The 72,089-nt window shown below is 44.3% G+C and overlaps 1 protein-coding gene across 1 annotated transcript; it reads right to left on the bottom strand.

Moving 5' to 3' along the window:
- Positions 1-15,721: 15,721 nt before the first annotated feature.
- LOC134586947 (glutathione S-transferase-like) lies at positions 15,722-45,615 on the bottom strand. Its single transcript, XM_063442915.1, has 7 exons — positions 45,519-45,615; positions 38,014-38,110; positions 34,450-34,501; positions 33,229-33,361; positions 26,162-26,303; positions 20,951-21,076; positions 15,722-16,092 (listed from the first exon to the last, which is right to left on the bottom strand). The coding sequence occupies exons 2-7, from the start codon at positions 38,098-38,100 to the stop codon at positions 15,970-15,972; spliced, it is 663 nt and encodes a 220-aa protein (XP_063298985.1). The 5' UTR covers positions 38,101-38,110; positions 45,519-45,615; the 3' UTR covers positions 15,722-15,969.
- Positions 45,616-72,089: the final 26,474 nt, after the last annotated feature.

Below are 72,089 nucleotides of genomic sequence, written 5' to 3'. Positions count from 1 at the left end.
CCTGAAGCTGAGCGGACGCCATAACTGCGGGCTCCCACCTTGACAAATAAAATCTGCGAATATCGTGAAAAGCACCCGGCATCCAATCCTCAGCACACTTAAACTGTTGTCAGGACCAAACACCGAACCGGCAGATGCCTTTCCGGTCTCCCCCCTGAAGTCTGGAAAAGCAAAACGCAGGCCCAAGGCACCGAGCATCCACGGCCTCGAGCAGCTGCTCGGTGGCGCCTACACACAAGGTGAATCCGAACCAGAAAACAACTTCTACCCATACCTACTGGAGACATCCGAGCCCATGGGAAAACGTACGCAGAAGACCCACACTGGCTCCTCCACAGAACAAGACATTGGCACCTTGTTACAGCGGCAGGCGCAGCCCAAGACTACCGCCTCTGATCAGACGCCATCCCACTCACCAGCCCACTCCTCTACCCAAACAGACATGGCAATCACGATGCCGGTGAATGACACAACACCGGGAGACACTACATTTGCCACTAAGCAAGATCTCCAAAACTGGGTGAAGGACATACAAAAAATGCTAGCTGCGGATGTGGGACGCCTGAAAACTGACATGCAAAATGTCACAGAGCATGTCCGAACGACAGAAAACTACATCACAGATCTACAAAATGGCATGGCAAAAATGCAACACACCATACAGCAATTACAAGCCTCACAGCAAAGATTAACACATAAACCACATAAAAATCCGGGGGAATACCCGCAGATATCCAGGCCGACGAACTGCCGCATTACGTACGAAGACTCCTGGCCACCATCCTGCCACCGGCAGTAAATCGGAAATTTGTGTTGGACAGCATATACTGACTTCCAGCCACCTGCAAGACACCTAATGCACCCACTAGGGATGTCATACTGAGATGCGCCACCACCCACGATAAAACCCAAGTGCTGGCCGCAACCAGAGGTAAAACCCCTCTTACATTTGAAATGGCCCAGTTGTCATTCTACCAGGACCTAACCCGGGCCACGTTACAATGGCGCAGGACGATGTCACACCTCACAAGTCACCTACGCACACTAGGGGTGCCTTACCGCTGGGTACCACAAAGATCCCTGCTACTCCCCCACAAGATAACATCGGACACAGAGGCAACCGCACTTCTGGGGAAACTAGGACTACCAGACCTGCCTGCCAACTTACCCCAAGAGCCCCAGCATGGTATAGGAGACCCAGCCACTAGCTTGCCGTTTAACCCACGGGAAATGGCGCCCACGAGTTTACAAACCTGATAAGAAGGAAGACTGCACAACCATAGAGACTAATTATACTGGGTCGAAACCGCTAACATTCAGAGACAGTGCACTTGCACGCCTTTAAGCACCCTGTTTTAGCCATTGATCTGGACTTTGGAACTTACTGTTTTAATTACTTATCGTTTAAATTAACAGTTCTGACCAGTACGGCATGGGTATAGCTACCATAACACCACTGCTTCAGGTACACTAACCAAGGCGTCATGCCAACACCCCCCCTCCCACACCACCCACCGCCCCCTGGGTAAGGGGTAACACCGACGGAAAGACCTCCCTGCCTATACTCAATCCACCACTCACCAAGATAGGTCACACAACCTACCTAGGGAGTAACATCCTGCACTACCTATATACCTTGCCACAGTCCTCAACCCTGTTCTCTCTCACGCCAACACCCCACGACTGTACCTAGATACACATGGACTGAACATGCTCATATGCAACATCCTGCAAACACCACACTATGACTACCAATTTTGTTGTCTTAAAAGAAAAATTGTGCAGATCCTCTTCTTGCCATGTTGAATAAACTCTGTAATAGTTGAGCCGGTGATTGCTGTTGTGGCAACCCAGGCATGTTGACAAAACTTGCACGTTAAAAATAAAGAATTAGGGGGCGTGTCCTGGACTCCAGCGAGAGCGGTCGCATGTAGCTGGAGCTCCGTGCTGCTGAGGCCTGATCCGACGGCATAACTGTGACAACATACAAGGGCAACCTACACAATAACAATGTCCCAGCCCAAACACAGACGACAAACAGAGAGAAACGAGAAAACTAATTTCTTCGGAGTGAAACCGAGCCAAACTCACCAAGAGGAAGCTCAAGATGGCGGGGAGGAAGACACCAGCGCAGCACAAGAACAGGGCACAGCAGATCTCCCAGTGACAAAAGGGGTCCTGCAAACCCTGCTAAACGAAATGGCAAACAAGCTGCAGCTCTCCTTCCAAAAATCCCTGGATGGCCTCCGCTCCGATATCAAAGAACTGGGTGAGAGACCTTCCACGATAGAAAACAAAATGGCGGAACACGAGGAGGCCTACAATAATATGGCGGCGCAGCTCGACAGCTACAAGGCCAGGCTCACAGCCCAAGAAGAGAAAATAGCAGATATGCAGGACAGAGGGAGGCGAAACAACCTCCGCATCAGGGGCATCGCCGAAAACATTGGCCCGACTGACCTCAAGGCCTACCTCACGGAGCTGTTTAGGGCCCTCGCCCCAGATGTACCTCAGGACATGTTCCTCATGGACCGGGCACACAGGATCCCAAAACCTACCTTCTTGCCAGCAGAATCACCAAGGGATGTTATAGTTCGTATGCACTATTTCCACATCAAAGAAGAGATTATGAGAGCTAACAGATCGCGCAACAAAAGAGATGCCCCATCGACCTATCAACATATCTCAATCTATGCAGATATCTCGGCGTACATGCTGAAAAGAAGAAAAGAGTTTTCCCGACATCACCTTACACCTCCGCGAATCAAAACTACCCTACAGGTGGGGCTATCCGGTCAAATTGGTGGTGCAGAGGAATGGAGAGGCAACCATCATTCAATCCCCGGAAGACAGAGTGAAGACCCTCCACAGCTGGGGCATCGAGCCGCACACAAGTGGACAAGAGACCCAGAGACTTACTCAGTCGTGGAAGAAAGTCAAGCCCCAATAAGCTACCGACGGGAGGCGATGTGACTGCCAACCTGAGAGACTTACCTGTATTCAACTGGTTCAGGCTTGAATATGCACTCCACCATAGTACTACCAGATAGCACATGTAATGGTTACACCTTGAGAATGTTTCTGTTGGTCGGGGACGGGGCGCCTGGAGGGTGGGGGGGGGGGGGAGTAGGCCCACAGATTGGACACTGAACATATTATACTACACACAATCTACAAGGGGGGGCTACGACACCAGGGGCACAAAGGCAACAACTCCTATGGGGCCAGAGTGAGTAGTCACCCTCCACAAGATCACCAAGAGGAGGCGTATACTCTAGAACCCCATTAGTCCCAGATACGAACTTAAACTAAATCTATTTGCGGACGATGTCCTGTTGACACTGACCCAACCCCTGATCTCCCTGCCACACCTAATGGAAACCATCAAGGAGTACGGACTCAATTCGTACTATAAATTGAACGTCACCAAATCCCAAGCTATGGGCATAGGAATCCGCAAAGAACTCCTACAACACCTTAGGGACACATTTTCATTTGACTGGCGGAATGTCAATATTACCTTCCTGGGTGTCCTCATAGTCGTTTACAAACACTGTAAAAACATGGGAAGGCAAATACTTGTCATGGCTGGGAAGATTAGCAGCATTTAAAATGACCCTGCTCCCCAAGCTCCAATACCTCCTACGCATGCTCCCTATCAAGGTGCCGGCAAAGTACTTGGCAGAGATTCAGTCACTGATTGTGAGATTTGTATGGGCAAACCGCAAAATCAGAGTGGCCACTAAACTCTTACAGAAAACGGTAGGTGAGGGGGGCTTGGGAATGCCTAACGTAAAGGCGTACTACAACGCCACGCATTTAGCGGCAGTAGCAACATCACACTCAGGGAAAGAGTCACCTCAATGGGTATACATAGAATCGCAATGGTCATGCAAACAAGGGATACGCCACCTGTTCTGGACACCCCACACACTATGCCCACAATACCCAGACATGTTGCCACTGACAAAGATACTACTTCAAACCTGGGACAAGGCCAGCGCCTCGACAGGTGGGCACTGCCCACACATAGGTAATATGCCAATAATGAGCATCCAGGCAAACATCCACAATTTCGATCACACACCATGGCTAGCAGGGGGATGTACGCACTTGCGACAGGGGCAAGATCCTACCGTTCCCAATCCTGCAATCCAAGTTCTCCCTGTCAGCTAAACAAATTTTCCCATATCTTCAACTGAAGTCCTTTGTGACCGCCCTATCACTACACGAAAACCTCGAATCACAGCCCACCAACCCCCTAGAACAACTGTGCTTGTCAGACACGCTACCCAAGAAAATCATATCCAAACTATACTCGACACTAACAAAACGCACACGACGACTCGCAGAGTGACTTCAAGGTAAAATGGCAGACTGACCTAGGACATGAGATTGAAGACAGAGTCTGGAAGCAGGCTTTCAAAACACACAAAGGGCTCACATCGTGCACATCACACCTAAAGACGATGAGAAAACTACTATACAGATGGTACATGGTCCCAGTCAAACTAGCCAAAATATACCCTGGAACCAAAGCAGAAGGCTGGAGGAAATGTGGGGAACTGGGCACCATGTACCATATATGGTGGACCTGCCCAACCCTGGCCCCGTACTGGAGCCAGGTGGAGGCAATAATTGCCCAAACAATAGGAGACACCTACCGTCTGACACCGGAGCAGGGGCTACTTTTCATGCACCTAGATCTCTGGCAAAAACCAGAGAGGCAACTAATATTCCAAACACTCATAGCAGCGGTGACACTGATAGCCAGAAACTGGAAGCAACCCCACCCGCCGACCAAACAAGCACTAATTAACCAAATCTCCATGAACTGGGAGTACGAAACCATGGCCAGCAAATATCTCAAAGCAAACCACACAATCAGGGAAACGCACACAAGGTGGACGAACTACCTGAAAGGGCAATAACACATGCAGAGAACAGGGGGCACTCACGGGAAGATGAGATTCTCAGGTTGCTGAGCGAGCAATAGAAAAGCAGAGACCAAGGGGGACGAGCGAAGGGGAGGGAAGCGCCCCCCCCTCCGCAACTAACCCAGGCTCGAGAAAACTCACCCACTCATGGACACTAAGGTGAATACTAAACCACACATGAGCTCTTGTCAGACAGAACCTCGCAGAGCAGACGCGCAATTGATTATATTGTTGTTGTAAATAATAACAGTTTACTATTTGTTACCCTACTATCCTTCACCCCTCCCCCTTCAACCAGCAGAAAGGAAATAAGACAAGGGCCCGACATCCACATTAAACCCCAGAGACAAACGGTAGAATAGCTGACATACAGGGAGGTGCTCACGACTCCACCGAACAGCACCATAGGAACCTGTAATGCACCCCAGGGTCAATGATGACGATCTTAACAAGACACACTGAAAGCACTAATAGGCAGTAAAAGAGGATTAAACTAATGTAAATGCATGTACGGCATGCACCTGCAAACAAACGTACCACCAATAGAATGACGGACACAAATGTGAAATGCAAATGTACCTCAGTGTTGATTGTAAATCCCTTCCCTTCTTTTCTTCTGTACCCCCCATTATATGTGCGGAGTAAAAATTGCCAAATTGTCGAATTGGAAAATTCAACTGGAAAACACAACCGAGACCGCTGTTAATGCCCAACATGGATGTAAATGATGTATCGCATAATTTTACCCACCCTCTCTCCTTTCTGTATCCCTTGTTTTAATACATGGAAACAAATAAAAATTGTCAAATTGGAAAAAAATAAAATAAAGAATTATAAAAAATAAAAAACAAACGATAAAATCTTCATGTATAAAGCCAATTAGGTAATAGATTAGACTATACTAAACAGCAACCTTCAATGTACTTAAAAGCAAATTGCCAAATTCCAATTCAATCTAAGTCATTGTTTAGTGAATAAATAATTGTGAGTGTGGCATTTAATGATCACATATATTATGATTTGTACAAGAAAAGTCAGTGGATCATACAGTTTGTCATTACTCATAAATGGTCAAAAATATTAATGCAGAATTTTCAGATAACCACAAAATTAAACCTACTTGAAAAATCAAACATGTAACATTTTGTGGTGATGCATATCTCCTTGCTATCTAAATTTATAGAGCATTTTTATCAAATTGTCTGGTAGTCATATTGGATTGAACATTTTAAAGAAATCTTTAAATATTTACATAGAAAGCATAGTTTTGTAACTTACCTCTACCTGCAATGTCTTTGCAAGTGCTTTATCCATGTTTATGTACAGGGTCACACAAACCAAATATAGTGGGATCTCTGAATAGTACACAATGTGAATGGAGCATTGTAAAACAGAAATGAGTTTAAATGATGGGTGGGGTGGGAGCTGCTAATTAATACTGACAGCAGCACCACCCGCTGCTTCTGGTGTCGTCTCCTCGAGTCCATTGGACACTTTAGAGAATTGCACTACCGAGCTAACCTAAGCGTAAAAATTGGGGGTTTGTTTGGAGGGTGAGTGGTAATGGAAATCTGAGGAGAGTTCCGACACTTCTTTTCCTATGACTTGACTCCTGCTTTTATCCATGTTCTTGTGCTTGCACAAGTACACTTTGTGAATGGAGCATTGTAAAACAGAAATCGGTTCAAACCTACAGCATACTGAAAGGATGGGTGATTTGCATATTCACCATCTCAGGTGATTTGCATATTCCTTGAAGATCATTCAAAAACAGTGTATTTCAATAACTTTTTAAGGACCTAAGCAAATAATAATACTTAAAAAGTAAAGCTTAGGGAACCATACTAAAATAAGTGCCAAGGGGCTTTACAGATATGAGTTCACATGTGATGATTTCTTTTTTAGTAAATCACCATAACCTTAAAAAGTGTGTTGTCACAGGCTAGATATACTGCCTGACTTATAGTGGGTAAATGGATGTGAGGGTGATGTGGTTGTGACATCTGTCACTCCATTGATCGCTAGTGTTAGGCTGATCTGGCCAGCTAGGCAGGTGTGTGTTAACTTACTTCCCTTGTTCTCCCCCATCGTCTCCTGAAGCTTTGCGCTCAGATGAAGATTGTTACCTGGGGGCAATTAAAGTGAACTTCCCTGATAGATCCTCCAAATATCTCTAGGACTAAATTGTAGGAATTAAACACCAGGGTTAGTCATACATCCACATAGGCACTGCATGTGGCAGTTTGCCCTCCTTTTTATTTAATATTTGCTTCACTATACATTCTAATTCTATACATTTTAAATACATTGTATATTGCTCATTTTGGACACCCCTGTTCTGTATCTCTGCTCCATATTTCCACTTTCCTCTGCTCATTTCATATCCTTCTCTCAAATTTATAGCTCTGAAACGCCATCTATTCACTCATGCCACTGATCCTCATATCCATTCCAGACCCTATCTCTCTCTGTTTTTTTGCAAGAATCCATGCATTCACTGCTTGAAAGCTTGAAAGACTATGATAAAACCACCTCCTTAAGAATAGTGTTCTTACTGTAAAGAATTATTTCATTTGCTTTAGACTAAATCTCCTGTCTCCCAGTCTAAAATGGTGATCTTGTGTCCTTTGTATAGTCCTTTTTAGGAATAGGTTTCCAGACAATGGTTTTTGTAAACCCCTAATATATTTGTGTAATGTTATCACACTTCAGAGACAAGACATCAGCAAACAGTGCAAGCGTGTCATTAAACTTGCTTGTCATGTGCAATACAACCACAGGGCATTTTTTCCATCTTGGCCCCGATTGCAGCTCAGCTAATAATAGGGTGCCACTAAAACTACTGCTAGCTAAGAGCAAGCTGCTAAGTTAGCAGTTCAGCTCGTAATGGAAGGGAGCTGCTAATTAATACTGGCAGCAGCGATATACCTGCCACTTCTGTTATCGTCACCTCGAGTCCATCGGACATTTTGGAGACTTGCACGACCACACGCGAGCTTATGTGAGCGGGGTCACGCACTCATACCAGTGTAAAATCGGGGGTTTGTTTGGAGGGTGAGTGGTAATGGAAATCTGAGGAGAGTTCCGACACTTCTTTTCCTATGACTTGACTCCTGCTTTTATCCATGTTCTTGTGCTTGCACAAGTACACATTGTGAATGGAGCATTGTAAAACAGAAATCGGTTCAAACCTACAGCATACTGAAAGGATGGGTGATTTGCATATTCACCATCTCAGGTGATTTGCATATTCCTTGAAGATCATTCAAAAACAGTGTATTTCAATAACTTTTTAAGGACCAAAGCAAATAATAATACTTAAAAAGGAAAGCTTAGGGAACCATACTTAAATAAGTGCCAAGGGGCTTTACAGATATGAGTTCACATGTGATGATTTCTTTTTTAGTAAATCACCATAACCTTAAAAAGTGTGTTGTCACAGGCTAGATATACTGCCTGACTTATAGTGGGCAAATGGATTTGAGGGTGATGTGGTTGTGACATCTGTCACTCCATTGATCGCTAGTGTTAGGCTGATCTGGCCAGCTAGGCAGGTGTGTGTTAACTTACTTCCCTTGTTCTCCCCCTTTGTCTCCTGAAGCTTTGCGCTCAGATGAAGATTGTTACCTGGGGGCAATTAAAGTGCACTTCCCTGATAGATCCTCCAAATATCTCTAGGACTAAATTGTAGGAATTAAACACCAGTTTTAGTCATACATCCACATAGGCACTGCATGTGGCAGTTTGCCATCCTTTTTATTGAATATTTGCTTTACTATACATTCTAATGCTATACATTTTAAATGCCTAAAGCAACAGGACATTGCATATTGCTCATTCCACTCCATATTTCCACTTTACTCTGCTCATTTCAGGACCCTCTGTCTACTAATACAGTGGTTCCCAACCTTTTTTCACTCGAGTTCCCCTTGGCAGCCCATTTCCATAAATAGTACGCCTCATATTAGCGAAATGTTTGTAGTGAACATAGTTGATGTTATTTCAAATATATTTGGTTTTCTCTACCATAGGCTCTCTCTGCTCTTCCCCTCTGCCCCAGGCTCTCCCTGCTCTCCCCCACTGCCCCAGGCTCCCCCCCCACTGCCCCAGGCTCTCCCTGCTCTCCCCCACTGCCCCAGGCTCTCCCTGCTCTCTCCGACTGCCCAAAGCTCTCCATGCTCTGCCCCAAGCTCTCCCTGCTCTCCCCCTCTGTCCCAGGCTCTCCCTGCTCTCCCCCTCTATCCCAGGCTCTCCCTGCTCTCCCCCTCTGCCCCAGGCTCTCCCTGCTCTCCCCCTCTGCCCCAGGCTCTCCCTGCTCTCCCCCACTGCCCCAGGCTCTCCCTGCTCTCTCCCACTGCCCCAGGCTCTCTCTGCTCTCTCCCACTGCCCAAAGCTCTCCATGCTCTGCCCCAGGCTCTCCCTGCTCTCCCCCTCTGTCCCATGCTCTCCCTGCTCTCCCCCTCTGTCTCAGGCTCTCCCTGCTGTCTGTATCTGTATGTGTGTCAGTATGTGTACCAGTGTGTCTGTGTATCTGCATGTGTCAGTGATTGCATCTATGTGTCTACGTATCTGCATGTGTGGCAATGTTTGTATCTGTATGTCTGTACATATGTATGTTTGTCAGTGTGTGTATCAGTGTGTCTGTGCAATGGTATGTGGTTCAGTATACGTATCAAACACTGCCACACATACAGATGTAAAGACACAGAGATACAAGCACTGCCGCACATACAGTTGCACAGACACACTGTTACACACACCAACAAAACATGCAGATACAGGCACACAGATACACATACTCACACATACAAATACACACACTGACACACACATACAGATGTACAGACATACAGATACACACACACACACACTGACACAAATATGGATGCACAGACATACAGATGCCCACACTGACACACACATACACCTGCATAGACATACATACACACAGTGACATATATACAGATACACACTGACACAAACACACAATTACATACAGATACACACACACAGATACACAGATTCAGACACTCACACAGACATACAGATTCAGGCACTCACACAGACGTACATACAGATTCCGACTCTCATACATACATACATAAATACAGATTCCGACACTCATACATACAGATTCAGACACCCACACAGATTCAGACACTCAAACATACATACAGATTCAGACACTCACACATACATACATACATACATACAGATTCAGACACAGACACATACATACAGATTCAGACATACAGATTCAGACACTCACGCATACATACATACATACATACATACAGATTCAGACACAGACACATACATACAGATTCAGACATACAGATTCAGACACTCACACATACATACAGATTCAGACATACAGATTCAGACACTCACACATACATACAGATTCTGACACTCACACAGACATACAGATTCAGACACTCATACATACAGATTCAGACACCCACATATACATATAGATTCAGCCACCCACACATACATATGGATTCAGACACCCACACAGATATACAAATTCAGATACTCACTCGAACAGACATAAAGATTCAGACACAGATACATACATCCAGATTCAGACACCCACACAGACATACAGATTCAGACACCCACACAGACATACAGATTCAGACACCCACACAGACATACAGATCCAGACACCCACACAGACATATGGATTCAGACACCCACACATACATACAGATTCAGACACTCACACAGGCATACAGATTCAGACACCCACACATACATACAGATTAAGACATTTATCTGGGATTGGTCAAAACTACATTTTTCCAATTTGCAGTATAAACCGTGTTTTAATAGTTTATGCAACACTCTCCTAACTTGTCTGTGATGAATTTCTTTGTTTTTGGAATGTATTAGTATGTCGTCCAGGTATACTATTACGCATTCCTCTTGAAATTCTCTCAATACTTCATTGATAAGATCCTGAAAAACAGCTGGAGCATTGCATAGCCCGAAAGGCATCACAGTATACTCATAGTGCCCATAATGTGTATTGAATGCAGTCACTAATTTTAAACATTTAGCAAGCCACGACCTGCCACATGTCAGGTGGGGGCATATGGAGATAAAATACCTCCATATAGTAAAATGGGGGTATTTGCAGCAATCAGTTGAGATTTCAGCCATCTGGAGGCATTTGGTCATGCTAAAATCTTAATGAAATACAAGCTTGTCAGGGCCAAAATTACAAAATCCGCACCTTGTTGAATTCAACGAGCAATGTCCAGACTTTGCAGTTTGAATAGCCCTGTACAGCAGCTAATGGTTTTGCCCCATTTGGTACGAGGTAATTCCGACTTAAGTGAATAAACCCTTAATTCTATCAAATAGCTCCGTGATTAGAGGAATAGGGTAAGCGTTTTTAATGGTTATTTTATTAAGGCCCCGGTAATCTATGCATGGTCTTAGAGTACCATCCTTCTTTGAGACAAAGAAGAATCCAGCACCCGCTGGTGATGTAGACCTTCTAATAAAACCCTTTTCCAGATTTTCTTTTATATATTCTTCTAGTACCAGATTCTCTTTAGTGGATAAAGGATTCACAGTACCACGGGGAGGCATCGTGCCAGGTAATAGCTTAATAGAGCAGTCAAAAGACCTATGGGGAGGTAAAGTGTCAGCCCTTCCCTTATCAAAGACTGATTTAAGGTCCTGGGATTGAAGAGGTATCCCTGAATCACTGCACTGGGAATGTTTAGAGGGTATGTTAGCTATGGGAACAGGTTTGACCCGAAGCAAGCACCTGCCAGTACACCCCGAACCGCACGATACTATCTCTCCTAACTCCCAATCAATGACAGGATTGTGTTTCTTTAGCCATGGATATCCCAAAACCACGGAAATGAAGGAGAAGAAATTAAAAGTAATGATATAGTCTCCTCGTGAAGCATGCCTATAGTAGCTTTGATAGGTAAGGTTTCATGAGAAATGACAGGCACTGAAAGTGGTCTACCATCTATGGCCTCCACGGCCAAGGGTGTTTCTCTTAATTGAAAAGGAAGGCATTGTTTCTTGGCAAAAACTAGATCCATGAAGCTCTCTGCTGCTCCAGAATCTATTAAAGCAAAGGTATTCACGGAAACCTTCTCCCAGATCAAAGAGATAGGAATAAGAAGCCTATGGTCTTTCTGACTGTTTATAGAGGACGAGATCGCATCACCCAAGGCCTGTCCTCTGGAGAGACTTAGGTGCAAGCGTTTCCCGGCCTAGTAGGACAGGAAATGAGTAAGTGACCCCTTTGTCCACAATATAAACAGAGACCCTCTCTTCTCCTATATCTCCTATCTTGTTCAGTTAGTCGAGTAGTTCCTAACTGCATAGGTTCATTTAGTGCTAGTACCATGCATAGGTAACTGCATAGGTTCAGGTAGTGCTAGTACCATGGAATCGGAGTTTTAAAATGAGGGAGCTCATTTAATAGAAGGTCTACGAATTATATCCCTAGTGTTTTGTCTTTGTCTCATACGTTCATCAATGCGGGATAAAAACGAGATCAGATCTTCCAAATTTTCAGGGAGTTCCCTAGTAGCTACCTCATCTAACATTTACTCAGATAGTCCGTTTAGAAAGACATCTATGAATTCCTGTTCATTCCATTTCACCTCAGAAGCCAAAGATCTAAACTCTAACGCATAATTCACAAGAGAACTATTTCTTTGGATCGAATGTTCTTCTGAAGGCTTCTATAAAGGCGTTATAATTGTAAACTAGTTGATTATTGTTACAAATTGCTATTTGTAACTGGCCCTTTAAATGAGAAATTGCCCTGCTTCCCTGGATTGTGGAGAAGCATGTTTGCCAGCCTCCTGCCTCATGACTATGGCCCCTGGAAGATTGTGCCCCTGAAAATGTATTAACTCTTATTGGGTGTGTATGGCCCTTTAAGAACCGTCTGGGGACATATTGTGACTTTGCTGAACAATGCCCCTTTAAGACTATGTCCCCAGACCTGTAAAATAACTTGCCCCTGGCTTTCTCCCACTTGGTTCAGTAAATAGGGCTTACTGAACCAAGTACCACACAGGCGGACCACCCAGAAGTTAAAGTAGGCAGGCAATTTACCTCCCAGGCTGTGAGGTTACTGCAGGTTAATTGCCGAGCGCTGGGTGGCCGCCATTCGGCAGCCGAACACGTGGCGGCGGCCATTTTAGTCATTCGAATGCGGTCAGCGGTGTATGCTAAAGATTCTGTGGAACCAAAATCGGCTACACATTTTGCCGAACACCGCTGACCCTTACCTTCTCCCATACTGAACTTGCAGCTCCAGAGACTAAGTCCCGTTCGAAATGGGACTTAGTCATTTTTCGGCATGAAATTGACCGGCCGCACAGCCCAAATCTATGGAACTGTTTTGGGCAGGAAATTGTGCTTGCGGTCGGTCATAAAGGACTTCCAGCTAACTTTTGATCCACTGGAGGGATTTGGCTGATTTTTGGAAGTGTTTATGTTTGATGTATGCCGAGTCTGAATATGCAACTTTTGTTGAAATTGAATGTATGGTTTTAAAGTTACAGTGTGTGTGTAGAAACTGTATTTTTATTGTATGTAATAATTGGTTTAACTGTTTATCTGAGGGGAGGGAATGTGTGGGTTGCACCAGATGTGTGATTGGTGATTTTATGCCTCCCCCTGGGAGTGTCCTATTTGCATGTAACCTCAATAAAAGCCAGGCTGGGTGTTCCAGCATCTCAGACCTCTTCTGACCCTCAATACGTAGCCTTGTCTCGTTATTGGAGGGAACTGCTATATCACACTGGGGATTGCTATGCTCTGCATATTCCCCTGAGCTCTTAATCACTTAGCTCTTTTAAGAGCTTGTTCCTGTTACGCTCTCCTGGAGGAGAGGTCTTTCCCACACGGTCCTGGAGGACAGAAGCCGATCCAGGGTGGACGGAAGACGGCGCGGCTCCAGTTAAGCTACGGCGGTTGTGGAGCCTGCGGTGGTTGTGGTGTCGTCTGCAGTGCTTGGAGTCCTCTGAGAGCGCTAGGAGCATCCATCAACGGAGGGTACTCGGTCGGAGTACACGGAGCTCCGTTACAATTATCATACTCCCATAGCGGATTGGCCCATCTAAGTGCTTTATCTATCAGCAAGGTTATGATAAATCCGACCCTGGCTCTGTCAGTAGGATAGGCCCGGGGTTGCAATTCGAAATGAATACTAATCTGGTTCAAAAAACCTCGACAAGTATCTGGTGAACCATCATAGCGTAGTGGTGAAGTCACACGAAAGGGAGCCCCTACCGTAGCTACTTCTAATCCTGTGTTACCAGGAGCAGAAAAAGACGTACGGGTCTCCTCAGGCTGCAAGTTCGGCCGAGATAATAATGCCTGTAAGGCCATAGCCATTTGGTCCATTCTATGATCCATAGCTTTTAATCTAGAGTCCTGAGAGGAGGCCTGGGAACTAGTACCTTCAGGATCCATTGGCCCTGTCGTAATGTCAGGATCCAGACAGGGATCCAACACGCAGAGTACTAGAACAGATAGACGTATACCGGACCTTAGAGTGGCCGGACTAACGTCACATAAACAGAGAATAGTCAGGGGCGAGCCGAGGTCGAGGGAAGGAGAAGACAGGTAAGCGAGGTCCAAGCCGAGAGTCAAGGGAAGGAGAGAGAAGCAAAGTCAGAAAACACGCCTAGTCAATAACCAAAAAAACAAACACAAAGAAGGCACCGAGGGAACAGCCAAGCTGAAACCACGACAGGGCAATGAGTCACTGGAAGTGATTGCCTTTTATACCTTCTCTCTTTAATTGGTACCCACGCCCCCAAAACGTCCTTTTTTGAATATTCCGGCGGGTTGTGACGTCATCGACATCGTGACGTCGGCGGGATTGCGCCGCGTCATAAAAGGAGGCGGGGTTATCGCGGCCAGCTTTAAACATGCCGATATTGCTGGAGGGAAGAAAGGTATCAGTGGCAGGTACCATGACACCCGGTAATCCCGGGCATCGATTTTGGCATCGCCAGGTTCGTGTAGTGCTCCCCAGTGCAGTGGTCTGCTTTGTTGGAGGTTTGTGGCACTTCAGCTCGGGTTAAGCCGTCGATTATGCGCTCGTCGGCAGGAGCTCAGGCAGAGCACGACCTGTCCGCTCGCTTGCTAGGCTCCGCCCCCCCATTTTATAACTTATTAGGACTGTCACCCATATGTGGGGTTAGGGGAGATACTAGATCCTCCCCCTTTACGTTTAATATTATGGCCCACACCAGTCGCCTATGGGTATGGTCAGAGGGGGGAAACTAGGTCCTCTCTCTATACTACTATTTTTAAGTAGGCCCCCATCTATCATTAATGTATGGGGAGTAGAGGGGCACTAGGATTTCACCCATGAATATTAGAATAGCCCTCACCCAATGTCCACATAGTCTCCCCCATTATTTCACAATGGCTGGCCAGTCACTAATTTTAAACATTTAGCAAGCCACGACCTGCCACATGTCAGGTGGGGGCATATGGAGATAAAATACCTCCATATAGTAAAATGGGGGTATTTGCAGCAATCAGTTGAGATTTCAGCCATCTGGAGGCATTTGGTCATGCTAAAATCTTAATGAAATACAAGCTTGTCAGGGCCAAAATTACAAAATCCGCACCTTGTTGAATTCAACGAGCAATGTCCAGACTTTGCAGTTTGAATAGCCCTGTACAGCAGCTAATGGTTTTGCCCCATTTGGTACGAGGTAATTCCGACTTAAGTGAATAATCCCATTAGAATTAATATTTCGGGTACAGTGGAACATTTTTTTTTAAATTTTATTGTAAATTTGAGGAAACAACCTGCATTCAGAAAGTCAAAGTAAAGCATAATTAGGGAATGTAAAAAACTGAATAGTAGAAGAAAATAAACGGGTCCAGAAACAAACAGCGACATTAGGCCTCCATATATATATATATACCTGAAACCTGATCTTTCAAGCATGTGATGAAGAAGTGAGAGAAAAAAACTAAACAAAAACTAAACAAAGCTTAAAAAAGATAAACATATTTAAGAATAAAGAATTTTGTTCACAGTTGCTACATATTTTTCATCAGGAATAGGCTTTCTTTTACTTCCAGGTTGCAAGAATTTCTTAATTGTTGGGATCTCACTTGTTCGTGTTTTGAAAGCCTACAATGAATAAAAATGAAAATGATGTGATGTAATGTGATAACAAAATCATGAAAATTCAGAATGCAAATAAACACAAATGCGATACCTCACCGTAATGAAAATGCAAACTAACTACAGTGTGTCTATTTTAGATATTTTATCTGTTTACAAATCTTTAATATATATGTCCTGTTTATGAATTGTTCATGAGCTTTTCTTTCTAGGGTACTAGCTATGCAGTATATTACAGCACTTTAAATCTTTTCACCACAGTCGCTGTGGCTTGACTGGGGCCCTGGAACTGTTCCTTCCTGGAGCCGAATGGGATATTAGCTCTAGTGCTTAGAAGAACTTTCCCCTTTGAATCCCCTGCAATCTTTTCACCTGGAGAGGGGGGACCTTTGGACATGAAAACAATTACTTCATTAAACAATAGCAGAATAAATGGGGCCACAGGTTGTACATTATGGTAAATTAAGGATTAATGTTCTGAGAGGGAGGTATTATGACAACTGGTGAATAAAATATGGCAACTGAGGTTAAAATATAACGTGACAGGGGGTGGGGCCTAACGTCCAAGATGGCCGGACGTGTTCATCTGTAGCTCCTGCCACACAGGGCTAACATCGAGCATTTAAACCCACTAACACGTCTACCTGTGGTCCTCAACTCTAGGTGAACCCATACTACCAGTGGGTTCACTTTATTAGGTCCGGTCCAGAGCTGCAGACCAGCAATAGCCCTCGTAATCCTTGCGGCCCATTGAGACTGCCGCGCTAGTGAAGTGGAGAAGCGGCCATTCTCAGGTCGCTGAGCGTGCACCTTGAGGTGCTTAACCACAGCCCCCCTACTCCCCCTTTAGACCGGAGAGGGTTATCCAGGTCCCTTCTGGGGCTTACAGCATCGGAGGTGATCATCCTCTGAATGTGTACTCCGAGAGCCACAAGGCGCATCCAATATGGCCACCAAGTTGGAGCTTCAGCCCAGCCATCCAGATCCTGGGAATCAGGTGTGGAGAAAAGAGTTTAAAGCTCACTTTGATGCAGTGTGCCAGAGATTCTGGCGTCAGTTAAAGGACCACTCTAGGCACCCAGACCACTTTAGCTTAATGAAGTGGTCTGGGTGCCAGGTCCAGCTAGGGTTAACTAATTGTTTTATAAACATAGCAGTTTCAGAGAAACTGCTATGTTTATCAATTAGTTAAGCCTTCCCCCTAATCCTCTAGTGGCTGTCTCACTGACAGCCGCTAGAGGCGCTTGCGTGATTCTCACTGTGAAAATCACAGTGAGAGCACGCAAGCGTCCATAGGAAAGCATTATGAATGCTTTCCTATGTGACCGGCTGAATGCGCGCGCAGCTCTTGCCGCGCGTGCGCATTCAGCCGACGGGGAGGAACGGAGGCGGAGAGGAGGAGGAGAGCTCCCCGCCCAGCGCTGGAAAAAGGTAAGTTTTTACCCCTTTCCCCTTTCCAGAGCCCCTTTCCAGAACCCTCAGGGCACTCTAGTGCCAGGAAAACGAGTATGCTTTCCTGGCACTAGAGTGGTCCTTTAAGCGACCTTTGGACATGAAGCACTAGCCCCCTTTTAAGCCTGGAGCAGTAGTTACGGTGGCACAGTGACTGGAGGCTTACTCCACCCAAAACTACCCGACCACTGGCAGAATCTGTATATTCTTGTGATGGAGAGGAACAGCACCAGTCCGGGTGAAGATTTGGAGTATCACCTATTACCTACATGTGGCATTGGATGACTTGTCTTGGAGGCTTCTTGCTACACAGGGTTCTATCAACCTGTGTATAAACCTGAAAGCAATGCTTGCACTCTGTGTATTTAGCTTCTATTAACCTCACAGTATCCCTCTATTCTGTACTACTCTTGAACCCAGTAGCTTTCTATTATAACTCATTGTCAGTCAGCACAGCCAATAGTTTTATGCTATCATTTTATACCACTGACATATATTGCCTTGCTTGTTCTCACTAATCTTACATAAAAAGTGCTGTACTCTAACTTTTCAGTTCTATCAACACTCCAGCATTACCGTATATATTTTCTGGAAAGTGTTTCTGGAAACTTGTTTGCTATTCTAATCTATGCACTACCTAAAATAAAGAATGTAAAAAATACATTTAACGTGACTTATGTCAAGTTGAAGGTCAAATATAAGGTAAATGAATAATATGTGAAGAATATTGTAAATGAGCAATATTTGGTGTATCACAAACATCCATAACAATAAAGCTCACAGTAATGTGCTGTGTATTAGTGTATCATGGAGCTTCACAGAAATAAAACTTGCAGTAATGTACCGTAGTGTAGTAGTGGAGTAAAGAGTCTTACAAAAATAAATTTAGTTTCAAAGTCCAGAAAATGTTTTTATGATGTTTATGATTTTGCCCTATAAATAACTGGCACCATGCGCACATTCATTTTTTTTTAGTGTGTAGCAAATGTATACTCCACAACAAATAGTGTCTTTTATCAACTATACCCCATACTAAATTAAAGAATGTGCAGTAAAGTTCTTAACATAATTTTAAAATATTGCAGTGTATTGTCGCAAGAATCAATATTGTTTTATGAAAGACAGGTCATGCCAAACTAACTTAATTGCGTTCTACGAAGAAGTCTGAAGTAATGTAATTCAGGGTGATACAGTAGGTGTGATCTTCCTGGATTTTGCTAAGACATTTTATACCGTTCTACACAAAAGGCTACTATTAAAACTGAAATCAGTTGGTTAAGATTAAAGAAAAAATCATGTTATTGGATAGACTATTGGTTTAAAGATAGAGTGCAGAGTGTAGTTGTAAATTGAGGATTTTCCATTTGGACAAACATGTTCTGTCTGGATCCAGTTCTCTTGAATCTGTTTATAAATTAAATTGAAATCGGCATTGAAAGTCATGTGTTGGAAATTGCAAATGACACAAATCTACGTAGGATAATACAGTTTGAACATGATATAACTTGGATTCATTTGTAGACTGTCTTGCAAATGACAGATTAAATTCATTACAGATTAATGCAATCTCATTCATTTGGGGTCTTTAATAACAATAAAGATGTGGAATTCTCTGTTTAGTTTTTTTGTGTAAACAGAATACTCAAGGATATAATTTATATGTATGTGAACAGTTGAACAGGTCATTGATCCAAGGAGAAATGTGATTGCCATTGTGGAGTCAAGAAGGATTTTTTCCCCTTTTTTGTGGCAAAATTGAAAAACACTACATTAGGGTGTTTTTGCCTTCTTTTGGAGCAACAGCATACATGAATGGGTTGTAATGGTTGAACTTGATAGACTTTAGTCTTTTTTTTTAACCTAGATATCTATGAAACATTGTAGATAAAAAAATATGTCATCCTTCAACCAGGAAGTGACTCAGAGCCAATTCTACACTGAAACATGGGATACACACTGCACATCCAAGCATGTGAGTTACCATGAAGAAATCAGCACGTGTCATTTGTAATTATGTATTACAACAAGTTCACTGACCTTGGAAATTAAGTATCGCTGTACTGCGCATGTACAAGAGGTTCACTTTCATTACTATGGGGTAAAATCAGGGACAAGCAGTAGCGAACATAAAGTTCTACACTCATAATGACTGTCTAACGAAAAGATGGTGTTGCTAGTAAAGTATTGAGAAAAGCATAAAAAAAAAACTATCTCAAACGTATTAGTGCATAAGGCAGATACTAATACTGGAATACTCATTACAAGTCTGTCTAGATTGCTTGCTAGTGAATGTCACTTTTATCCAATAGCTACAGGGCCGGAGCTTCCTATAGACGAACTGGGCGGCCGCCTAGGGCGCTGCTTAGGGGGGGCGGGGGTACCAGCAATGCTATTATGATCATCTGTGCCGAGGCCGCCCCACTATCACATTGGATTATTTATTAATGAATCAGAGCGTGCCGTCGGCCATGTAACCGTGCGCTAGGAAGCACTTACATTGCTGCTAACTTGTGCTCTGTAGAAAACTGGTCTGGTCAAACCTAGGAGCCAGGCCCCCCTCCCAGACATACATTGTGGCAGCGCGAATGTGCTTCAACTCCCCGCTCCCACCTGTTGCCCTGTACATGGGGACAAGTGCGTGGGAGCATAACAGCAAATGTGCTGAGAAAGATGGACACAGGAACAGCAATGAAGGTAAGATGTGGGTCAGAGAATGCATGTTAATCTGCTTAAGTCAATATGTTTGTGTATGTCAGTCTGTATTGGTCAGCGTGTGTGTGTCTGTATGGGTCAGTGTGTGTGTCTGTATAGGTTTGTGTGTGTGTCTGCATGGGTCAGTGTGTGTGTCTACATGGGTTATTGTGTGTGTCTGTATGGGTTATTGTGTGTCTGCATGGGTCAGTGTGTGTCTGCGTGGGTCAGTGTGTGTCTGCATGGGTCAGTGTGTGTCTGTATGGGTTATTGTGTGTCTGTATGGGTTATTGTCTGTCTGCATGGGTCAGTCTATGTGTCTGTATGGGTCATTGTGCATCTGTATGGTTCAGTGTGTGCCTGTATGGGTCAGTATGTGTGTCTGCAAGGGCCACTGTGTGTCTGCATTGGCCACTGTGTATCTGCATTGGCCACTGTGTGTCTGCATTGGCCACTGTGTGTCTGCAGTGTACCTGTATATGTGTGTCTGCATGGATCAGTGTGTGTCAGTCTGTGTGGGGCATTGCATGTGCGTCAGTTTGCATGGGTCAGTGTGTGTGTCTACTTGAGTCAGTGCATGTGTTAGTCTGCATGAGTGGGTGGAGCGAATTGGGCAGCAATTTTATTTTTGCCTAGGGTGGCAAAAATGATTGCACTGGCCCAGAATAGCTACAGTAGATTGCAACATTTAGTAACTACTTGTCATATTTTTCTCATTTACCTGCAGTCGAGGGAAGTGAGATAGAACATCATTGTGGACCTCTTCCACCATTAAAATGGCTTCCAGTAGTTGTACATCTGCAATACTTAGCTGCTTCCCAACCAAGAAATCTTGACCTTCCAAAGCCTTTTAAATAAACAAACAAGTGTTAAAACATATTTTATACAGAAGATAATAGATAATAGTGATTAATTAGAACAAAAAGGTTGACTTTGAAAATGATATAACTGTCTTGTATCCAGACCATATGGGGCACAAGTATTTAACATATGTATTTCACAATCTAATTTATTTAAAAAAAATTGAATTTGACAATTTGTATTAAATTTTCGGGGTACAGAAAAGAAAGGGGGTAATCGTCAATCAAGTAAGCGATACATTGTATATCAACAAAAAGATACACTCCCAGTGTCTGGTAGTTTCCTCTGGAGTCTAATTGACAGCTTGCAACACTTTCCACTGCAGTGTTCTAAGTGTACGTCTGGGTGGCACTGTTTTGTTCTATCAATGAGCCATGCCTTGTCGCTTCTCAACTGTTTGAGGTTGAAGTTTACAGAAAAGAAAAAGGAGGGGGGGGATGGGTAGTTAGGGGACGTATATATTGGTAATTTCGTCTTCACTACGAGCAAGGTGGTTATAGCTCTTGTGTTATTATGGTTGTACACTGATTGGCTGTTCTTAATGATATAATAGTTTATCCTAGGGCATAGCAGGAGGCATGGTGAGGCCCGCAGGGTTCCCACCTTCACCCCGCAGTCCTGACACTCCTGTCAAGACATTCACAACTGAGGGGTTACCTGTTTTCCATGCTCTCGCAAGAGGCACTGGGGCCTCCTAAAACGTGATGTACCAGCGACCCAGAATGCATCACCATACAGGATGCAACTGGATTGGAATAAAGTGCAACGAAGAACCTAATGGGACGTTTCACTGAGTCCATGATTAAAAACCCTTGAGGACATTCCCACACACTCATAGACGAACAGCTAGCACGGACATTCCTATGGGTACTACAACACCATGGATTGCAGACAAGAAGGTTACTGATAAGTACATTGTACTCAGGGCCGGATTAAGAGCCCAGTGGGCCTGGTGCTGACAATTATGATGGGCCTATTTACAGAATCTTATCGACCAAAAATACTAAAACGGTCATACCTCCCAAGCGTCATGTATCTGATGGAGATGGTGTTGGAGGGAAACTCATAGGATGCAGCTATAAGAAAACACATACTCTATGCTAATCTCTCTCTAATTTATGCTTTCATCTTTCAAGTAAATCCATACCCCCTAACAGCAGTGTCCAGTGAAGCAGGAAGTCATTGGTTTACCGAGAGCAGGCAGGATTTGTACCAGGCCGACAGGCAGGAGATAATACATGAAGATTTCTAGATCTGGCTGAAAAAATTAAAAGAGAAAAAGGGTTGGGGCTTTTGCTGGCATTAGATTCCGAAAAAGCCTTCAACCGTCTACATTGGGGGTACATGACAGAGGTCCTTAAAAAATTTGGTTTCCCGGCTGTGGCGGAACCTGCCTCGCCACTGGGCATTGGAGAAGACTGATTGCCAGCCTCCTGCCCTGTGACTATGGCCCCATGTTAAACTGATTGATTTCCCCCTGCAAAGACCCGAAGCCGGGTCATTCGGTACTTTCCCTATGTGAGCAGTATTACCCCAGATAGCTATGCCATGGAGCCCATTCGTATAACGAAAGACTATGTGAAAGACTTTGGCTTCATGGCAATTGAACTGTATGTATGTAATCTGAGCGCCATTCAGTAATAATGTGCGCTCAGATCTAAGCTATCTGGGGATATGTTGAATGTACCTGTTTTATGCAATAGCTGCACAGTTATATATTTTTATGTATTTTATTGTATTTTGCTACCATGTAGCTAATGGAGTTTTGCCTCTGTCCTTTGAGATAATTGGATTACTTCCCAATTATATCCAGGATAGATGACTCTGTGGAACTGGTTTTGGGCAGAAAAGCCATGCTTCATTTGGTCACAAATGACATTGACCTAACTTTTGACCCACTGGACCAATTATTATGATTGACGTATGTTGGTATTTCGAGTATGCCGATTCTGAAAATGTAAGTTTTATGTGAATGTGATATATACTTTTAGAGTTATGAATATTGTGTAAAACTGTGTATTTTCCTGCCTGTGATAGTTAAGTTAGACCATTGTGTTCAGTAATTCTATCACAGGCAGAGGGGAGGATTGTGTGTGTGAGTGTCTGAGAGTATTATACGTATTGATTGGTTGTTCTGCAAAACCCTGTGGGCAGTACTATGTGTGTAAAATGTGAATAAAAGAGGCTGTATGTGCCAGTACAGGCAGTTCTACTTCACCCTCAATTTGGAGTGCCGTCTCCTATTGGGGGAATCTGCTACAAGGGATTGCTATGCTTGTCATACTCCCTTGCTAAATCACTACTAAGCTCTTGTAAGAGCTTGTTCCTGCCTTGCTTTCTGGAAGAGTCTATGGTGGTTATGGTGTCTGCTGCAGTGTTTGCAGCCCTCAGGAAGCGCTAGGAGCATCCATCAACGGAGGTACCCAGTTGGGGTGCCCGTCAATCCGTTACACCGGCTAACTTCTTAAGAGCCATACTGACACTATACACCACACCATCCGCCAAAATCCTTAATACAGGCTTTTTATCTAAAAAGTTTATCTTCACAAACAGTACCCGCCCAGGATGCCCCTTGTCGCCATTAATTTTTATATTAGCACCTCTGGTGAAGCACATACAAATTCTTGATAAGATTAAGGGACTAGACACAGCGGTAGGGATAGAAAAGATAGTACTATTCGCTGATGATATTCTCCTATTGCTAACAAACCCTACAGAATCACTGCCCCATTTAATGCACTTACTAGAAACATATGGATCAGTATCCTACTATAAAAATAACATCAACAAGACGCAGGTGTTGTCCATAAACATGAGAAAAACAACCAAAAACACTCTAAAGGAACAATTCTCATTTGATTGGAGAGATAATTCTACTTGCAACTTGCAACCACAAAACAAAAGTTGATACAGCTTAACCACACTAAACTGCTTACCAAACAAAAACAAACAGCACAATCCTGGGAAACTAAAATGATTTCATGGTTTGGTAGAATCAGCTCAATAAAAATGATGGTACTCCCTCAGATACTGTTCCCATTCTGCACTCTCCCAGTGGAAGTACCTAACAGTATACTTAAAAATTTCAAAAAGGATGCCCACGCGTGGAAACATAGACCACCTCGCATATCAGCTCTCAGTGCCCAATTGTTTGGGGACTCCGGGCAAGAACCATTCCCTAGTCTGCAAAAGAACTACACACTCTCCAACAGGGAACTTTTCACATACCTGAGAATTAAACATATAGTACGGGAGATCACAGGCCCAAAACCAAACCCATCCGTGGTGGGCAACTTTGAACGATTATGTATGGGAGGGAAACTAGGCAGGAAACCATTATCAGCCTGCTACAGAGCCCTTCCGGATGCCCAAAGACCCTTGAAGTTCTCTTATATGATTAATTGGGAAACAGAGATCCATCAGGAATTTACCACTTATCAATGGAAACAGGCACTACTACAAACAAAAGCAGCTACTAGAGGCATAGACCAACTAGAGGCGACATATAAGGTATGGATGAGGTGGTACATGAACCCCCAGAGGCTCTCATGTATTTATGCCAATTCGACCCCCAGTTGTTGGAGATGCGGGAACGGGAAGGGTTTGATTACGATTAGCCATATGTTCTGGTCTTGCAAAACACTCCAGCCTTTCTGGACACAAATCAAAGAGGTTATACTCACCATGACAGGGCAGGATATGCTGCTTCCCATTGCACCCTACATCTTACACATTTTCCCGAAGCTGTACAAAAAGGTGGGCAGATCAGCAATTATTCACGTACTGATAGCTGCAAAGAACAGCATAGCATCCCTATGGAAAAATACGCAGGCCCAAACACTGATTATGGTACTAGGAAAACTAAATAAGACCAGCGTGAAGAAATGTCCCACAGACTGAATAGCATGAACCGGGCATCTGAACAATCATGGGCAAAATGGGAAACATATGGGGTCAGGGGGAGTGGGGAGGGGGATGAATGTGGCTCCAATATAAGCCACAAGAGATACAAGGCCGGCTGGGGCGGGAATTTGGGGGACTGTACTGGTAGACCTGTTACAAACGTCTCTCGAACACAGGATGGAAGGTTACAGGGCATCACGGAGAAGTAACAAGAGCGAACAACACCAGACCGCTTGCCTAATTCGAGCATTGTCAACAATTGACTTGAAGTTACACTTATTTTAAGTTAGTTTTCTATTTCTTTTACAGTTATTCTAAGTATAGTGATAACATGACTGTTATCCAAGGCCACGACCTACACACATATGTCAGCGCATAGACCTGGAATCGGTAGGATTGCCATAGTGATGATGGGTGACCATTGGGGAGGGAGGCTTGGAATATTGTGTAAATTAACAAATGTCATTAATGTATCTGCACACAAATATCGCATGATAATGTATGTAATGCGAAAGCAGTGGTGCCACCTATCCTACTTGATGTACCCTATCTCAGATACAATGTTGACATAACATATTGATGATGCGAAACAATTACTGTTGTACCTAATGGATATCTGTAATGTATGTGGCAAAAACTCAATAAAAAGTGATACAATGAAAAAATAAATATCATATCCTGGAAATCATGGGCATGGACCAAACCTATGCTTTATTGTGCATCCATGACAGTCCTTGGTTTGTGAGAGAAAATGTACAAATCAAGATCGAGCAGACTAATCGTCGTATAGAAAACATCAGCATCATATTTTAACCATACAGACAAATGGAGACTCCTCATATCCATATCACAATAAAATAAAAACCCACACGCCATTAATAGACTTGAAATCGATTTTAGACCTGCTGAGGTATTAGCAAAGCAATCTTACAATTATTCTGAAATGAGGGTAGAGGTAATAATGTTGCTGATAAAAGTAACTGGATCATGTTAAACAGTTAATCTCCCATGTTAAAATGAGTTTAGGACCCACCGATATTTGAAAACAGTCTGCTCGTTCTTTCTCCCAATGAACTGGATCTATAGCCCATATTGGAATAAAATATCTGGCCAATCACAGCTTAAGATTACATCTATACAAAATGAACAATACAAATATTTTACATACCTTTTCATAAACAGGAAAGTATCGATTTACTGCTCTATTTTTAATCAGGTCTATTTGCTTTGCTTTAGCATCTCCCTGCTGAAATGGCAGAGGAATTACTGCAAGCATGAGGTCTGTGGCCCCTTCTACATACATGTCAATACTGAAAAAAACAAGGACAATATGTTAGTCATATGCAGGGCCAGTGCAAAGATGTTTGGCTGCACAGGCAAAGATGCATTTTATCACCCCCCCCCCCCCCCTTAAAAAAAAGCGTCTTCACCTGTGTGTCTCGTAGCCCCCCCTTTTGAATTTCTTACCCTCTTTAACGTATTTTATCCTCCCTTTACTATGCGTCTTCACCTGTGTGTTTCTTGCAACACCCCCTTGTGTATCCCTTACTTTCCTAAACCCCTATGTGTAACGGATCGATGGGCACCCCGACTGGGTACCTCCGTCGAAGGATGCTCCTAGCGTTTCCTGAGGACTCCAAGCACTGCAGCAGACACAACAATCACCGAACCGGAGAAGCATACGAATGCTCTCAAGCATATGAATGCTGTAAACAGCTGAACAGGAAAAGCATACAATCCGCTTACACTCCTGGCAATCAGCATACAATCCAATTCCCCCAATAACGAGACGACACTTCGTTTTGAGGTCAAGCAGAACTGACTGTACTGGCACATACAGCCTCTTTTATTCACAATCCACAAACATAGTACTGCCCACAGGGTTTTGAAATACAACCAATCAATCCGTACAATACACACAGACACTCCCACACAAAATCCTCCCCTCTGCCTGTGATATGATTACTGAACACAATGGGTAATATAATTATCACAGGCAGAGAAATACAGTTTTAACAAAATATTAATAACTATCAAAATATACATGCCATTCACATAAAACATACATTTTCAGAATCAGCATGCTTGAAATATACACATACTCAAAAACCAGGGCAATCGGTTCAGGGGTTAAACAGTTAAGGGAAAGTCCTATTTGGCCAAATGAAGCATGGCTTTTCTGCCCAAAACCAGTTCCACAGAGTCTTCTATCCTGGAGATAATTGGGAAGTAATCCAATTATCTCCAAGGACAGAGGCAAAACTCCATTAGCCACATGGTAGCAACATATAAAAAAATACAATATGCCCAAATACTGTATTTAAAGGGCTAAATCTCCCAGGGGCCATAGTCAGCAGGCAGGAGGCGGGCAAACAGGCTTCTCCAATGCCCAGTGGCGAGGTTGGTTTCGCCACACTATGTGTGTCTCTTTTTTTCCCCAGCCCCTTTGTGTGTCTCTTTCTTTCCCTCCAGCCCCATTCTGTGGCTCTCTCCCCTCAACCAGTGTTTTTTTCCTCCCATGCCACATAGACATAGATATATAGCAACACACAACCATACATGCACAAATAATTATTCAGGCACACAGTCACAGAGATATGCAGGCACACAATCAAACAAACATAGTTAAACAATCTACACATACAGGTACAATGCCATACAAACACAGACATAGGGACACCCACAGAGACATTCAGACACTGTCACACAGAGACATTCACACACTACACACAGTCATATACACATACAGGCACAGACATACAAAGACATACATATCTAGTCATATAGTCATACAGATACAGGCATACAGAAAAGGGGCGGATCCAGAACCTAATCGCGGGAAGGACACTGGTAGTGGGTTGTAGTGACTGTAGTTAGTTGAAAAGTTAGGTAGCGTAGTAGGGGCTGTAGTGGGGTGACAGGGGTTGTAGTGGAGGTTATGGGCTGTAATTGGGGGGTTAGGGGCTGTAGTTGATGGCTGCAATTGGGGGAGAGGGGCTGTAGTGGGGATGATATGGGACTGTAAGGATTGTAGTGGGAGGTAAGGACTATAGTAAGGGAATAGGGGCTGTAGTGGAGGTGTGGGGTTAGGGCTGGACGTGGGGGGATAGAGGCTGTAGTTGGAGGGATGTGTAGTAGAGGAGTTAGGGCTATGGTGGGGGTAGAGGGGCTTTGGTGGGGGCACAAAGGCTGTGGCGCATGGACAGGGGCTGTGGTCTGTGGTGCTGGGAAGTCGGCCAGCCTCTTCTGGTGATGTCAGGAGGAGGGGGAGTGACTTTCACTGCTCTTCTCCCAGACTCCCCAGCGGTCCAGGTTGAAGCGCAATGGAAGTCACGCCCCCTCCTCCTGATATCATCAGGAGAGGCAGGCCAACTCCTCTACTGGCTGCAGGCTGCAGGGAGAGAGGTAAGTTTAACCCCTAATGATTGTGGACGTACTAGGTACGTCCGACAAAAAAACTTATGTTACGGTCCTACTAGGTATGTCCACGGCAAATAGGAGCCCTGGACTTACCTGGACCGGCGATCCGCTGTTATCACGGTTGGGGGGGGACTGCCGGAGACCCCAGCAGTCCCTCTGCAGCAGCTTTGGCCACCCCAGCCCTCCAGGGCCATGTGATCACCATGAACACATCGTCGCAATAGGAGTCTAGGAGCTGCCAGCAGGGGGACTGTCTGAGCTGTCAGGCAGTCCCCAAGGCTGCTAAAAAGTAAAAAATATATTGGAAGGCGGAGCCTGAAGCCTATATAAGCACAGGCCCCCTACTCCACAGGGCTGATGCCTCCAGGTTCATTCAGACATTGATTTCCGGTTCCTTACCTGATATCCTGATTCCTTGCCGCCAACTCTCCAAACGTCCGGTCCCGCCGGTATTTACTTACCGTTCCCGCCCTTTCACCGGACCGGCTACAGCTTCATCAGCATCCCTCCGGCATCCAGCACCACCTTGACACAGATTTTTCATTCCAGCCTGGGCATCAGATTGAGCAGCTACCGCTTACCGGCTCCACATTGTCACCCTCACCTCCCACATTGCCACCCTCACCCCCCCACATTGTCACCCTCACCTCCCCCCCACATTGTCACCCTCACCTCCCACATTGTCACCCTCACCTCCCCCACAAATTGTCACCCTCACGTCCCCCCAACATTGTCACCCTCACGTCCCCCCAACATTGTCACCCTCACGTCCCCCCCCACATTGTCACCCTCACCTCCCCCCCAACATTGTCACCCTCACGTCTCCCCCCACATTGTCACCCTCACCTCCCACATTGTCACCCTCACCCCCCACATTGTCACCCTCACCTCCCCCCCACATTGTCACCCTCACCTCCCACATTGTCACCCTCACCTCCCACATTGTCACCCTCACCTACCCCCAACATTGTCACCCTCACGTCCCCCAACATTGTCACCCTCACCTCCCACATTGTCACCCTAACCTCCCCCCCAACATTGTCACCCTCACGTCCCCCCACATTGTCACCCTCACCCCCACATTGTCATCCTCACCCCCACATTGTCATCCTCACCTCCCACATTGTCACCCTCACCCCCCCCCACATTGTCACCCTCACCTCCCACATTGTCACCCTCACCTCCCCCCCAACATTGTCACCCTCACGTCCCCCAACATTGTCACCCTCACCTCCCACATTGTCACCCTAACCTCCCCCCCAACATTGTCACCCTCACGTCCCCCCCACATTGTCACCCTCACCCCCCACATTGTCACCCTCACCCCCACATTGTCATCCTCGCCCCCACATTGTCATCCTCACCTCCCCCCCACATTGTCACCCTCACCTCCCACATTGTCACCCTCACCTCCCCCCACATTGTCACCCTCACCTCCCACATTGTCACCCTCACCTCCCCCCCCACATTGTCACCCTCACATCCCACATTGTCACCCTCACCTCCCCCCACATTGTCACCCTCACCTCCCACATTGTCACCCTCATCCCCCCACACTGTCACCCTCATCCCCCCCACACTGTCACCCTCATCCCCCCAAACTGTCACCCTCACCTCCTCCCTACTGTTACCCTCATCCCCCCCCACACTGTCACCCTCACCTCCCCTCCCCACCCTGTCACCCTCACCCCCCACCCTGTCACCCTCACCTCCCCCCACACTATCATCCTAACAACACTGTCACCCTCACCTCCACTGTCACTCTCTCTCCCCCCCACACTGTCACCCTCACCTACCCTGTGTGTGTGTGCGTGTGTATTTGTGTGTCTGTGTACATGCGTGTCTGTGTATCTGTGTCAGTGAATGTAACATGTCTCTGTGTGTGTCTGCATGTGCACTGCTTTGTCAGTCTGGGTATTTGCATGTGTGTGTGTTACTGTATGAGTATGTGTCTCAGTGTGTGTGGAAGTGTATACACTACACACAAATGCATACCTGCATTCAAACATGTACATTCACACACATACTACATGCTTACAATCAAACACACATTGTATATATTTTTAAATACACAATATACACACACTGCATCCACTACACATGCACTGTAGTCAGACGCAACAAACACACCCCTGTATTACAACACTAAAATTATATATAAACAGCCCTTAATTCAAACTAAAACACTACACATTAAAGCACATCTGTATTTAAAATGCATCACTACATACAAATACCCTTGCATTCAGACGCAAGCACTACACACAAGTACACCACTACATTCCAATGTCAACAGTACATACAAATACACCCATACATCAACACATATACTTCATACAAAAACATGCTTATTCAAACGCTCAAACACTGCTCACAAATACAACCCTGCAACGGTGGGCAAATGGTATATCCTCAGCTGGCATAGCATTGTTGGAGTTCTCCGACAGATGGGGATCTACCACTGGGATACTCAACATGAGATGTCTGGATGAAAGAGAGGGACACAGCGCTTCTGATTCTGCCTGAGTCTGTGGGTAACTAGTTGTATGCCTCTAAAACAGATTGCCATGATTTGCCAATATTCTGCCTCTAAAACTGCCATAATATACCAAAACGATGCCTCTCAATCTGCCATGATATGCCAGGTTTATGCATCTAAAACTGGTTGCCATAATGTGCCAAGTTTATGCATCTAAAACTGATTGCCATGAGTCAAGTTTATGCATCTCAAGCTGAATACCATGGTGTGCCAATTGTATCCATCTAAAGCGGATTGCCATGGTGTGCCAATTGTATGCCTCTAAAACTGCCATGGTGTGCCACTTTTATGCATTTAAAACTGATTTCCATAGTGTACCAAGTGTATGCCCCTAAAGCGGATTGCCATGATGTGCCTAGTTTCTGCTTCTAAAGCTGATTGCCATGGTGTGCCATTTTTATGCATCTAACGCGGGTTGCCATGGTGTGCCAATTTTATGCATCTAAAGCGGATTGTCATGGTGTACCAATTGTATGCATCTAAAGCGGATTGCCATGGTGTGCCAATTGTATGCCTCTAAAACTGCCATGGTGTGCCACTTTTATGCATCTAAAGCGGATTGTCCTGGTGTGCCAATTGTATGCATCTAAAGCTGATTGCCATGATGTGGCAAGTTTATGCTTCTAAAGCTGATTGCCATGATGTGCCATTTCTTTGCATCAAAAACTGATTGCCATGGTGTGCCTAGTTTATGCTTCTAAAGCAAATTGTCATGGTGTGCCAATTGTATGCTTTTAACGCTGATTTCCATTATGTGCCAATTTTATGCCTCTAAAGCTGCCATATGCCAATTTTATGCATCTAAAGCTGATTGCCATGATGTGGCAATTTTATGCATCTAAAAAGGATTGCCATGGTGTGCCAATGTTATGCCTCTAAAGCTGATTGTCATGGTGTGCCAATCGTATGCTTTTAAAGATGAATTCCATGTTGTGCCAATTGTATGCCTCTATAACTGATTGCCATGATGTACCCATTTTATGCCTTTAAAGTTGTCATGATGTGCCAAGTTTATTCATTTTTAAAATATGCATTAAAAGAAAGTGGGTCTCAAAAAATTACCGTTTTCAAAAGGGGGTCTCGGAAGCCCTGGTCTAATGTATTAACTGTGGAAGTGTAAATGTTAGTAAACCCATGATTAAGCCAGAATGCCAGTGTATGTAAAAAAAAAAAAAAACCCCCCCAAACAAAACCTTGACAGACTGTGAACAAACCACTCGCTATTGTATGACGTGTTGCAACCACACACTTTTCCTTTATACAATGTTATCTTTACCTCAAAGTGGCTTTTGCACAAGCCGTACAGTGTTACATTGACACAGTCTATGTCATTGAAATAAAGAACTAAAAAAAAATGTTTTTTTACTCTGACACCCCAGCCTGTGGCATAGTGCTGAAGAACCGTGAAGTTTTTCCTCAAAAGCTGACTGTTGGCAAAAACCGCAAAGGCACAAACACTGCTTTGCGACATGATGAAGTGCTAGCCCTTAGGTACATGGACAGCATAGACATGTACATGGTTTCCACAATTCATGAAGTGAGTTCAGTTGCAGTGTCAGTCTGCAGAAGCAATGCACAAATCGAGAAGCCAAAGTGCATTGTTGAATACAACAAGCATATAGTAGAAGTAGATTTAGAAGATTTGGCTGACAAGTATATTCAGCCATATCTGGTTCCCCGCAAAACAAAGATCTGATATAACAAAAATTGCCACCAACCTTGTCCAGTTAGCAGTATATAATTCCTATATACTGTACAAAAAAAAGCAGCCACATTTTCCTGAAGTTCACCCTGAAGCTTTTGTCAAACATTTTATTTCGCCAGACTGCTAATGCCCTTGTCATTATCTAAAGATTTCCAAAGACACTTCCCTAATAGAATCCCCCCTCCCACAGCCCCCCAAAAGTTGCCCAGAAAACTATGGAGTCTGCTATAAAAATGGACTTAGGAGGGACTCTACAAATTATTGCCCATTCTGTCCATCTCTGTTTGGCCTCTGGGCGTCTGAATTTTTAAAGTGTCTCAGACTTAAACTATTAATTTAGAGCACTCTGTATTCCTTGCCTTGGCTTGTCCTATTTATTACTTGTCTGCTGCCCGTACCAATTTATTGGCTTGTTATTTTGACTACTCTGATTTCTGGATCCCCTGACCTTTTTAATATTACTATATATAATTATACATATTTATTAATATTAAGATACACTTACAATAGTGTGTATGTGCAAATAAAAGTAAAATAAAATGCATACACATTCACACAGACATACACTTACAACAATCTGTCTTTTATGTCCTTTCCATACAGGTTGTACTTTGCAGCAATGTAATTCAAAATGGCTCGAGACTGTACAATCTTCATCCCATCCATTTCCACCATTGGGACCTGCTGAAACAGCAAAGATCCATCTAGAGAGATACAAAAACATGACATGCTGTTAAAGGACCACTTTAGTGCCAGGAAAACATACTCGTTTTCCTGGCACTATAGGGTCTCTAGGTCCCCGCCACCCTTAGGGTCCCCCTTCCGCCGAGCTCTAGGGTGAGAAAGGGGTTAAACACATACCTTTTCTCCACCGCCGAGCTCTCTCGGCGCTGGGGACTCTCCGCCTCCTTTCATCGGCTGAATAAGCATGCGCGGCAAGAGCTGCGCACACATTCAGCCAGTCCACAGGAAAGCATTCTAAATGCTTTCCTATGGACGCTGGCGTCTTCTCACTGTGAAAATCACAGTGAGAAGCGCGGAAGCGCCTCTAGCGGCTGTCAATGAGACAGCCACTAGAGGCTGGATTAACCCTAATGTAAACATAGCAGTTTCTCAGAAACTGCTATGTTTACAGCAGAAAGGGTTAATCCAAGAGGGACCTGGCACCCAGACCACTTCATTAAGCTGAAGTGGTCTGGGTGCCTATAGTGGTCCTTTAACTAACTGTATGTGCTTAGAGGGACACTTATTGCACCAGAACCACTAAAGCACTTTGTTATATTCCTTGATTGTTCATACAAGCAAATAACACCATGCACTCACTGCAAATTTGAACTGCATATTCATGTTGTGAACATCCCATTCCCCCTAAGTCCAATGTAGTACGGTGAGATCTGGAGACTCCGCTAGACACTGGAGTATACAGAAATTACTGTCACCTTTCCAGGATCAGACAAATAGGAAAATGGCCAACAACCCCCAATCGCATCCAAATGACTGACACTTTATCAGCAAAAATAGAAGAAAATCCATTTCTTAGTGAAGTAGTGATCCATTTATAATAGGCCTTTCTTTGGAAGTTAATATAAAGAGGTCACTTCTGATGGACGTTTCTTCAGTGTTACTGGATTCAGCCTGAAGTGATACATGCTTTGAAACATGACACATTAGCTTGATGGATGAAAAAATGGGATAAGATTTGCCATAAAGAAATGCACATAACCTACAACTGTAACTGTATATTATCTAAATCAAAGATGCTGATAAAAATAAAAGAATGTGGGAAATATACCTTCAATCAACTTGTTATATTGTTCCTTTGTTTCCAAAAATTCCTCATCAAACTACAATAAATAATAAATAAATAAAATTAATACAGTTGTGTTTTTAGTTAGATTTGCTTGTTTTTTATTTAACAACCACCCTATGTTCCCCCGAGTGGAAAAATATAACAAAAACCATATTAGATGCCTACCAATATTCAAAGAGGGACACTTTAATTTTAGGGGTGTGAGTGGATATGTCACCAGGGGCAGGGCTGCTCTGAGAAATTAGGTGACTTACTAATAAAAATTTGTCAACTATAAATGTAATTTAGAACAGGAAGAATAAATCTTACTTATACAGACTGATTTCTAAACACATTTATAGTAGTTTAAGGACACATTACAGTGAGCATTAATGGATACTATAGACTAGCAATACAAACTTGGATTTCTAGCCCCGTAGTTCCCTATAGTGCCCCCCTCGTTCGTGCGACCTCCCCCGAAGTGCAGAACTTCTTTACCTGAATACTGATGTTCCTCTGCGCTGGGTGTGGCTTTGCCTTGCCTCCTCCTTCCCAGGCGTCCGGGATCTAAAAACGACTGCGCCGCAAGTGCATTAGGACAGGCCCATAGGAAAGCATTATACAATGCTTTCCTATGGGATTTTTCGGTGATGCTGGATGTCCTTTTACGTAAAGTGAGTTAACCATGGATAGTAATTATTGCAGTTTCTCAATAACTGCAATCATTAGTGCTGCAGGGTTAAGGGGACTGGTACAGTGCACCCAGACCACTTCAATGAGCTGAAGTTTTCTGAGTGCCTATAGTGTCCCTTTTTTGTACGTGTGTCTGCTATACATTCAAACACATGTACAATATAGAGCCAGGGCAGTCTTTAACGTGGGGCAAACGGGGAAGCTGCCCCGGGCCAAGTTAATTCTGGGGTGCTCAAACCATCTGCCACGTGGGCCCCGCTACCCGCAATAAATATTTTTCGCCATGTGTTCTCCAGTTCAGCCGGAGAGGAGGCCCATTGGGTGGCCCAGGAACTTAGAGCCACCCAGTGGGAATTTGTCAGCAAGGCACTGCTCCTCCCACAGAGAGCTGCTCAGATGGAGGAGTAGGGAGTGAGGAGAGGGGCTAGAGAGCCAAACCTCAACTCCCAAGCGCCTCAGGCACCACAGTGGACCACAGGGAAGCCACCCTCCAGCAAAAGGTAGGAAACTGGAGGTGATTTTACATGTGTCAGTATGTCTGTGTGTGTCTGTGATTGTATATGTTTGTGAGTGTCAGTATGTCTGTCAGAGTATGTGTCTCTGTGTGTGCCAGTATGTCTATCAGTGTTTATGTGTGTGTCAGTGTGTCTATTTGCCAGTATGACTGTCAGTGTTTGTGTCTGTGTGTGTCAGTATGTGTGTTTGTGTGTCAGTATGTCTGTCAGTGTATGTGTCAGTATATCTGTCAATGTGTGTCTGTGTGTGTGTCAGTATGTCTGCCAGTGTATGTGTCTGTATCTGTTTATGTGTGTTTAACTGTATGTTGTCATTGTGTGCATCTGTATGTTGCCAGAATGTGTACCTACATGTTTGTCAGTGTGTGTATCTGTGTATCTGCATTGTATCAGGTTGTGTATCTGTGTGCCTGTATGTGTATTGGTGTGTCTGTATTTGCTTCAGTCTGTGTGTCTGTATTTGCATGTGTATCCGTGTGAATATCTGTGTATCTGCATGTGTTTCAGTGTGTGTGTTTATCTGTATGTGTATGTGTATTACAGTGTATGTGTATATATATATATATATATATATATACATATTAGCATTCAAACACCAACACTACACACACACATACACCCCCTGCTTTAACACTACATAAAATGGTAGAGACCCAGCTGTCAAAGCATTGTTGGAGTTGCACTACAGATAGGAGTGGCCACTTTTGCGATAGAAAAAAATTCTCACACCAGGGCTCTTTCTACTTTGTTTCCACTACTGCGTAATTGCATGCCAGGGAATTGGAGGGGGCAGGGTCCAGGGGCCCAAGCAAATTATTGCCTAGGATCAAAACAATATTAAAGATAGCCCTGTATGGAACTTCTATAAAAGAGAAACATTGAAGATTGAAAAGAAAAACAGAGGGATTAGGCCCAAAACAGGGTCTGTCCTTTCTAAATAGGGACATTTGGGAGGTATGTTATTACTCAACCCAGTAATAAAACCAATATTACAAGACCACAAGTAGTTGATAGAGCTATAACCAGCTCTAGTGTATACAGCGTTCAGCGATATGGACACCCACTTGCAGGATATGCTGTGGATGTTCGCAACAGGAAAAACCAAAAAAGAAATAAAAAGCAAAACAATAGTGCTCTCTGATTTTATAAAACCATGATAAAGTGGTAAATAAAATTACTCACAATAAATAGAGCAGACTCACTGCTCTGTATAATAGGGGCAGTGGTATAATCCCCACCTTGGATTCTTTAATAGCTGTGCAAGTAATAACCAGAATGCCAGGAAATACAAAAAGAATAAAAGTAACAAAGTAATATGTAGGTTTGGCATGTATGTAATGTATGTATGCATTAGTAATTATATACATAGTCAGGTGATAGCAGCTCATGAGATGTGTTATTTATATATTTCAAATCAGAACAGGTATTATAGTGATAATTTAATAGAATTCCTTCTATCTTACCACCCCTTTGATATTCCTGTTTATCTGTATTCCAGCTGTTAATTTGGATGTTGTGGGAATTACTCGAGATAGTCTGATTTATAAGTAAACATACCAATGTCATCTTTCAAATTTCAAGGCTATCCACATTTACATTTTGTTTAGCTGTATCAACCTAGCCTTGGCAAAATACCTATTGTAATTGCTATGGATAAAAATAAAAGTGTGGCGTAACAATGCATAGTCTACCAAGAAAGATCAATGCGCCATGTGCGGATGAAAACCCAGTAGATATAATAATTGTTACACTTATTAATTATTACAAGTAATTATTGCTTTTTTTTTTTTAATTCTTTATTTTTCTTGTGCGATAGGTGATAACAAGCGTGCATAGCCACAATAGCATTTGCAGGCAGTATATACATTTCAAACCTTGGCAGTCAGTACAGCACATTTTTTTTTTTTATATATAACATGAAGTTAACAGACTAATATAAACATTAGTATATAACTTTTCAGCAAGCTAGGTCGAATGTGTATAAAACAAGGTTAGGTTTGCTGAAGCTTAGAAATATGGTTATTAGGGGAGACAGCTTCCGCTTCGTATCTCATGAATTATCCCGTAGGGAGAGTTTTTCTACTTTGGGATTGTAATATTTTAGTTCCTAGGTTTGCTCATATGAATGTTTAGGCATAATATTTATTAGTAATAGTCTCTCTGATACTCAATGCAATGCATGAAGCCTGGGGTGAAACATGTTGTCTCATTATGTATGGTATGTAAAATGTGTATGTTACAAATATCTTTTCCTTTTCAAATATTTATTTAGCTCACCCACGATTCTACGCATTATTTCAGTTTTTTTCAGATCTAATGTTCAGTTCTGAGATGTATATGGATAATGAAATATAAATACCTCTACACCTGCTGCACCCAACAGCCATCTGATTGACTCCATTTTGCCTCTTCCATTGAAATAGTAAAGTTTAGGTTTCTGAGCCATGATTACTTCTCTTTAAAAAAAGGGAAAAAATAGCACCATTTATAATGTGTCTGCCAATAAAGTTATTATTATATTTATAACATTTAGACAGCTTCAACCTACTGTAAAGTACTTCACAGTTACACAGAGGAGATACATAACAGCAAGTAACAAAATGATGATAAAAAAATAAATAAGTGGAGTTGGAGCACTAGAAGAGAAAGAGGAAAAAAATAGACCATGCTACTTTCAGTATATCAATAGGCAAGCATTAAATACATGTATACTAAGTTTGCAACCAAGTGTTAAAAGTCTCTAACAAAATCAGGTTCTTCTAAATGGGAGCAGGGCGTTGCAGGATTCCTGTTTTACGAGGAACAATTAATGTATTCCAAAAATGGACTGAAAATGCACAAAGTAATATATTTATACTGGTATTTCTGTTCTCATTGTAACCAGTCCAGATCATCACAGTGAATCCAGACAATTAATTTTATAATGAACATGGCATGTATTTCATACATAATGCCAAAAAAACAAAATAGTATCTAGTCACTTCCCACACTTTAAGTGAATGACCCTTCACTGAATTTACAATATAAATTGTAAGTGTAGTACCATCTGAGAAGAGAGATCCGCTTAGTAACTTATTCAAAAGCATGTTCTATGTACTTGGGCTGTTGACGCTACAGCTATTGCTGCTGCCCAAGAGTAATAGGAGTTTTAGTATGTTGTATTAAGAGTTGAGCTTTTAAGCTCAGCTCTCTGTATTGTATGAGTATACTAAATAGGAAAGTAAAATTCTGTGGGGGGGGGGGGAGTTTAGCTCCCTATCATCTTAAATCTTCACCAGCCATCACTGCTTTGATTATTCATGTAAGTCAGTGGAAAATCTGCAGCGGCTTTAGAAGGGAAACAATCCACTCAAATAGGACCCGATAATTTAAAAAGGGGACATGCATCTTGTCAAACGTTATTCTTTATGGTTTATTACATGATGCAATCGGTAATGATACTGTTTTCCAACAACATATCAGCATCAGTATATTTTATTATTCTAATACTCTCCATCCTTCCGTAGATGCTTCCATATACTGTATATGCACAAGTCAGCTATACACCCATAACACACTGACAATGATATTTACCAGAAATAACTGAAATGTCTCAGCAGACTCATGAGACTCTTGTGACAGGAGCAACTTTTTAAGAAACAGGTTGCAACATTAATAGGGTTACACAATAATAAGTGTATCAGGTGCAGTGTTATGGTGTACAAAGATCACACATTCTGGACATTCAGATTAGAGAACATGAAACAGAATACATCCCTGATAAATTATTTATTGAACGTTATGGATGCCAAGGACATAAAAATGACTTACTAGCTAAAAGCAGTAACAAAACCTTTATTATTTTAGCCCTTAATTAACATCAAGTAATTTAACAACATATCAAATTCACCATACTTATCGCAAATGCATCAGGTTTTATAGCATCATATGTGTACAGTATCAGGGTTATTTACTAAAGTGAGAATTCCAATTAAATCTTGAGAGAATTTCACATTTAAAGCCAAATTAAGCAAACTTTTAAAAAGTCTCGAAGTCAGCAATGGTTCACGTTAGACTACTTTGGCCTCAAATTTGAAATTCACTTTGAATTCACTTTGAATTTTATTACATGACAGGAGGCTTTCTATTTTGCATAACATTCTTTACTCATGCCTCCAGCAGCACAAGTCAATCAATTAACTTTAAACCAATCAGAAACAAGAATCACATCCATATAAAGCTCTGACAGGCATATCACTTCCTCTTTCTTTGCTGCTCCAGCCAGGCACAGGTCAGAATATTTTGTTCCCACAACACTGACTTTGTTTATCTATTTGAATTGAACTACATTATTTATTCTTATATTTACTCTTATAATTCATGCTGCATTCCCCTCTCCTCCACCTGTCTACCCTTTTCATTGTTAATTGAAAAAATTCACACTCTGCTATCCCTTCCCTCTACCTCCCTGTCACTCCTTATTGTATCACTATCGCTGCTTTTTTGCCATGATCGCTCCGTTTTTGACAAGGTCTGGGACTTGCAGAGAGGGTACTGCGGGTGGAGGGAGTGTGGGAATCTGTTTTATCATACAGGCGGACCTTGATCGCGGACCGCGCCGGCAAAATTTGCGCGTGGACAGCGGCCATCTTGGACTTTGCAGTCCCGCGAGATTCACGTCGCCCATTTTTTTTACAACCAGATCTTGATTCCCACGATCCGGCCTGCTTCTTCTTGCACTCTAACACCCTGCTTTATGGCTATTAACTGTTTCACAACTGTGCTATATGTACTGAAATACAACTATGTGATAATGCCAGCCATGATTTCTGTATTGGCAATGTCCTGAATCAACTGGCCTATTTACATTATACACTCCAAACGTGTATCTGATCTGGGGTGACCCCCCATTCAAACAAGGGCTTATATCAGTGTTACTACCACTGCATTAACAGGGGTGACCCCCCTACACAGGGTGACCCCCAACCAAGATTTGCACAGACCCTTCAGTGGCAAGCATTCTACAGGGGTGACCCCCCTACGCTGGGTGACCCCCAAGCGAGACTTGCACAGACCCTTCAAGGGCAAGCCTACTATAGGGGTGACCCCCCTTACGGCTGAGGTGACCCCCCACGCCTTAACCAAGGCTCTATACACCTTGCTATATGCAGACCAAAGGTCATACCTATATATGTAATATATTGGACCAACCCGGGATTTCATCTTGGAATCGGACGCCAGCCTCTGAGGCTCGCAAAGCCACTGCACACAAGCTTCCACAGGAGGCCCATGGAACTGAGGAGGAGAAACTCCTCCACATCAACTGCTTGGACCTGACCGTGGGATCTTTTGAGATCCGCAGTCTGGCCAAAGACATGTCCAATTGTTGCATACTTCTACGCATGGATAACATATCAGCGGTCCAATATATAAACTGCTTGGGCGGGGCCCAGTCACGGGCCCTGACTGAGGCAACGAGGGACATATACCATTTCTGTCTTCACCGCAACATTACAATCAAATCCCACCATTCTCGATGCTGGCGAGAGGTCTAGGACATACATATCAAATACACCCCAAAATATACCGTTAACAATTAGGTACTCCCTCAAGTCCTGTATCCACCAATAGCCTGGATCTGAGCACCCAGCATATCCCAAAAGCGCTTAGATCCCACAATTGCAGCCGAAATGCCACGGGGTATGGTTTAGACCGACCGCACACAAATTTTAAGTGTTTGCGTCCCATCTCTCTTTTGGGGGATTTAGGGTCACCAATATCCCAGTTGTGAGGTTAGGTTGCTCGAAATTCGTGGTGATTTTGTGTGTTTTTGGAGTATTCATCAGGAGTTCCATATAAACACATCTGTTTAGGTGCTCAGCAAGCTATGCCCCTCAGTTTGGCTATTTGGAACTTAAAGGACCACTATAGTGCCAGGAAAACACTTATTTTCCTGGCAATATAGTGCCCTGAGGGTGCCCCCACCCTCAGGGTCCCCCTCCCGCCCGGCTCTGGAAAGGGGAAAAGAGGTAAAACTTACCTTTTTCTAGTGCTGGGCGGGGAGCTCTCTGCCTCCGATCCTCCTCCGTTCCGCCCCATCGGCTGAATGCGCACGCGCGGCAAGAGCTGCGCGCGCATTCAGCCGGTCGCATAGGAAAGCATTTACAATGCTTTCCTATGGACGCTTGCGTGCTCTCACTGTGATTTTCACAGTGAGAATCACGCAAGCGCCTCTAGCAGCTGTCAATGAGACAGCCACTAGAGGATTTGGGGGAAGGCTTAACCCATTTATAAACATAGCAGTTTCTCTGAAACTGCTATGTTTATAAAAAAAATGGGTTAACCCTAGCTGGACCTGGCACCCAGACCACTTCATTAAGCTGAAGTGGTCTGGGTGCCTAGAGTGGTCCTTTAAATGTGATATTAACTTTGAATTCTCACGTTGGTGAATATCCCTGTCAAAGTTTTCATTTACATAGGATTTATAAGTATGTGGAAAACAGAGAGGTGACTTGCAAATTACAGGCTGTAAAGGCTTGCCCCAAGCATCATAACCACTCCAGCTTGTTATTGTAGTTATCATGCCAGGAGTACCCATGCTCCATCCTCTGTTAATGGGAAAACCATTTTAATATAGTTTGCACTCTTATCTGGCTCACCATTGGGTTTCAAGTCTCCCTATTGGCTTCTGTAGAGCTGCAGATGCTGGATGCCAATGTCAATGTCATTCACTGGTGAGATAAAAGTGAAGTCCTGTAGACTGTTAATTCTCCACAACTCATGTTTAAGGAATAAACTCCTTAGTCATGCTGACACAGTGTGCGTTACTCTTTTATCTTATCTTATAGTAAATAATTGTTCCTGTCATTCTATAGCACAAGCAGATTGAGTATATATTTTTTCTTGTATTTTCTATAGGGAAGATTGAACAAATATCCTCAGAAATACATAGTGTAGGTTATAATTACCAAGATTTAATAAACTGTTAAATTAAAATTCAGTTATGATTGTGTGAAATACCAATGTCATCAGTTGTGTAGCCTGTAAAGTCTTTATGTTCTTTAAAAATATGTTGAGAGGGCAGTCACTAACTCTTTTTTCTTAAAGGGTTTCTCTATCACCAGCAAAAAACACGAAAGTTATAACATTTAAAGGTTATTTCTAGTGTAGATTTACCATCTACTTTTAATGCATTACATGCACAAAACTCCACAAATAGTGAAGAAATGTTAAGCATTTTTCAAGGTTCACAAATTCAAATCTAACCCTCTTCTTGGTCTTTAACATGTTTGAGGACCTTGCGGTTAGATCAATGGACCCAAATTCACCTGAATAGTAAAATTATTGAGAATATGAATGGGTTGTAGAGATTAATACCATACCACATTCATGCACAATTGTGTCTTCTCCTAAATAGATAAATAACGAACACTCATGCAATTTACTCTATGCGGCATGCTAGTGAAATCACCAGTAACATATACATTGAATGTTGTACTTAACTAAAGGGTTTTTCCTGGTATGCTCAATGGCAGAATGCTGAGGGCTGAGAGCACAGCAGCATGCATACCATTCCAGAGCATATGATCTCAGCCAATCAGTTAATCAGTAAATCCTCATTCATAAAACTGGCATGAGAAAGGTTCATTTCTTTTGAAGTCAGCTTGAAACAATGAATGTCCAGAGATATCTGCACTTGTGTGATGGAGGCTAGTTATCTTTTATTTAGCACTTTAAGTGTCTGTATCATACACCTTTCTAAACAAACTGGAAATATGAGACCACAAGGTAGTTGACAGGCCCGAGGGAGAAACATGAATGGGGTATTCACTAGTCTAAATGTCATTTACAGAATGGCTGAATACGGGGCCATTTGAAACACAAACTCTGGACATTGTTCATGCTATTCAACAATGTCCAGATTTTGGTCCAAATTTCTGCTGGACTGAACACTAAAATCCATACCTGAATGTTTCAACTCTGGGCCTCAATACTGGATTTTAAAAAGTCCAAATGATTAGCCTACTGGCAGTGGCCAAATAGTGAAAAGTTCTGTGGCATGAGGGTTAATTATGTGGACGCTGGCTTGCAAGTACTACATAAACCTTATGGGAGTCAATAATACTCTAGTATTACTGTAAGGGAGGTTTAAAACCCCACCTGCACTTCTCTCCAGCTAGTAACAGCAACACACTGGTATGACTGGAGAGTAACATGGATTCCTGTTGACTGAAGAGATTTGGGAATGAGGGAAGGGTGGGAGGGGGTTAGTAATGACCAATTTACTAATTACTAATATGTAACCAATTTAAAAGACACTCTAAGCATCAAAACCACTAAGTCTTACTGTAGTGTTTTTGGTACATAGATCCTGTCCCTGCAGATTGACAAATTATTGATTGTGAGAAAGGGCAATGTTTAAATTTGTCAGTCAAAATGCCTCAAGTGGTTGTCAATCAGACCACCATGAGAGGCATGTCTTAGGTAAGACTTCTAATAATTGATATCACATTTGCCATTGCTGAACACGTTGAATGCTTTTGATAGAGAAACATTGTATTTAAAGCATCTGATTGGCTGAGCACAGTGATTGCTGTGCATGTGCCAGGTTACACCAATGCTTCTCATTGAGAAGCCCTGGATAGACCCAATGTCATCCAGATGGATGATCTCAGAACAGGAGGAGTAGTGCCACAGCGAGTCTGGGATGGCATTGGATAAAAAGTGAGCTTTTAAAAAAATCTAGAACAGGGGTTCAACAATAGAAATAGGAACACTAACGTTAAAAATAAATATATTTATTTATAATGTTAGAGTGTTTCTTTTAACTTACACTGCTATCGTAAGTCCTGCAGTTCTATTTGTTAATAATATTTTCATCTGAGCCCTACAAAACTCATGTTAGAATTGAAGCTATAAAAAAAATAAAAAAATAACGTCAATTAACACAATCACCGCTCACTGCTTTTATTTTAACTTGTTTCAAAATGTAAGGATTATACCATGTACGTTTACCATTAAAATTTAGAATAGCAATTTAGAATAGAAGGTATAATGGGGGTTATTCTGAAAAAAAAAATTACACACTTGATTCTCCACTCTTTACATGGATGCCTTTCTCCCCCCCCCCCCCCCCCCCACACTTTTTCTGTAATTTGCCAATATAATACATCATTCTGCCACTTGTTTTTCTTCTTTTGGATTTTAATATTAATTACATTAACAAACTAAGAAATTCCTTGCAATTTGAAGAATTAGTTCACTCTTTTTAAACAAACAGGAAGACAGAGAGAGATGCTTACCTGTCACAGAAAATCCTCCACTATAACTATGGAAATAAGGCAAACCTGTATCTCTTTCTTATACAATTGTGAACATTGTTTTATCTGATTAAAAAAAAAAAAAAAAGAGCCAAAATGGAATAGGAAAATAAAGTAATGGAAGAGGTGCAGTAAGGTATATTTTATAGCAAATAAGGTAATAAAACAATGTTTAAATAGGAAAATCAGCCCAGCACAACACGTTTTATACATGCTTCGGTTAACGCTTACTGTTATCATGCAGTATTCACTGCTATAGTGTCATGAGAATACTTGTTTGAAAGAGTGGTTGCCCTTTTCAGGAAAGGGTATATATGCCTTTTCTTACTGTAACAAGAGAATACAGTGATTCAAAATACCAAAGTTGCCAGGTAACTTCCACTGTCATTACCTGCTATTGTAGCATTCTGAAACTGATTGCAAAATGGTTGCATGAAAAAGTGTGAAGAATGGAAACTATCAAGGACAAGCCATTTCTATAATATAAAGATCTGTGGGGAACAATAATTGGTCAAGTACACTAACCTCCCTCCTTTAATCCAAGTTATGATGCACTACTGGTTACCTGACTGAGGCCAAGTGCTATTGGATGTCCTACGAACTCCTAAGGCCTTCAGGACGCTAGTGTCTGTTCCAAGAAATCTATTCATTAAACAACGGCTTGAACAAAGCACTTATAGGAATGAAAATCTCCACCCACACTGTTTTAAAGGTCATACTTTTTTTTTTTTTCAGGTCTTTCTTTTCAAACAGAACAGTAACATATCAGAGTGACTCTTAAAGATTAATAGAAGAAATGTATGAACAAGAAAATGCTAGAGAAGGGGAGGGGGTGTAACTTCACTGGCTGAATGGTTTTATAAATATAATAAGAACCCCAAGATGGAATTCATTTCCCCTTCATACATACTTTAGACTTTTTTATATTTTATATTGTATAATATGTTTCTCTAATCTTAGGGCAGCACTGGATATAGTGCTCAGAGAGTAGTCAAATGAACACTCTAATTTAAAAATAAATAAGTAAATAAATGCATAAAATAATTCACTACCAAGCGGTTTGCTAAAAAGAAAAAAGAAAAAAAAAAAAAAACACCTCCACCATCTGAGTGTTTTAGCTGTCCTGGAAAGAAATATTTAAATGTATTTTTCAATTCAGTATACATAAATAGCACATTATTTAATGGAAATAAAAATTTTTGGTTGGGAAGAAAAACGTTTAATAATTATTTACGAAATAACACAGTTACAAATAAGGAATCCATGTTGTAAATAAACATATATGTATTGTATAGTTGTTATTTATATATGTTGTCACATTGTCATGGTGTTGTCCAAAGAACATAAACCTCATTAAAGCCATGTTGCATTTTGGACACACTAATACATGCACATACATATACACTCTGATATATGCATGTGTATACACACTGATGAATGCACACATAAACACACGTATGCACACACACAAATACACAGATATTCCAGACACACTCACTGAAACAACTGCCAAAAGATAAATGCACGCGGATATCCAGTGCCACACACAGACATTTGTTGTCAGACACACACTTATACACATTGTCAAAGACATTAACACACTCACAGACTCTGAAATGCACTGTCAACACACATACACACGCAGACACACACATTGTCACACACAATTACCCAGAAGGTGCAGTGGTAAAAGTGTTATTATAGCTGCTCTAATACTGGCATTGCTGTGTGTTGCTCCAAGTCAGCCACCCTCCAATTACCTTCTTCTTTGAGAGGGAGGGTGGCTGGCTTCTCTCTCTGAAATCTCCCTTCTGCCACCCTGTGATTGCACTTTGGGATAGTAGGTGACTGGTTTCTCTCCCTCCCTGCAACTCCTCTTTAACAACCCTCCATTTGTTCTCTTGGAAGAAGGGTAGCTGCCTGTCCCCCAGCTTGATTTACTAAGAGTACGGAGGACTCTTTGAATTGAGGCACAGACAAGAGAGGGAATTGGCCTCTTTCCCTGCCCCTCTCCCCTTGGAATACAGCTCCAGCTGCACAGAGCAGAGATGAATATAAAGTGTCAGCTCTCTGAAGCTCCCAGTGCCGTACAGGTCCTGTAATAATAATGGGATTTTCTAATGAAATTCCTTTTTTTAAATGCCCATCATTGCAGTGGTTTCCCCTTGCCTTATGTTTTTGTTGAAAATGATTTTCTGCTTGGTGGAGTTTCTATTACTGTAATATTATTGTGTTTGACTAAACTACACAGAGTGCACCAACACTTGCACAAAAAAAGGCATTACTAACAGATTCTTCATCTTCAATAAAGCTTCTCCCTGCCTGCAACACTACTATCAGTGTAGCATCAGAAGCACACTGCAAATCAAATATTCTGTCTTTGATAGGAAATAGAAAAAAAGAATCCCAGTGTGGCAGGGAGGAACCGCTACAATGAAAGGCAATAGAAGGCTTTTGAAAAATGAAGCAGCAGGAGAAATTGATTTATTAATTTTGTGAATCCACAATGGCATAACCACAAGCACCACCACCACCACCACCACCACCACCACCACAATTTTGAATACTGTATCTTTTTTTTAGAGTATTGCAATAGGAAAAACATCCCTCAATTGGAAGTCTTTTTCCTACTAGTCTGATGAGATAGTAATTTAGATAATTCCTTAGTTGCATCAATAAAAATTAAAAAAGGAAACCAAGTATTTACAGTCCAAAACAAGAATCTTAGTGTGCTACAATTGTTTCTCTATTAACTGTATGTGATATTTTCTATAGAGTCTATAGAGAGTTCCCTTTCCTATTATTTATTATTGGTTTTCCCCTATATGGAAACTCCATATAAGTCACTATGCATAACAGTATTTCCCTATGAGTTACCAAGGGTTAACAGATGTCATTATTACTGTTAGTGGTAGTATTTATAAAACACCAACGAATTCAGAACCACTGAATTAATAAATAATAGTAAATAGGTAAAATAGGTGAAAAATAAAATAGGTGAACTAACAGACATGTATTTGCAACAAATATATAATAGGTGAGAGCACCATGTATCATATATATTACCACTCTGTCAAAAATCTTGAATACTATCCGTAATTAGAAAACAAAATATAGACCATACAGACTAATAGAACACACTTAGAACTGTGGTTGTGTGAGGGGCAAATAAGGCCGTATAGGAAATGTACAAAGAGTAGCATAGTAACAGGGGAAATAAGTCGGTTGAGGTGTGCCGGAACCAACGTCGTGGTAGGCCTGTGATAAAACAGGGCCCACCCATGAGGTGTAATGAAAAGCATAGATAGAGGGAGAGGAGGGTGGGGACATGCAAATCACTAAGAACACGTACGGGACGGAGGAAGGTGAGTAAGGGGTTTAAATAGGGTAACATGCCCCTCCCACAACTGCAGGCCAAGCCTTTGAGGCCATATAGGTAATGTACAAAGAGTAGCATAGTAACAGGGGAAATAAGTCGGTTGAGGTGTGCCGGAACCGACGTCGTGGTAGGCCTGTAATAAAAGATGGCAAAAATAGATGCATGCCAGAAACGTAGATCAATCAACAAAAACCTTAGGTGCCTAGCTGTATGGTAAAATATGTCGAAAATCTTGACGGTATGTGGAACATATGGGGAATATGCTGAGAACTTCCATGACCCAGAGATTAAATATACAGACCCAAATGAACTAGTTAGCAGCCATGGATGGCACCCTATCCTAAAGAGGTGAGACTACCTGAGACAATGCTGCCAGATGGACGTGGTGGTTGTGGGAAATATGTGGGGCCCAAGAAACCGTGAAAGCAGGTATAGCAGCTCAACCACTAGATTACATAGTTACATAGTTGAAAAGAGATTAAATGTCCATCAAGTTCAGCATTCCTCACATTAGTTATTATAACGGTTGATCCAAAAGAAGGCGAAAAACCCTGTTTGAAGCACTGCCAATTTTGCAACAAGCTAGGGAAAAAATTCCTTCTTGACTCCAGAATGGCAGTCAGAGTTAGTAGAAAAGAGCCAGACGTGAAAGATAATGACCACGAGCTAAACAAGGCTGGTAGTCCACGAGCAGACCCCGAAATGCAGGGAAACAGCAGCGGTTACAGGAGAGGCCATATGCAGAGCCATGAGGAAAGCGTAGGGGAGGCACAGGACAGATCGTACGAAAAAGGTGCAGGAAGTCTGGCTCTGATCCAGCCAGAGCGGCAGATGCCAATTACCCAAACTGCCATCCGAAACCGCCCCATAGACGACAGTAGCGAAGACAAACATGGGGGGAACAATGGAGAAGTAAGAGCGAACTCGGGGCCCCCTCCAGCAACAGTTGTACTTGTGGAGGTGGACAGACACAGAGTTCAGCTGTCCGAAAGGCTGCCGGGGAGGGAATAAGTTGACTCGCGAGAACCGTAGCAAAGTGAGAAACAGAGCAGGACACGAAAAGAAGATAGGAGTAGCCGAAGCACCACGGTGTGGTGAGTACCAGAACTAGCCAGAGAGCCGGTGCTAGAAAAAAAAAAGACGAATAAACAGCGTATAAGCGACCCAAAGCGTGTATGAGTGTGTGTGTGTGTGTGTGTGTGTGTGTGTGAGCTGGCATACTAGCTAATGCCAAGGAGGCGAAACAATTAAAAACTAAGTTTGGTGACAGGTGAGGCCCTGCTAGTTGCCAAGTGGTGTGAGAGGCTCTATCTATGCGTTGGCGCGAGGGAATAACATGGCCACTGAACGTTGTGGCGGGGTGTTGGCCTCTCGGTGACAGTTAAACATAAGATAGAATGGGAGTGACAGGTGAGGCCCTCTCTATGCCACAATGCGAGGCGACTAACTATGATTTGGCCCGAGGGGCGAGTATGAGGATGGGTATTGGCCTCGCGGGACCACTAACCTAGGCGAAGAAGCCAGGGGAAATACAACTAGGGGACACCTAGGACCTTGACAGCCAGCAACAGCTAACTAAGAGGGGAGGGAAGGGAGTGTGAGAGAGTATGTACCCGAGGAAATGTGGAATGGGAAATGTGGAAAACGTGGGGGGGTTCAGCAAAATAATGTATCTCGATGACTAAAGGCGTGGAAACGCGGCCGGCCAAGCAGGGAAACCTGTGACCGGGCCGAAAAACCTAGGATAGAGAATTTTTTTTTTAAATCATGAGATTAATTTGAGTATGCACAAAACCAACATATTCTATAAAAGGTCCGTAAACATGCAAAACCGCCTTGTAACAAAATAAATAGTGAATGACCCCAAATAGGAAGAGAGAACCTAACAAAGAGGTGGAAAAAGGTAGAAAAGTAAGAGTTGCGAGCCCAAAATTGACCACTAACAATGTTTATTTCTCGGGTGACTGCAGGAGGTCTAAACTGCTCAGTGTAGTACAACCAGAGCAGTAGAGAAAGGGGATTTACACATATAAATACATCCAGCTCTACTACTACTAATAGATTATAAAGTGTACAAAAACAACCAGATGGGGACAATTCAAATACAACGGTTGTCCATTCCTTTTTAATTATTAGGTGTTTGTTTTTTTATTATTTATTTATATGGCTATGAATCTCAGGCAGCTTGTACTCTATCGAAAAAGGGGGTAAAGTACTCTACAAAGTATTGGAGTTAACACTCCATATAAAACCCTTCACGTGAGGGAAGAAACTATGGATCATGAAATCATAAAAGTTTAGTGTATTCAGAAACATTACTTACAGCAAGATACAGCAGACGAGCAAGCTAAAGAAATTCCATGTACTAACGCAACCTCAAATAGCCTGGCCTCCCCAGTGCCCAAGGGGGGTCCTTGCAACATTGTATCCAAGAGTGGATGCCTCGTAACCAAAACCCTGCTTTCTATAGCTCTGCCTCGTGTAGCTTGGTTGTAAGGCAGCTGAGCCCACTGTGAGTGAAAGTCCTATAACAGACGCGTGGGCGTGTGCACGCTGTAAGCGAATCCCAGCAAAAGAAATGGGCTCTCTGAACGTGTGAGGCATTCGCACAGCAAAACAGGCGAAAACGGCGGGACCGGTCGGGTAAAAACATGCGAATGCCCGAGAGCCACGAGTCCTCCAGAACCATGCGAACCGAGCGAGCAATAGGAACAAGTAAGTAAACTCACGGCAACAGAAGAGATGACAGGACGGACAGTCGACCGGAGCAGAGCCCCAGCAACGACCGTGGACGAGACGAAAACGTCGGGGGAAACGGCAGGCCAGGCAAGGAGAACCGCGAGGGAAGCAAATGGCGACCGGAAATAGCGACATGCAAATCGCTAAGAACACGTACGGGACGGAGGAAGGTGAGTAAGGGGTTTAAATAGGGTAACATGCCCCTCCCACAACTGCAGGCCAAGCTTTTGCATTTATCATGTTCACATACTGTTGAGCCTATTCTTAGCAGGCTCAGACTCTCAGCATTCCCCTTTACTGTATTACAGATGCTCTGGATTCTTGTCCACAAATGGGAAGGTAGTGGTGCTAAAAAATAGCTTTATTCGGCCAAGATTAAAATCTAAATGGCAATATAACAACACAAAAATAGCAGCATACAAAACAAATCCAATGCACTGGGTTTCGACTGTCTAGCGGTCTTTATCAAAGTGCTCTATGCCACCCACATTAACATAAATTAACCATACCTACTATATTTACTACATAATTATTTGGATTAGGAGGGCACTAAAACTAATAACTAAAATAAGCTATACTAAAAAACAAATACACAATTACCATCGGATGTCTTCTTTCTTCTAAATCTTCCTATAACAGTTTTCCCACACTTTGAATTTTCATTAAAGCTTTGTGACTGGTAAGCCACCCACAATAACATAAGGTAACCACACCTACTATATTACCTACACTATTATTCGGGTGAGAGGGATCACTAAAACTAATACTTAGAATAACCTATAATAAAACTAATATAATACACTTGCCATCAGATGTCTTTTTTTCTTCTAAATCTTCTTATAACAACTTTCCCAAACTTAGATTGTTAATTAAAGGGAATCTCCAGTGCCAGGAAAACAATCCGTTTTCCTGGCACTGGAGGGTCCCTCTCCCTCCCACCCCGCAATACCCCGCAAAACCCCTTCAGTGACTTACCTGAGGCAGCGGCGATGTCCCTCGCCACTGTCTCCGCCTCTGCGACGCTCCTCCTATCCATTGCGTCAGCCGGTGGGCGAGACTGATCTCACCCACCGGCTGAGAGGACCTAATGCGCATGCGTGGCAATGCCGCGCATGCGTATTACTTCTCCCCACAGGAAAGCATTGAAAAATAATTTCAATGCTTTCCTATGGGGTTTTGAGCGACGCTGGAGGTCCTCACACAGCGTGAGGACGTCCAGCGATGCTCTGGCACAGGTTTCCTGTGCTAGAAACCAGGAAGTTCCCTCTAGTGGCTGTCTATTAGACAGCCACTAGAGGTGGAGTTAACCCTGCAAGGTAATTATTGCAGTTTATAAAAAACTGCAATAATTACAGTTGCAGGGTTAAGAGTAGTGGGAGTTGGCCCCCAGACCACTCCAATGAGCAGAAGTGGTCTGGGTGCCTAGAGTGTCCCTTTAAAGCGCTTTGAATGGTAAGTCTTGCTTCTCTCGAGACCCACCATGAGAATATTCCCCTGCAATTGAAATATTGTCTGTTTTTTAAAATGTAATAGCCCCCACCCGCTGGCCACAGTTGTTCCAAAATTTAATTTAAATTGTCCCAGCAGATAAGGGAATAAGGGAAGTTAAAATCCTTATAGTAATATAGTAATATGAGAGTCATACTGACACCCATAAGCTTTTTTCAGTTTTTTTTTTCAATGTGGTGGTTGGCTAAAAATCACTGGCCAGCGACCACTTGGTTAACCTTTGTATTAAGGGTTATTTAACTATAAATCCCAGCGGGCAAATAGTACTTGAAATGATCATTCCCTAGCATGGGCGTAGGAACCCAAAAAAATCTGGGGGGGATAGCATTTTTACTCGCCGGGTATATTCTTATTCTGTAAACTAGGAGTTGTTTATCCCATTGTACAGCGCTACGGAATTTGCAGTCGCTATATAAATGATTAAATAATAACAACATTAAAGGGTCACCACAGGGAAGGGGTTTTACTTACCCGGATACAGCGCCGGGATCCTCCTGATTAGAACCACCCCTACCCTTCCCATGAATATTAGAACCACCCCTACCCCTTCCATGCACAAAAGAACTCCACCTACCCCTTCCACGCACATTAACCCCCTACCCCTTCCATGCATATTAGTACCCCCCTAACCCCTTCCATGCATATTAGAACCCACCCTACCTCTTCCATTCATATTAGTACTCCCCTAACCCCTTCCAATAATTTTTCTACCTACCCCCTCCTCCCATCCATATTAGTAAACCCCCTAAACCCTTCCAATTATTTTTCTACCTACCCCTCTCCCCTATCCTTATTAGTAGCCCCCCTAACCCTTTCCAATTATTTTTCTGCCATGTTAACTAACGCCAGTGCTGGAGTGCCTACATTAAAAGGCCTGCAGGGACAGGCTATAGACACCAGAACCACTACACTAAGCTGCAGTGCTTCTGGGGACTATAGTGTTTCTTTAATGTGAGGTAAATTAGAGATTAGTGCAACGAATAATATGCTAGATTGCCTACTTACAACCAGATGAGGATGATGATGGGCTCTAGCTGCAGTCTGGCTCCACTGGTCTGGTGTAGAACAGGCTCTCTGGAGGCTGTTTGTAACTGTGGTCACAAAAATCAATGTTCTGTGAGAACGGGAAGCAGCTCCATTTTTTGGGGGCCCTTTACACAGCTCAAGGTCTGGATCCCAGGGTCCACCTTCATGTTCCACCAATGAGTTTGTTCACAGGGGGTGGAGTGTGTAGGGGATGTCCTGATATGTGTGTAAGGAATGCATTGTGTGAATCTGTGTTTGTATGTGTAAGGGCTGCAAGGTGTGATTCTGTGTATGTACGGGATGCAGTGTGTGCGTCTGTAAGGGGTGATTTGAGTGTATGTACGGGGTGCATTGAGTGTGTAAGGTTGCATGATTGTGTGAGTGTGTGTGTGTGTGTGTGCACGGGGTGCATTGAGTGTGTGTAAGGATGAATTGTGTGTTTCTGTGTGTGTAAGGGTGGTATGATTGTGTGATTGTGTGTGTGTGTGTGTGTGTGTGTGTGGTGGATGTCAATCTCTCTCCCTCCCTTGTCACTCTTTCTCCCCCCCCCCTCCCTCCCTGCTTCTTTCTCCCCCCCCCTCCCTGCTTCTTTCTCCCCCCCCTCCCTCCCTGCTTCTTTCTCCCCCCCCCTCCCTCCCTGCTTCTTTCTCCCCCCCTCCCTCCCTGCTTCTTTCTCCCCCCCCCTCCCTCCCTGCTTCATTCTCTCCCCCCTCCCTCCCTGCTTCTTTCTCCCCCCCCCTCCCTCCCTGCTTCTTTCTCCCCCCCTCCCTCCCTGCTTCTTTCTCCCCCCCTCCCTCCCTGCTTCTTTCTCCCCCCTCCCTCCCTGCTTCTTTCTCCCCCCCTCCCTGCTTCTTTCTCCCCCGCCTCCCTCCCTGCTTCTTTCTCCCCCCCCTCCCTCCCTGCTTCTTTCTCCCTCCCCTCCCTCCCTGCTTCTTTCTCCCCCACCTCCCTCCCTGCTTCTTTCTCCCTCCCCTCCCTCCCTGCTTCTTTCTCCCCCCCTCCCTGCTTCTTTCTCCCCCGCCTCCCTCCCTGCTTCTTTCTCCCCCCCCTCCCTCCCTGCTTCTTTCTCCCTCCCCTCCCTCCCTGCTTCTTTCTCCCCCACCTCCCTCCCTGCTTCTTTCTCCCTCCCCTCCCTCCCTGCTTCTTTCTCCCTCCCCTCCCTCCCTGCTTCTTTCTCCCCCCCTCCCTCCCTGCTTCTTTCTCCCCCCCTCCCTGCTTCTTTCTCCCCCCCCCTCCCTCTTTCTCCCCCCCCCTCCCTGCTTCTTTCTCCCCCCCCCTCCCTGCTTCTTTCTCCCCCCCCCTCCCTGCTTCTTTCTCCCCCCCCCCTGCTTCTTTCCCCCCCCCCCCTCCCTGCTTCTTTCTCCCCCCCCCTCCCTGCTTCTTTCTCCCCCCCTCCCTGCTTCTTTCCCCCCCTCCCTGCTTCTTCCCCCCCCTCCCTGTTTCTTTATTTCCCCACCCTCCCTCCCTGTTTCTTTATTTCCCCTCCCTCCCTGTTTCTTTATTCCCCCCCCTTCCCCCCCCTGTTTATTTATTTCCCCTTCCTCCCTCCCTCCCTGTTTCTTTATTTCCCCTCCCTCCCTCCCTGTTTCTTTATTCCCCCCCTCCCCCCCCCCTCTTCCCCCCTTCCTGTTTCTTTCTCTCCCTCCCTCCCCTACCTATGATGTAGCGTGGCCGAGCGCTGTATAGTCCGCCGGTACAGGGAGCTTTTGTTTCCTGTACCCGGCGGACTAACAGGAAGTGCACACTCAGTGTGCACTTCCTGTTAGTCCGGCCGGGTACAGGAGACAGATGCTCCCTGTACCGGCGGACTATACAGCGCTCGGCTCTACAGTGAGGGAGTGACAGGAGGGAGCGCTGAGCGCTTCCCTCCTGTCAGCTCCTCTCTTCATGCTGCGCCCGGGCGGTGCGCTCTCATGGACGCACCAGCCCGGGCAAAGCTGCAGCCGCCTGAGGCTCTCTGCAGAGCGCTCGGGCGGCTGCAGCATCAGGGGGGGCCGGCGGAGCTGGGGGGGATTTCCCCATACCTGTCCCCCCCGCATGATTTGCTGGGGGGGATGCGTCCCCCCCATCCCCCCCGGCTCCTACGCCCATGTTCCCTAGCAAAAATCAGGTGAATGGTAACCTGTGAAAGGGCATGCTGTTGGTTGCATTTGGATATACTTTTTTTTTTTTTTTTTTTAAAGGTGCTTTATGGTTCAGATGTGAAGAGCGCTGCTTTTAATTTGGCCACAGAAACCATCAAGGAGATTGCTGCAAATTCACTCGGGTTGGCCGGATTCTGAATGTATTTAGCTTTAGTAAATATGATTTGGAATTCAGCTATTTTGACCGGATTTTGTCTACCAGTGAAGTATCCTGCGTTATTAGATCCAACTGAATCAATATTTGCTAACGGTGATTTCACTAACTTTAGTTACTATGGTCAGGATCCAGAGTCCAAACCTACCACACCTTGGTTTCCTCCTCTAGTTTCTAACCATTTCACCTGTGATATCCACTGCTCAGTTGCAACACATTTTTTTTATTTTTCCATCATTCTTCATTTCGTTACTGACACCTAGTGGTGGGTTGTGTGTCCTACATGGGAATTATATTTTATTTCTGTAACGATATTGTACTGTTTAATAAAGACCAGCATCTGTCACTGCACAGAATGGTATGTACGACACATATCACTCCAATTTCCAAGCTTACACACAACACATTATATTAAAAAAAAAAATACAGCATAGTGTGAAAAAATTGATATTATTTATTATTTCATAAAACAAGGTAACTTCAAAATAAGCCTTATGTGGCTTTAAAACGGTATGTGTTAAAGGGACACTGCAAGCACTGTAACTACTTCATCTCATTGAACGCTGAGCAGAATTGGGTGGCAGTGCTGGTATAAATTAGTACTTGTAAAAGTAAGTGTGTAATCTCTGCCTTAATCATACCTCCTGTAGAGACTGTGCTGTGGGTGACAAGAAACCCTCATTCAGTGATAAACTGCTTACAAATGCTTTACAATTAAAAAAAGGGGGGGATAGCTCCAGGAGATTGTTATAGTGCTTATAGTGTCCCTTTAAATAATGAGTGAACCATAGAGCTTACCATTGATGACAATGCTCATTTTGCCACAGCACAGTATAAAAACTGCAGACCAGTAAACAACCACGTTACTTTTCTGTACCTTGTATTTTCTACCTGTCTTTATAATTTAATGTGCTATATTCTGTTTTAAGCTTATTTTACATATTCTATACTTACTCACAGCAGCTTTCACTTAGTATTCTGCTATAGATCAAAAATATAAAAAAAAAAAAATCGATTTAACCCCAGCATTACCCCCCAGCTACTGGTTATCATTTCTGGAACCTGTAGTTGATGAAATAGACAGAATGAACATCAAGGACTGGCAGGCAAAAGGTAACCTGTCCAAGAGCGAACAATAAGCATTGAAATGGTATAACCATCAAACCTGCTGATAAGGGGGTAATGTGGTAGTTATGGACACTGAACATTACGCTAGGATAGTGATGAAGGTTCAGAGTAACATAAATACCTACAAAGTCCTCAGAGCAGATCCAACAAATTAGTCTTTAACAAAGTATAAAGAAGTTCTGGACCAGGGCTGCAGTAGAGGGTTGCTGTCGAGAGATGAACATGAATTCATCTTTACCCGTACCCCTAGGATAGCAACCTTCCACTGCCTGCCCAAAGTCCATAAGAGCCTATCAGACCCCTCAGGCCACCCTATTGTGTCAGCGATGAGTAAAATCCTCAGACCATTTGTAGAAAAACTGCCTTCCAATATTCAAGATGCTAAGCAGGTACTGATTCCCCTCTCAAACCTGACAGTTCCAAGGACAGCTATAGTAATAGTACATAAGCAAGTGTGGCAATTAGAGATGTCCCGAACGATTCGCTGGCGAATAGTTCCTGGCGAACATAGCCACGGACAGTGAACATATGCGATGTTCGGTCCGCCCCCTATTCGTCATCATTGAGTAAACTTTGACCCTGTACCTCACAGTCAGCAGACACATTCCAGCCAATCAGCAGCATACCCTCCCTCCCAGACCCTCCCACCTCCTGGACAGCATCCATTTTAGATTCATTCGGAAGCTGCATTCTCTTTTTTTTTTTTAGACAGAAGTGTGTTATATTTGAGCATGCTAGGCTGAACGTGCGTATATCATGGCTAGTTGCACTGAGGGTATGAGTATATAGCAGTACATTGTTGTGAAAGATGGCTGTCATGTTTAGGGTGTAGCTTGCACGTTATCAACTGTGTATTTATATCAGCAGCTCCACCACTAGTTATAAATCAAGTGTGAGTCGCCCCATGAGATGAGACTAGTGAATAACATAATACATGAACGGTTAAGGTAAAGGCATGTAAGGAACTACGACAATAAACTCTTTAGGAGGTGAAATAATGACATGTTTAAACACTTGCTACTTTACGATTAGTTAATGTGCAGAGAGCAGTTCATGTGATCAAAGGCATGGTGTGGAGGATCGGCTATAGTGGGACATGCTTGGCAGGCTGCTGTTTACTGCTTGTGCTCATTCAATCCCTTCTGGGCACCAGGTGCAGACCCTGGGAGTCCCTGATACCTGGAACAACAAAGGCAAGTCTCTGGCTGAGTGCCGGATTCGCGGCTTAAGGTGGTGGAAGCTTGTTTTGTCGGGTGGTCGGATCTGTCCCGGTGGTGCTTCACGTCCGGTGCGGGATTGTGGTGGCTTAAGGTGGAGGCGAGTGCTTGACGTGGGGCAGGCTCTGCATTTCTGTTTGTGCCTCCAGTCCCGTCTTCGACGCCTTTTGCGTTGGTGGATTTTAATGGGGACTGTTTCGCTTAGCTGTGGTTGAGCTTGTTGGGGCTGTAGTGGAGCTTGTTGGGGCTTCCTGCTTGTTATTTGCTTCCAAAATTGATTAAAGAGTCTGTCCAGCTTAGACTCAATATCCTGCCATGCTTTGGGGGTACCAGGAGGACACGCGGCTGCCGCCATATTGGAAGAGTCGCAGATGAGTATGTCAGCCTGGGAGGCTGTGCTCTGTGCGTCCATTAGCTCCAGACAGCCTCTCAGGGGTGGACCGGGATAACCCCCACCGGTCCGAGGGGGGGGGGGGTAACGGAGCCAGGGGCGGACTGACCGGTCGGGCACTTCGGACATGGTCCGAGGGCCCGGCCGGGAGGGGGGCCCGCCGCCAGGGGGCCCGGACTGCACAGGTAATCCTCTGCATGCCCGGGCCCCCAGCCCTTCATTCTGCATATATATATAGCGAGTACCGCTATATATATATATGCCTCTGCGGGTCCTGCTGGCTTCCAAGCAGGGCCCAGGACACACTAACCTTCCCCCTCGGGACTCGCGAGCCACAGCAGTAATGCGTTGCCGCGGGTTGCCGTGACAACGCTCCGCGGCACGCAATGCATGCTGGGCTCGTTAAAGAGCACTGGCTGCAGGAGGGGGAAGATGTATGCTGGGCCCCTCTATGCTGGCCCATAAAGCTGAGCCACCGGACCACCAGGGAATCTACTGTCCCCTTCCCTGGCTACAGGTAAAAGGCAGGGAGGGGGAAATAATTTTAAAAAATTAAATAAAAAAATAAAAACTCAACTGCTAAAAAAATACCCCCAGCAGCATTTGTCACACATCCACCACACAGATACATCAAACATACAAAATGCATCCACTACACAACCACACACATCATCCACTACACAACCACACACATCATCCACTACACATCATCCACTACACAACCACACACATCATCCACTACACAACCATACACATCATCCACTACACAACCATACACATCATCCACTACACAACCACACACATCATCCACTATACATCATCCACTACACAACCACACACATCATCCACTACACAACCACACACCTCATCCACTACACATCATCCACTACACAACCATACACATCATCCACTACACAACCATACACACCATACACTACACAACCATACACATCATCCACTACATAAAAAACACAAACTGCATCCACTACACAACCACATACATCATCCACTACAAAAATACACATCATCCACTACACAACCACATACATCATCCACCACATAAACACACAAACTGCATCCACTACACAACCACACACTATAGTGTCCACCATCCCTGGCTACAGGTAAGAGGCAGGGAGGGAGAAATACATTTTTTTTAAAAAAATTATAAAAAATCAACAGCTAAAAAATACACACACACAGCATCCACTACACAAACACACACGCAGCATTCACTGCACACACACACACAGCATTAACTACACAAACACACATCATCCACTACACAAACACACACATCATCCACTACACAAACACACACACAGTATCCACTACAAACACACACACACAATATCCACTACACAAACACACACAGTATCCACTACACAAACACACACACAGCACTCACTGCACAAACACACACACAGCACTCACTACACAAACACACACACATAATTCACTACATGCTACATCCACTACACAAACACACACTCTGCATTCACTATACACACACGATTCATTCACTCTACACACACTCTCTATCCACTACACAAACATTCAATCTGAATCCACTATAAACACTGTATCCACTTTACTCATGCATTTTGCATCCACTACACACATTCTACAGCCACTATACACACACAACCAAATTCAGTACACACACACAAACTTCATCCTTCATTCGCTATCTATGTGTGCAGGGAGGGAAAGTGGGTCCCGGTACTGCCAGAGCAGTCCGGGCCCCCCAGGGCCGCCGGGCCCGTGACAACCGTCATGGTGGGCTGACTTGGGGGAAGGCCATGTGGGCAGGCCCCGGAGGCCCAGACCTTGAACTGCGTCAGGGGCCCCAACATTTCTGGTGGCTGCCCTGCCCGCCCGCCGCGCCAGTGCACTGTGCGTGCAGCCATGCACATAACAGAATGTGCACTGACTACAGAGTTATTTTCACCCGGCTATTGGGGCACGGCGGCCGGCGCTACTTACCTCAGCATAGGAGGAGGGGCCCGGTCCTGGGTTTCCATGGAGTCCTGTACGTCATGCCGCCCGCACAATCCGGATTTCATTGTATTCCGCACACTGCCTTACAAAGCCCAAAAAACTGGGCTCGGCCACACCTTTGTCAGTCATCTTTAGAGGCCAGCCAGCCCACAGGCCAGCCAGCCCACAGGCCAGCCAGGCCAGTAGCCAGCCAGCTAGCCAACATGCCAGCAAGCTAACCAGCCAGCCCACAGGCCACGAGTTAACCAGCCCACAGGCGAGCAGCCAGCCCACAGGCCTACAGCAAGCCACAGGCTTACAGCCAGCAAGCCCACAGCCTGCCGCAGTAGCCAGCAAGCCCACAGCCTGCCAGCAAGCCACAGCCTGCCAGTCGCACCCAGCAAGCCCACAGCCTGCCAGCCGTAACCAGAAAGCCCGCAGACTGCCAGCCAGCAACAGTAATTAAGGTGAGAGGAGTCAACTTGGCCTAGGTATCAGCGTGCTGTGCTGTGTTGCTATATTGTGAATAAGAACCAGAGTGTTGGAAAGACATCCCTCCAGGCCCCATTAGACTCCATTGTAGTCTCTAATGGGGCCTGGAGGATATTCTTTCGATATTCTTTCTCTCTCTAAAGGACACTGAGATAGCCTCTGCTAGAAAGACCCCCCCCCCCCCCCCTTCATGGCCCATAACCCGTTAATTGTAGTCTCTACTGTGGGCCTTGAGGGAATTATTGTTATTTATTTTGCACAGTTTGTTTTTTACATTTGTTAATTATATTGCACTTGTTTAGAATTTATTGCATTTTTGTTCCTTGTGTCTAAAGAATGTGTAGGGTGTGGCTGGAGGCAGGACAAGAGTGGGGCTTGCTGCGAAGCATGGGTGAGGCCTGTAAGGGGGCCCTTGATTTATTTTGCCCGGGGGCCCTGAGGGTTCTCAGTCCGCCCCTGAACAGAGCTCCTGCCGGGAAGTAGCTGCTCCTGGGCATCCCAGGATCGGGAGATCGGCCGCCTCTCCCGTCCGGTGAGCACCAGGCCACACTTGCCACGCGGAGATAAGTAAGACTCTCTCGAGTTGCTGACCGCTATTAAGCATGTCGGGTCGGTCAGGTAGGAGCAACATTGCTGGGTCATCCCCTTCTGCAGTGAAATTCGCTTGTTGATAGCTGCTTAAAGTGAAATATTGAGGGAGCTCACACGAAGTGCGTCTTTCCTCCATGACAGCTAGGCCCCGCCCCCCGGAAGCTGCATTCTTAGTGAGAGGAGGGACAGTGTAGCTGCTGCTGATTTAATAGGGAAATCGATAGCTAGGCTAGTGTATTCAGTGTCCACTACAGTCCTGAAGGACTCATCTAATCTCTGCTGTAAGGACAGCACCCCGAAAAGCCCTTTTTAGGGCTAGAACATCAGTCTGATTTTTTTTTTTTCTGTGTAATCTAATTGCAGTTGCCTGCCTGCCAGCGTGTGTGTCAGGCTCACAGCGTATACTGTGCCCACTTGCCTAGTGCCACCACTGATATCTGGTGTCACAATAGCTTGCATTTAAAAAAAACAAAACTTTTTTGAATGTAATATAATAGCAGTCAGTTTCCTTCACACGTGTGCGTTTCAGGGCCTGCCAGGGCACAGTGTCACACCAGTGCAACTCATATCTGGTGTAACAGTAGTGTACATTTAAAAAAAAATACAGGGGGCTTGTTGTCACCTTTCGGGGACCCTTGGTGTTGTACGTGGCTGGGTGGAGGAAGAGACCTTCAATGACATCAGTGAGGACAAGGAACGGGACATGGCTAGCTTGGTATCCAACCTTGTGCAAATGGGGAGTTTGCGGTTGTGCAAATGGACTGTTAGCAGTTGTTTGCGGTGCGTTAAACGGGGAGTTTTGTCTGTCACTGTGAAGCGGGCGTAACCCTTACATTGATATTAAAATGCAGATATTTTTACAGTGACTTTGTCCCTCCCTATACAATAGAGATGTATAACATTCTTAAAATAATGCATTAACACTTAGATGTAATATCTGGCATTGTTGGACAAAATAATGCATTTCAAAATGTACCAACTGTCATAAAGCAAGTGGGTGTTTAAGACAAATCAGTTGTTTACAAACCAGGTGCTCATTGTCAGGGGCGTATTAGCCGCGAGGCAAACAAGGCATTTGCCTTGGGCGGCATTTTCTAGGGGGCGGCAAAAAAAGCCGCCCCCCAAATGCCCAAGGCAAATGTCTTGTTAGCCTTGCGGCTAACAGACATGCTGGGCTGCTGCTGGGCGGTCGGGCGGCGCTCTTGGGCGGCTGGCGAGGGAGCACTTCATCTGAGCTGTCTGCTCTCTCGCGCGCCGCAGAGTGAGGCTGGGAGCCGGAATATGACGTCATATTCCGGCTCCGCCTCCCAGCCTCACTGTGCGGCGCGCGAGGGAGCTGAGCAGACAGCTCAGATGAAGTGCTCCCTCGCCAGCCGCCCAAGAGCGCCGCCCGACCGCCCAGCAGCAGCCCAGCAGCCACTGGACCACCAGGGAAAAAAGATGACCCCCCCCCAGCATTCCCAAAGGTAAGGAGGCTGGGGGGGGGTTAAAGTAAAAAAAAGGGCAGCACAAAACCAGGATACACCACTGCTCATTGTGTCAAACATCTTGGTGGAATATTTCACTTGATGGGGTAAAAATGTTGGACGTGTGAAGAAGCGTTTGTAGAGAGAATATACAATTTAGTCGTAGGTCAGCCCCGAAGGTACACTTCAATTGTCCTTCTTCCTTGCAATGGCTTGCTATGGCTGTGACCACTATAAATTTAGACATGCTTCATTAACAGCAAGATTTTGTTTACCCTTAATAACCACACTTAAATGTGAAATGACTGTTAGTCCATTAGTATTAGACAATCAGTAGACCAGAGACCTTTCTGTAATAAACAGAGTAGCTGAGGGACTATCAAGTATCAGATCATTAGCAAAGAAAGTGGGGCATAAGACAATCAAGGTCACATCCATACTTAACCTTCACTGTTACCTCTTAACCTTAAAGGGAAACTCTATCTTCAAAAGTGTATATATGTTTTAATGCATACAACTAATTGTCACAAAAAAACCCCACAAATATTTCCTAAGCCATGAATTAGCTGCAGAAAAAAGTTATATTTTTTAGGTGCAGAAATGGCCTGTGTAGGACAATCTAATGCTTTACCTAGAGAAGCATTGAGGACAAATCTCCAGTCTAAAACTTGTCATGGAGACTGGTAGTTTTACTGTTTTATACTTGAATGTTGTATTAGTTTACGGTAATTGTCATTTTAAGTATTCATTGTACGTATTAATTAAATGGACACTCCACTGCCCAAATAAATAAATAAATCACTGTTTAGTATATATACCTTATAGGAAAACTTGTATGCATGTAATTATGGAGAGCAAAAAAACAGGACGCAAGAGTACGCTGAGAACGGGCAGCAGCTGAAATAGCCTGCCCTTCTGTGGGTCCCCGCTCAGATCTCTGGTGTTGGCTCATCTTGTGCCATTACAGAGTGAACATCTCTGAAACATATCAGACTGATCCCACTAATACGGGCAGTCTAGATCCAAAATGCCAGCAAGTTCCCTCTGTACAAGAGACACAGCAACCCCAGATGATTGTTTCAGCCTTATTAGGAATGAGGCATAGCCAGGGCCAGATTAAGAGCCCAGTGGGCCTGGTGCTGACAATTATGATGGGGCCTAATTACAGAATCTTATCGACCAAAAACACTAAAACAGTCATACCTCTCAAGCGACATGGATCTGATGGAGATGGTGTTGGAGGGAAACTCAAAGGTTGCAGCTATAAGAAAACACATATTCTATGCTAATCTCTCTCTAATGTATGCTTTCATCTTTCAAGTAAATCCATACCCCCTAACAGCAGTGTCCAGTGATGCAGGAAGTCAATCGCCAGGGTAAAAGGGTGGGCCACTGATACGAATCACGTGACCAGTACAGCCAAAAGGGGCGAACATGCCCAACAAGGGGGCATGTCTGTCCAAAGAATTGGAAGGCCAGCCTGGCATCAGTGTCCCTATGTATCACAGTGTCAGTGTCCCCTTGTCGCCCAGTCCCCTAGTCTCCCAGTGTCTCAGTGTCCCCATTTCCCCCAGTGTCCCCATGTCTCAGTGTGTCCCGTGTCACTAGGATACTAGGGGACACTGAGAAACATGGGGACACAGTGAGACATGGGAACACTGAGAGATCCAGGGACACTGAGACACTTGGGGACACTGGGAGCACTTGTGGATCCAGACATGGAGACACTGGGTGAAAGGGGGACACAGACACTAGGGACACAGAGACAAGCAGACACAGACACTGGGAGACTAGGGGACACTGGAGACATGGGGACACTGAGACACTAGGAACACTGGCCGGGAGGAATGGGGGGACACACACTTGGGACACTGGGATACATGGGTGCACTTGTGGATATAGACATGGGTACACTGAGACATTTGGGGACACTGGGAGACATGGGGACACTAGGTGCACTGAGAGACATGGGAACACAGACACTGGGAGACATGGGGACACTGAGACACTGGCTGGGAGACATAGAGACATGGGGACACTGAGACACTAGGGACACTGAGAGACATGGGGACACAGACACTGGGAGATTAGGGGACACTGAGACACTAGGGACACTGGCTAGGAGACTCGGGGACATTGGGAGACATGGATACACTGTATGCCTAGTGTCTATGTGTCACAATGTGTCTCCCAATGTCCCAATGTCTCACAGTGTCCCCATGTGTCTCAGCGTTCCCATGTCTCAACGTGTCCCCTAGTGTCTCAGTGTCCCCATGTTTCCCAGTGTCCCCATGTTTACCAGTGTCCCTATGTGTCCCTGCTGCCTTTCCACCCATTCTTCACTTACCTGAGCTGTAGGCTGTCTCTGCAGGCTGGGAGCTGCTGTCTGGACTCTCTGTGCTGTGTAGCTGCTCCCCCCGCGGATCAGTGAGTAGAGAGAGGCAGGGAGGGATATGTTGTAACTTCCTATCCCTGCCTCTCTCCACACACAGTGACCCCTACTGGCTGGTGCTGGTATTGCAGAGTAATCTCCGTTTATACTGAGAAAAATATCTGCAATTGTATTGCTGGTATTACTGCAATACCGGCACGGTCAGCCAGCCCCAAATAAAAACATAAAATACCAGTCAGGTTGCAAAAAAAAAGTATTTTTTTTTTGTTAAATGGGCCTATGTCATGTGCCTGGGTCTGGGTCTGGAGCTGCAGCTCCATCAGCCCCTATGTTACTCCGACCCTGGGCATAGCTGGTATCTCTCAAGGAACCGTGAGCAAGGGGTCCAGGTCTGGATTACCCTTTAAACTTGTGGAGAGCAAAAACAGGGCATAAGAGTATGCAGAGAACGGGCAGCAGCTGAAATAGCCTGCCCTTCGGTGAGGCCCCAGTCAGATCTCAAGCTGGTTTTAGCTCATCTTGTGCAACCTATTTTTCTCTCCTTAACCCCTTAAGGACCAAACTTCTGGAATAAAATGGAATCATGACGTGTCACACACGTCATGTGTCCTTAAGGGGTTAAGTGTAAAGGGTAATCCAGACGTGGACCTCTTGCTCACGGTGCCTAGAGGGATATTGGCTATACCTCACTGATGATACCTTACAAGGTTGAAACAATCATCTGGGGTTGCTGTATCTCTCATGCAGAGGGAACTTGCTGGAATTTTGGATCTGGACTGCCCGTATGGGTGGTTAACAGTCTAATATGCTTCAGAGGTGTTTTCTCTGTAATGGCACAAGTTGAGCTAAAGCCAGCTTGAGATCTGAGCGGGGACCCACCTAAGGGCAGGCTAATTGAGCTGTTGCCTGTTCTCAACTCTCTTGCTACCTATTTTTATCTCCATAAGTGTAAAGGGTAATCCAGACGTGGACCCCTTGCTCACAGTGCCTAGAGGGATATTGGCTATACCTCACTGATGATACCTTACAAGGTTAAACCAATCGTCTGGGGTTGCAGTATCTGTTGTGCAGATGGAACTTGCTGGCATTTTGGATCTGGTCTGATATGCTTCAGAGATGTTCTCTCTGTAATGGCACAAGTTGAGCTAAAACCAGCTTGAGATCTGAGCGGGGACCCACTGAAGGGCAGGCTAATTGAGCTGTTCCCGTTCTCACCTCTCTTGCTACCTATTTTTCCTCTCCTATGCATGTAATTATGCATTTTTTTCATTAGTGGTATATCTAAAAACAGCTTACATCACCTGCAGTTCTCTTGTCTGCAGCCTTTGCAAGCCATCCCCTTCTAACCCCACCCAGACTTTCTGTGGCTGTCCAATCACAGACTTCCCAATGCAGCTCCATGAAAAGTTGTTGTTGTTTTTTTTTTTACATTCTTTATTTTTTTAGCGCATGGTAGAATAGACCAGCTTGTATAGACATTGCACAAGATCATATATAACATTATACTGGTGTAGTTATAACATAGTATGTCAAGATTACTGCACTTTTTATAGGGAATTATAAAAGATAACAGGCGCACAGTTCTATTAGAGAACCTAAGAGAGAAGAGAATTTGTTGTGACACAGAACTGTTTGAAGTTTCAAGAGGCATTGCCACTGGACTAGTAGGGACAGACTCTGCAGCTGGGTATGTAGGTCACAGCAAGAGTAAGTAAGATTGCTTAAAACACATAGAGGGGAATAGAGGGCCAGAGTAGTGCCATCAGCCCATGAAGGGATACATAGATATAAACATATGACATAGATATAAACATATGAGCTAGTGCCTCTGGTTACTGACTGCAACAAAATAATACTAGCAATAAACTGTAGGCCTACAGTATGAAAGCTCAACATTTAAACAGAGAATAAACATAGCCATGGGGGATCTTGCGGTCTGTTACCAGAACCATTCAGCTGATGCCCGCATGTGGGAGGCTATGTCCATAAGAATTTAAGAGTCCACCTTGCCGTGGTGGGGGGTTCTCCCAGCTCCAAGTGCAGATGCAGCCTTGTGTTGTACCTTCATGTATCCAGCAATCACATGACCATTTCAATGCCTCGCTGAGCAGGAATTCTCTGACCGTGAGGTGTTTGCTTGCAGGGTTAGCTTACTCTAGAGCAAGCATGTCATACTCAAAGGCTTAAGTTTGCATCAAGCGTGCATAGCCACAACAGCATCTGCAGGCAATTTGCATAATATTTCAAGTTGTAGTAGTTGTCAATACAGCACATATTTTTTAAAATTAACATGAGATTAACAGGTCAGTAAACATTAATGGTTATTAGTTTAGCATGCTAGGGTAAACGAGTAAATAATAAAGCACTGGAGCTTAGACATGTATTGCGTTACATTAATTAATAAAACAGCTTTTACGTTAAAGTATTGGTTACATGTTGTTAACTGCAGGGATAGGTGATCGGGTCCACCGCTGCTTTTTACATTTTTAAGTTTAACTTCAAAATGTCCCTCTGTCTATGACTGACTAGTTAGAGAATGCATGAGTGGTTACAGAGATTATCAGTAATTATCAGTGAAGCTCTATGACAGAAAATTCCTCGAAAGGAGATGTAAACATATTAAGAGCAACTATTGCTGATTAAATAAAAAACATGCACTAAGCAGTATTATATGCCCCTACTAAATATGTGGACGTACGCTGTTCCAACTGTGAGGCAGAAAAATATATATGTAGCTTGACTATTTAAAGCGAGTTACAAACGTGGGTTAATAATGTTAATTTAATCTGCTGGGTTTGCGTCGCTTGAGGTACAGGAACAGGTATGTTAGTAAGGGTGTATGCACAATGTTGACATGAACACTGTCGGTATTGACAAGCTGAACATAACTTACTGTTTGTGTTAAGATATGCTTGGCATCAATTTTTAGAGTACATCATGCCAGGTTTTAGGTGTATAAAGCCTCGCTAGTTAAGCTTAAGTTTAGATAGGGCTAGCTAGTGACCTAATGCGGCTCCAAGATACATATATGGGCCATAACATAAAGAGCTTAAGGCAGGGTAACGTATAGCCCGTCAGAGGTGCTCAGTAGAATCAAAAATAAGTACGATCTATAACTTGCCTATAATTTATAATATGCCTCAACATCGCTATTCTCCCTAAGTGCCTGTCCTGTATGGCATTGCTATGTACAGCCTGTGAGTCAAAATAGCCGTCCTACGCATTCCAGGCATGGGTATTGACTAAGCTTTTAAGTAAAGGCCAAGCAGGGGGGGCAGCGGTGCCGGAGCATTAAAACACTGAGGGTAACATTTAAACTCCAAACTTAGTATTGGCCTGTCAACACTAACCTCCTAGGAAGCCCCTTTGGAGTGGTAAGGGAAGGCGTTAGTAATCAAGGGCCGAATATTGGTATATCGGCTATCAGGGCTGCTGGTAGCATCATCTGTAAGGTAAAGAAAATAATAACGTGAACAGAAAAAATAATAAGCGGTCTGAAGGATAACACTCTTTGGTTGTTAGTCCCAGAGAGTCCCACTTGCCGGCTCAGTTCATCCGATGCCCTCGAGGGGCAGAGCACAGTCCAGCCCAAGGGAGAGATGAGTCACAGTTCCATTGTGGTAAAATATCTGAGGCCGTTCAGCTGGCTCCCATAACGGGAAAGACCCTTCGTTTTTCCCGCTCAGAAAGGTGTGTAGCCGCTCTGATACTTTCTTTGTGGCTGTGACCACAGAAATCCGGATCGTGCTGTGCTGGTTGCTGAGAAGGGGGCTTGGTGATGTCTTAGAAGACGTCGCTTTCATGGAGGGCTCGCTTATGTGTGGTCGCCTGCGGGAGGCTGTACTGGGGCCGCGTGGGGGATTTCCCCTCAGGTAGCGTCGAACCACCGGGCGGATCCACTTTGCCGCCGCTTTCACCGCTTGTTGGAAGGGCTGTCTCTTGGCCTTGTACTTCTCCCAAAGGTACGTGCGAAGCTGTTCAAAGAACACGGTTATGTGTTCGGGTGGCTTGTGCATCTCATGCCTCGTTCTGCGCTGCTTCTGCGCCGCCATTTTAGCTTGGCCCTGGTGGTCCTTCGTGGACAGGGTTTGTGTCGCTTAGATTGTTTGCGGCATGGGGCTATTCAACCCCTGTGAGGACCGGGATATCCCCCGCCGGTCCAGAGGGGGGGGGTAGCAGGGCTGCAGTGTGTCCACGCCCGGGAGCCCGTCCAGTGGCGGAAGGGCGGCCATCTCCCCCGGGTCCCGGACTTCGCTTGAGTTTAGGCCGCATGACTGGATCAGGTTTATCTGCAGCGCACCGGTGCCGGTTCGATACCATTCAGCTGCTCTCGTCGTGCTGTGTACGTTTATGGTCACCGTTCACCGTTAATACTTTTGGGTCACTCGATCGTGGCTTTCTTGTGCCTGTCTTAGCTGGAGCTCCTAAAGCGTGCGACCGGCCATGTTCGCTGCCAGGCCCCGCCCCAAAGGCTTAAGTTTATGTGGGCCGCTGTTACGAACGTCAGTAGTTATCGTACTTTGTTCGCCTATTCGTTCCCCAATTGCTGAGCATTAGTGATTATAGCTACAGCTAGAGTGGGTAGATGAATAGTAAGATGAATGCAGCTGCCAAGATGAATCTCCCCAGCAAAGAAAAGGTGCCCCAAGCATGAGTCTAGACTTCATGAAGGGTACAACAGGAATAATTTTTATTGATGCCATACTGGCTTTTATGGAAGTCCCAATGCAAGAGGACCTCCCACAGTACACAAAGGCGACAACCAATCATAATGCTTAATTACAGTAAAACGCTCCCTCTCTCTGCCTGGGAGATAATTAGGTAAGCTAAGGGATAACCCAATTATCTCCAGGCAAAGGACACACAATTTCCCCAAAACTTGGAACACCCCTTTAAATACATGGTATCCCCACAAATAGTATATCCCCTGATAGCCCCAATCTGGGAGACCCACATATTCAAATTTCACCCAGATCGGTTGAGGGTTTTTTGAAAAATGTGGAAGTCTTAGTTCACCCACCGCACACGAAGCTCCTGCCCAAAACAGTTCCATGAATTCAGTGTGTGCGGTCGGTCAATTTAAAAAAAGTCATAAAAACAAATTAAAGCACGAACGGAGCCTCCTGGTTCATAGGAGCGATTGTTCCCCTTGTTCGTGGGAACCAAATTACCGAACGGTGCTCTCCTAGCTGTTCGACAACAAAAGGAAGCAGGCGTTAATATGTTTTCAGCGGTGTTCGGGAAGTCGCGTGTCTGATTTTAGTTCCGGGCACCAAGTCCCGCTGCCTCCTGAGAGAGTTCCCTTTGTAGTTAATGAGCCAGGAGGGTGGTCAGCGTTCAGTAGTTTAATATACCGAACCGACAAAACTCAAAATAAATGAAAGGCATAAGAAAATCCCGAAATCTTCACAGCCGCAAAAAAACTAAAACTTCAGTTTTCATAGCAAGGTAGGTTTATATAACCAATGTTTCAGTCAAACCTTGACATATTAAGATAAGTTTGGTAATGGGACTGAAATGGTGAATGTATGCTGTTGCACAGCTGTAAAAGCAAATTATTTTATCTTGTTGATTTCAAAATCCTATGAGTGTGTTCTTCACTTTGGCTGAGATCATCAAACTTGATTATATCAGCCAATCCAATGCTTCCCCATAGGAAAGCATTGGGAGACTATTGTGGATGTGTGGCAAAAAGCTGTGCGGCCAATCAGCATCTCCAGGGGGAGCGTTCAGCGCCTCCATGCAGACCCAATCTAATACACTGCCCCCTTTCTAATACACTGCCCACACCTCCAATATATTGCCCCCTCCCTGCACTCTAATACAATGCCCCTGCCACCCAATCTAATACACTGCCCCTTAATCTAATACACTGCCCCTCCTCCCTCCACTCTAATTGAATACACTGCCCATCCTCCCAACACTCTAATTTAATACACTGCCCTCCCCCAATTTAATACATTGCCCCCCGCCCACCTGTAACCACTTTAATGCACTGCCCTCCCAAAGATTTAACACACTGCTCCCCCTCCCATCACTCTAATACAATGCCACCCCCTCCCACTCTAATACACTGCCCCACTTCCTCCCCCAATATAATACGCTGCCCCCGTTCCTCCCCCAAATTAATACACTGCCCCCTCTCCCCAATTTAATACACTGGTCACCTCCCTCCCCCAAATTAATTCAGTGCCACGTCCCTAAAATGAATACACTACCCACTCCCTCCCTCAATTTAATACACTGCCCCCTCCCTTCCTCAAATTAATACACTACCCTCCACCGCCCCCCCAATTTAACACACTACACAGGAAGGTCCCCCAAGCCTCTCTTCCCCTACCTTAAGATGAGCCGCCTTGTCCTCCAGTTCCAGCCCTGCTCTTAAAAATAAAAAAAGTCCACTTTACGCGTTTCGCCTCACAGGGCTTCTTCAGAAGTGTCCTGTCCTGTTCTGAAGAAGCCCTGTGAGGCGAAACGCGTAAAGTGGACTTTTTATACCTGTTATTATACTTGTTTGATATATATATT

Source organism: Pelobates fuscus, chromosome 2, assembly GCF_036172605.1.
Source record: "Pelobates fuscus isolate aPelFus1 chromosome 2, aPelFus1.pri, whole genome shotgun sequence".
Classification (NCBI taxonomy): Eukaryota; Metazoa; Chordata; class Amphibia; order Anura; family Pelobatidae; genus Pelobates; species Pelobates fuscus.
The sequence above is the reverse complement of the archived record's forward strand: the minus strand, read 5'-3'. Positions and strand labels throughout refer to the sequence as shown.

Excerpts from the sequence above, each read along its gene's own strand:
- LOC134586947 (XM_063442915.1), bottom strand. The coding sequence starts at position 38,100 with ATGGCTCAGAAACCTAAACTTTACTATTTCAATGGAAGAGGCAAAATG. Across the intron at positions 33,362-34,449 it reads ATATAACAAGTTGATTGAAG|ATGGATCTTTGCTGTTTCAG; the intron begins GTATATTTCCCA and ends GTATCTCTCTAG. Across the intron at positions 16,093-20,950 it reads CTCACTTCCCTCGACTGCAG|GCTTTCAAAACACGAACAAG; the intron begins GTAAATGAGAAA and ends TATTCATTGTAG.